This window comes from Nerophis ophidion, linkage group LG10 (assembly GCF_033978795.1).
Source record: "Nerophis ophidion isolate RoL-2023_Sa linkage group LG10, RoL_Noph_v1.0, whole genome shotgun sequence".
In the NCBI taxonomy this organism is placed as follows: domain Eukaryota; kingdom Metazoa; phylum Chordata; class Actinopteri; order Syngnathiformes; family Syngnathidae; genus Nerophis; species Nerophis ophidion.
This window is the reverse complement of record NC_084620.1, coordinates 29,538,566-29,599,513: the sequence shown is the minus strand read 5'-3', so window position 1 is coordinate 29,599,513 and position 60,948 is coordinate 29,538,566. Positions and strand designations below refer to the sequence as shown.

The 60,948-nt window shown below is 40.0% G+C and overlaps 3 protein-coding genes across 7 annotated transcripts; 2 read left to right on the top strand and 1 right to left on the bottom strand.

Moving 5' to 3' along the window:
- Positions 1 to 7,813: 7,813 nt before the first annotated feature.
- LOC133560626 (F-box/WD repeat-containing protein 7-like) lies at positions 7,814 to 17,473 on the top strand. Of its 2 annotated transcripts, none has more exons than XM_061913347.1 (12): positions 7,814 to 8,108; positions 11,616 to 11,698; positions 11,771 to 11,906; positions 12,177 to 12,311; positions 12,396 to 12,519; positions 12,602 to 12,726; positions 13,055 to 13,171; positions 13,402 to 13,583; positions 15,692 to 15,984; positions 16,054 to 16,197; positions 16,275 to 16,424; positions 16,496 to 17,473. In XM_061913347.1, the coding sequence occupies exons 1-12, from the start codon at positions 8,070 to 8,072 to the stop codon at positions 16,675 to 16,677; spliced, it is 1,710 nt and encodes a 569-aa protein (XP_061769331.1). In that variant the 5' UTR covers positions 7,814 to 8,069; the 3' UTR covers positions 16,678 to 17,473. The 2 variants fall into 2 exon arrangements, with proteins under 2 accessions (XP_061769331.1, XP_061769332.1); XM_061913348.1 differs by having other exon boundaries at positions 7,815 to 8,108; positions 13,058 to 13,171.
- Positions 17,474 to 19,024: 1,551 nt separating this feature from the next.
- On the bottom strand, positions 19,025 to 25,083 carry anapc10 (anaphase promoting complex subunit 10). 4 transcript variants are annotated; one of them, XM_061913349.1, is made up of 6 exons: positions 24,924 to 25,083; positions 19,930 to 20,144; positions 19,771 to 19,861; positions 19,578 to 19,698; positions 19,451 to 19,504; positions 19,025 to 19,383 (listed from the first exon to the last, which is right to left on the bottom strand). In XM_061913349.1, exons 2-6 carry the CDS (start codon positions 20,042 to 20,044, stop codon positions 19,204 to 19,206), a joined length of 561 nt encoding a protein of 186 aa, XP_061769333.1. In that variant the 5' UTR covers positions 20,045 to 20,144; positions 24,924 to 25,083; the 3' UTR covers positions 19,025 to 19,203. The 4 variants fall into 4 exon arrangements, with proteins under 4 accessions (XP_061769333.1, XP_061769334.1, XP_061769335.1 ...); XM_061913350.1 differs by having other exon boundaries at positions 19,025 to 19,380; XM_061913351.1 differs by having other exon boundaries at positions 19,451 to 19,501.
- Positions 25,050 to 38,644, top strand: abce1 (ATP-binding cassette, sub-family E (OABP), member 1). The gene is made up of 19 exons (XM_061913345.1): positions 25,050 to 25,210; positions 28,474 to 28,615; positions 28,684 to 28,769; positions 28,848 to 28,945; positions 29,022 to 29,139; positions 29,210 to 29,347; positions 29,427 to 29,496; positions 29,575 to 29,671; positions 29,761 to 29,850; positions 31,822 to 31,943; positions 36,576 to 36,700; positions 36,770 to 36,866; positions 36,939 to 36,998; positions 37,078 to 37,136; positions 37,237 to 37,347; positions 37,457 to 37,599; positions 37,675 to 37,797; positions 37,870 to 37,981; positions 38,161 to 38,644. Exons 2-19 carry the CDS (start codon positions 28,513 to 28,515, stop codon positions 38,206 to 38,208), a joined length of 1,800 nt encoding a protein of 599 aa, XP_061769329.1. The 5' UTR covers positions 25,050 to 25,210; positions 28,474 to 28,512; the 3' UTR covers positions 38,209 to 38,644.
- The last annotated feature ends 22,304 nt before the right edge of the window (positions 38,645 to 60,948 follow it).

The following is a 60,948-nucleotide window of genomic DNA, read 5'->3' as shown; positions in this document are numbered from 1 at the left end:
TGCATGTGATTAAGCTGTGATTTTGTAACATAGGTGACTTGACCCCTTTATTTCCAAAATGTAACATTACTTTATTAGAAGTGAACATCAGACATGTCATTGTACAGCTTTAACACTACCCAGAACTAAGTCTTAAGGGGATAAACTGGCTTAATATTAGTTTCCTGTCTCTTATGTTTGTTTTGGTTTTTTATTGTGTTGCAGGTCTCAAGAAGAAATGCTGTGGAAGTGTAAGTACTGCCCTCTCATGTGTGAAAAGAGAGCACAGCTATTTAAACATTATAGGCTCAAACATGGGAGTTATGCAAGAATAGAACCATTTCCTTGTCTACATCAGGAATGTCTGTGTACATTTAAATCACTCAATGCCCTAAAAATACACTTATCCCGCATTCACACCAAAACTCCAGAACAGCAACCAGTTGTAGATATACCAGCAAAATTTTGCTGTCTATCATGTGGGTTCACTGAGTCGTGTTCTGAGGCTGACTACTTTAGTCACCTGCATTATGCACACTTAAAAGTCAACCATAAAGTCAGTCGCCCTTACAAAGACTGTAACTTTGAAAGCAGTGTCTATTCCACTTTCAAAGCACACAAGAGTAAAGCACACAAAGAACATGACTGGTCAAACTCCAGGAGTTTCCTGACCTTCCATCAGCATGGGTGTGAGTAGATAATAACTTTGTTTTCATTTTTAGTTTTACTGTTCCTTAAGCCCCAAGATTAGACACCCATGTGGACCATAAATATACAAAAATGTAATATGCAGCTGGAAAATGTGTATATATGACTATTTTGAAATGGTTAATGCTGTGTGACACAAATCATGTTGTGTTAAGGCTCATGGATTTCTTTCATCTGACCATGAGCTTATACATGTTGGGCTATGTTTTATGTTTCAGGTTTGCTATGAGTTCACCCGAGTGGTGGGGCAAAATCTCAGAGAAAACTTCTTTGAGTCACTTGACCGTTTCTCACCAAACTTGATGGACCTCTTCAGGAAGAAGAGGGACCTCACCGGACAACTTTTAACTGATCTTTTACGTCAGACAAAGGTAGGTTGACTACATAAGTAGACTCCCTTCATTACCCCTCTCTGTTCTTTCTCATCTCTTTTCTCTTCTTTACTCTCCCATCTCATTTCCTCCTCTCTTTTCCCACCCTTTATACTTTGGTCTTTTCTTGTTTTATCTCTCTTCTTCTATTCTTCTATCATCTCTTGTGTACTTTCTAGTCCAGGAAATTTGTAAAGAAGAAATTAAATTGTGGGGACTTTCTGTAATGTATTTGATAACTATATACAGTATGAGTGTACTTAGTTATATCTACTATCTTCCAGACCACTGAGCCAACAGACATCAGGTACCTTTCTCTTCGGGGACTGCCAGTCATCATGGGGGATGATCCCTCTGCGTTCTTCAAAACCTGCTCTGTAAGTAACTGAGTTTGTTTTGAATATCTGCATTATTGATTCACAATTCGGTTACAATCAACTGTAACCTAGCGTAGTTAACCGGTAAAAGTTTGTTGTTAGATTCTGTTAGATGAAAATTCTTACTTTTTGAGATTAAAGGACAATACTGGTCTAAAATGTTTACCAACTGCAACAATTGCTTCCATACTGGCAATGGTTTTTACACAACTTTTCAGCCTGACTGTGATTGAAAGTGTGTAAGCGCTCCATTGTTGCTGAGCTACAAAATCCTTGTAGCACACAGGTTTTCAAACAGCTCTTGTTATGTATGGATCAGATTGTGGCAATTTAAAATTGGTATTGTCCTTTTTTAATTTTTGGTGGTAAACACAGCAATATTGAACTGACATAATGTCTTCTCCATTAGGATGTGACTGACAAGGACTTGTACAGTCAGACTCCAGTGGGAATCCTCTGCATTGAAGAACATCCTCAGCTCAACCCATCCAGAGTGGCCATCGTCTTGGAGGGGACTGTGGTGATGGAGGAACTGGCCAACCTACCACAGGCCTTCTGTGTCCTTTTTGGACTGATTTATGCCTTGCACTTGGATTACCCCAAGTGCATGAAAAACAGTTTCCAGTTTAATCAACAGGTGATGCTCAACCTGGGCAGAGGTGAGCTGAAACCCAAAATTCAATCTTTGAAGAATCAACTCTCAGGGTGTTGAATACACTGCTCTGGATATTGGTGCTTAGTTATTTGTAATGTTGCACTTTTATAACACCATGTTTACCGTTGGAACTGTTTGATATGCAAGTTTTTATATATTGCCATGGATTTTGCAATTTGATTCCATCCTAATTGTTATGCGAGTTATGTATGGACAGAGATATGTGCCACTAGAAACTGAATTACAATTATTGACATTTGAATTTGAATACTTTAATTAAAACAAATGAATTTGGATCACATAATTTGAATTTGTATTGTTTAACTTGAATAATTGAATTGAAAAAAATAATATGAATAGCATAATTTAAAACTGAATTTATTTGCTTTGAAACTATTCAGTTTCCACAATTCAAGTAATCAAATTGAGCAATTCAAATTATGTCAATAATTCAAATTCAGTTTCTAGTGGCACATATCTCTGTCCAGTCAGGTTATTAGCACTGATCTAACAGTTTGGTTCCATTCCTATTGCTAACTACAGTATGTTTTATAGCACTGATTTTGCAATTTGATTCCATCCTTATTGGTATGTGATTCATGTTATTAGCAATGATCTAGCATCTAGCATTCCATTCCACTTGCTATGTTTTAAGGCATCGGTACTGATTTTGTTTAATTCCATCCAGACTCACAAGAGTCCTACTTGATGCAGTCTTTGATTTGATGTGATATTTTGAATACAAACCTATTCTTTTTGTATAAAATGATAAAGACACAGATGCAACTCCATTATAGTTCAGCAGACCAAAGAGAGATTGTAAATTGCGGTGAGAGTGACTGCATTAATGTTCTCACACTGTACTGACATTGTTGTTAAAATGTGACGAGGTAAGGTTTTTGTGACCTAACTTTAATAAAATATGGAAAGAATGTACTTCTGGTTTGCTTTTTATTTTCTTGATTTAAAATGTGTTATTTTAAAAAAGTAGATGAAAGTGATTTTATTTTGACTCTTCACATACGAAGTGGTGTAATTGAGCAAAGCAATTTTAAAGTTAAATCAACTCTGAGGTTAGTGTATTAAGCTTTGAGTTTTAAGTGGAATAAATAGGCAAGGTAATTGATAATACTAATGTTTTTAAGTTAAATCAACTTGGAGGTTAGTGTATTCAGCTTTGAGTTTTAAGTGAAATAAATAGGCAAGGTAATTGATAATACTAATGTTTTTAAGTTAAATCAAATTGGAGGTTAGTGTATTCTGCTTTAAGTGTTAAGTGGAATAAATAAGCAAAGTTAAACAAACTTGGTATTAAGTGTATTGAACGCAAAATAACAATGTCATCCACTCAATTGTTTAAGTTAAATTAACTCAAGTTTTCATCACACATTACTTAAATAATTTAGGGCAACCGGTTTCCTAAAATTTTTCAAGTAAACTCAACTTTACAGTGTAGGATGACAGGGGATGCAAAAAAATAACAGTGCAATACTTTTCAAAACATGGTTACTACTGCCTAGTTTCTCTTGTTATATTCTTATTTTAATGTTATGTTTTTATTATCATTATTGCTTTTAATTGTTATTATTATTGTAATATTTTCATATTTTGTTTCCAGTTATACCACCATTATTTAATGTTGACTTTTTGAATTCAATCTCAACTCTGTACACTGCTGCTGGAATTTTCATTTTCCAGAGGGAACTCTCCTGAATGAATCAATAAAGTACTATCTATCCATCCATCTGTGTTTATAATGTGTATTTTCTGCTGGATCGACTCTCTATTTTATGCTGCCCTTTTTTTTTCTTTTTTTTTGCTGCAACTGTTACAACATACACTGTAATATTGTACATGGTAATTGGGATTTTTAAATATTGTATATATTATATAAAAAATATATATCAGTATATATTATATACTGTATATATAATATGTAATAATTACATGTATGTAATATTTTATATTGCTACTATGGTACATTTTTAGTCTACTTAATACCTGCATTACCCTTTCCATCCTTTGAAACTGAGCTACTGTGTGGAATAATTTCCCTTGTGGGTCAATAAAGTTTGTCTCAGTCTAATGCAGTGGTTCTTAACCTGGGTTCGATCGAACCCTGGGGGTTCGGCGAGTTGGGCTCAGGGGTTCGGCGGAGGTCAAAACACAACCGACTCATCCTGTAAATAAAAACTTCTCCCTATCGGCGTATTACGGATACAGCAACAGCAGAAGTCAGACTGATTTGCAGGTGTGTCATTTGTTGTGAGTCCATGCACTGTGTCAGTTTTTTTGTTTGAACAAGGGGATATTCATGCACGGTTCAATTTGTGCACAAGTAAAAATATTTCGTATGGGGAACATATTCACCATTAATTAGTGTCTTATTAACATGCAAATTAGTAACATATCTTAACTAGTCATTATTAAGTACTTATTAATGCCTTATTCAGCATGGGCTTATTATAACCCAGACCCTAACCCAATCAAATAACTCTAAATTAAGTCTTTCTTTCTTAGAACAGTGATTCTCAAATGGGGGTACGCGTACCCCTGGAGGTACTTGAAGGTATGCCAAGGGGTACGTGAGATTTTTAAAAATACTCTAAAAATAGCAACAATTGAAAAATCCTTTATAAATATATTTGTTGAATAATACCTCAACAAAATATGAATTTAAGTTCACAAACTGTGAAAAGAAATGCAACAATGCAATATTCAATGTTGACAGCTAGATTTTTTGTGGACATGTTCCACAAATATTGATGTTAAAGATTTCTTTTTTTTTTTTTTTGAAGAAATTTTTAGAATGAAGTTGATGAATCCAGATGGATCTCTATTACAATCCCCAAAGAGGGCACTTTAAGTTGATGATTACTTCTATGTGTAGAAATCTTTATTTATAATTGAATCACTTGTTTGTTTTTCAACAAGTTTTTAGTTATTTATATATATATATTTTTTTCTAAATAGTTCAAGAAAGACCACTACAAATGAGCAATATTTAGCACTTGTATACAATTTAATCAATCAGAAACTGATGACGTTGTTAGCGCCAAATACAATTTCTGTCTGTCAAATTGATGACATCACTAAAGGGGTTGGCTCCAAGGCCAAGTGCCTGTCTATTGAGGGAGGAGTCGGAATGTTGCTCAGGTGTTGCTGAGTAGAGGCGCAACAGTTTTTGACTGTGCCAGGCTGGTATTCGTTTGCTCCCGTGTATTTTCTGTTTTTGTACAAAGTGTGTTATATAAATGTGACCTTATGAAATTAAATATTTTTGTTAAACATGGACACAATTTTGGATATAAAATATTAGCCGGCTGCACACGTCTGAACTAGCTTCATTTATATTCGCCAACCAGTAGCAGTAATAGTATAGGACTTTACCGCTACAGACGTAGTGCTGTATTTTACTTATCTCTTTTTTTCAACCAAAAATGTTTTGCTCTGATTAGGGGGTACTTGAATTAAAATAAAAATGTTCACATCACTGAAAAAAGGTTGAGAACCACTGCCTTAGAATATGTTTCCCAAGTGTCCAAAAAACTCTAAATTAAGTCTTTGTTACTGAGAATATGTTCCCCTTACTAAGGTGTTACCAAAAACATAAAACTTTGTCTTGAATTTGAAAATAAAGGAGTGTTCGGTGCAGTGGCGTCGCCAGACAGATTTCACTGGGGCGTGCCCCAGTGTTGATCTGCAGTGCCACAGTAAAAATTTCACCAATAAAAAAAACAAAAACGCTTCAGAGTTTTAAGTCTGCATAACATAGACAATAGCGCACATACTACTTAGTATGGTAATTGATTGCTACTGTATTCACTCCACGTAACAATGAGCACATGGCTAATTAATATGGTAACTTATTCACGTGTGGATCGAGACTTCAGTTGAGAGACAGAGAGAGAGGGGATGTGAATCACTGCTGAGGTAGGTAACGTTAGCCAACAACAATTTGTTAATTATATTATTTTGATTTTCATTTGACTCAAACTTTAACTCCTAGATGGATATCAGAAAGTTATTCGCCCGCAGCAGGGAAGAAGCAGCGAGGAATGAGAGATGTAAGTGAAGTCCTAGCTAGCTAGGCAACATCATTGTCTTAAGTTGATGCTAAGTTAGCTAACGTTATTCCTTGTATGAAGACAAACATATTCATTTGTTGTACGAGCTGTCGGGGGAATTTCCAATGAACATGAAACATAATGTTGGTTATTGTCTGCTGGTTCTGCATCAATGATGATTTGGAGTAAGCATGTGTGAGTTGAGTGCTTCTCAAATGGTTTATCTTCAGGAAGAAAAACATTTTTCCATATCAAGTCGTGAGCCAAATTTTTAAATCAAGTTTATTTCACAGAAAAATAGCACAGTAGACTTGTCTTGTTAATCGGTGTGACTTTGACTAAAATAATCTTGTTTTGTCACCAGCAAAATGGCTACAGCTAAAGCATCTGGTTTTGTTTCCAGAAAAAATAGTAACCTTTCTGTATTTGTTTTCAGAAAGATGGCTGAAAATATCGGGTTTTGTTGCCCCATTTAGATTTAAAAAATATACATATTTTCATGTCTGTCCTGAGTCCTCCTCCAACTTGTTAGTCGGTTTGCCTTTTGCTAAAATACTCACTAATAGTCACTAGAAAAATGGCTAAAAATATCTAGTTTTGTTGCCACAATTGGATTTTTTTCTCCCTAAACTTTTTTTTTTCATGCACACATCTGACTGCGACTCACTGAAAATGACACACAATCCACTTTTATGTCACGACCCACCAGTTGGGAACCACTGGTCAACTGTATAACACTTACTGTAATTTCCATGTCTGTCCAGAGTGATTGACCACTTTGCAAAAATGAAAACGAGACGTTACAGTTTACTTCTCAGAAAATGATTTCCTGAACAGACACACAACAGTTGTTCATTTATTCTACTACTGTGGCATTATTGTTTTGTGTATATTTTATAGTTTTGTGTATCTGAAATAGGATTAGCCACATTGTCATAAATGGAAATTAAATAATATAAAAGAACCCAGAGATGTTAGGGGTGCTTTATTTTTTGTTTTACTTTTGTAGATGTTAAATTTGCAGATGATTACTGCAATATATATTTCAAAAAGCTTCATTACTCTTCTTTTTTGCTTTTACCAGTAGCAGTATAGAAGTCTGGAGTAAAAAAGTGCACAAGTAGGTCAAATGCATTAGTTAATTTCAGGTGGTTAATCAAAGATCCATACAACATAATCTGATATGATTTCATAGTTTAAAGCACTATTTGTGTGTTTTTTATGATAAATGAGTGCTAAAAATGTTTTGCTTGCGCGCTTTGCACGCTCACATGAATTATTTTTGCCCCAGGTGTGCCCCACTACAGTATTAGGTCTAGTGACGCCCCTGGTTCGGCGAATGCGCATATGTAACTGGTGGGGTTCGGCACCTCCAACAAAGTTGAGAACCACTACTGGTCTAATGTCTAAGTCTAATAATATGCATACATTATTTGGAAAATTAAATAGTTTCAACATGTTTTGAGTAAAACGTGTCGGTATCATTATCATTGTTGGCAATATTGGTCATTTACTTGGTCTTGAATCGACACCAAATTTGACAGCATTCCCACTTACTTGCCTATGACGTTATTTGCTGTGACGTCAATAAAGTTCCATTCAAACTGGCTTCTGCACTCCCGCGTTGCTTCGCCACTCGTCCGCCGACCCCGCCTCCTCTCACTCGCCGCATTCCCTCCCTCCCACGGCGGGCTCTCAGCAAAGCATGTCGCTGCATGTCTCCGCCGGAAGCTCCGCACACCGTCGCTGTCCTTCCCTGCGTGGATTTTGAATGCGTTCGCAGTTTACATTGATCGACTTTTAGGGGGACACGCGGGTGGACTCTCGACGTCACAGAAGACTCTTCTGCCTCCGCTGCGTCGTCGTCGTATTTGGAGGATTGCGTTGGCAGCCACCGGGGAGGGGGGTGACCATGGGATTTTACGGCACCTTGAAGCTCATCTTCTTCAAGGTATGCAGGCGTTTACATAGATTATTAACATCATTATTAATGGTATTGAAGGGTGACACGCGCGTGGAGCGGGATGACACGGCGTTTTTTCCTGCGCGTGCGCGTGACACACTGCGGCTTGGATGTTGATTTGATTATTGATTGATTGCATCACTTCATCTTCGGATCAATGCTCACCTTTGCGGCTGCGAGGTGCATCGGAGGGTTGCTTCTTTTCCCGTCCATCCATATTCTGCGCATAAATTCTATAGCTCGTTAGGGAGAGCTGGAGTCTACACCGGCTGACTTTAGGGACGAGAGACGGGGTCCATCATAGATGGACTGTCAATCACAACATACAAACAAACATTCACACCTATGGACAATTTTACAGTCTTAACCTAACATGCATAATTTGGGATGCTTGATTTTTATTAGAGCAAAACCCGAGAAATTGCATTGCTTACCTCTACTGAATGTAAAGTTAATTCAAGTGTGTTTAATTTTGATCATTTTACGGTCATTTAGGATTCTCCTAAGATTGCTATTCTCTTGGACGTTTTTTTTTTCACTCAAACACACTATATTACATTTTCTGTGCTCATATTCAAATAAATAACATTGTTGTTTATGATTACCGTATTATTTCTTTGAATAGCCGCCAGGGCGCTGATTAATTTAAAACCTCTTCTCACTCCTGCACCTGTTCAAGGCATGCGGTAATAGTAAGCAGGCGCTAAAAACTTTAAGACCTCTTCTCACCACTAAAAACTTTAAAACCTCTTCTCACCCCTGCACTTACCGATGGCATGCAGTAAAAAATTGAGTGTAATGTGAGGATACCATCACGAAGAGCACATTTGATTAAAAAAAATATTATGGTTATTATTTTCAGCACTGAAGGCTTGGAAAATCCTTCAATTGACGCATGCATTTGACGAGATTGGAAGGCATACTGGGTGATACAAGTTACACTGAAGGTTGTGATATAAACAAGTTTAACACTCTTACTAATATGTGCCACACTGTGAACCCACACCAAACAAGAATGACAAACACATTTCAGGAGAACATCGGCTCTGTAACACATTATGAACGCAACATAAGAATTACCCAGAATGCAGTGCATCCATGACTCCTACTGCTTATATTATACACCCCTAGGACCAAACCCCACCCACCTAAACCGACGCACGGAGGGGGGTTGGTCCTATATCACAACCTTCAGTGTAACCGGTGTGGCTGATGAACAAGACCCCTGATTTACACAATAGTACAAGAAAAAAACTCTTTATGCTGTGTAATTTCATTATACATTACAAAAGAGTATTGCGGCTCCCATTGTTGTTGTGAAATGGGTCAAATTGGCTCTTTGAGCGATAAAGGTTGCCGACCTTGCTGCCTCCGCCATTTTGAAAACGATGACAGGGGAAGTGTCACTAATAACGTCACAAATTTCACACGGCGGTATTAGTAAGCATGCCCTAATAATTTTGGGAAGCAAGTTTGACCCAGCAGTAGTTCAAGGCAGGCGCATACTTCATGCCCGGCGGCTATTCAAGGAAATACGGTAGTCTCATTAAGATAAGAGTCCATGTCTTGTTCTGCTTTAACCCTCATGCTAAAAACTTCTATATGTTTTTCTGCCATCCTTTTATGGGAAGGACAGTTAAGTCAGACTGAAAAAAATATTTCATGTCAAAAAATTGGTATGAATGTTCGTAGTAAGGACAAAGTCAACCGAAAAGCCAGTTAATTCATAGAATCGCTTCTCCGGGAGGCTAATTATTGACAGCCAGCAAGCCTCGGTGGCCAGGGGAGTGAAGCAAACTGGCTATCTGGGGACGAAATGATAGAGCAGCGTGAATTCTTCAGTAAAATACCAGTTCATTTTTGATGCAGCTTGTAAGGTAACATTTTTTTAACTTGACTCAAGATGTATTTTTTGTGTGTGTGTGTGTACGCGCAGTCCTTGTATACGATAACATTTCTATATCTACACGCCTTTACAAGTTCTCCTCAGCTCTATGCATTAGTGTTGCATTCATTTAATGACACATTTTCATTTTGACTTTGTTGATTATTTGTGTTATATTGTGGCCTTTTTCTATTGTGGAAGGTGGTGGTTGTCAAAGGTCTCCAGGGCCCAACTCTAATGGATTTTTTTTTGGATGCCATATTAGAGGACCTAAAATTCTGAAGGTTGATACATTTTTCAGTTAAAAATTGACAATTGTTTGCTTTTTTCTAGGCTTAAATATACAGGTAGTTCCAAAAACGTATTACAAAAAATGAAGGGAGAACATTTTACCATGCTGCTCTTATAGGTGTACTGAAGTGTTCAGTTAGTATAATTTAATGATTTATTATTTGTCGGTGGGTAAACAGCGTCACGTAAGTCTGAAAAACATTATTTGAAATGTGCCTCTCTGATGTCCTCTAAACATGTGTTCCCTTTTTTTCTTCCTTATAACTTCGGGAAAAAAACACTTTTCTCCTTGATGCGATTAGTCAAAAAAACAGTCTGTGCGCTGCTGAAAATAAATGCAGCCCATACAGTTTTTGCATGGTGGCGAGATGTTATCTTGATTTGTTCTGTTCTTATCTAGCCTGGTAGCGTGCAGCTGGCTAAGTAAGCGTAATATTACTATGAGGTACTGTAACATTACTGTAATGTGCCATGTAACCACTGACAAGCAATTGCAATACAATCGGTCACTCTGTGCATGTGTCAGTGTTTGTCTGCCATGCATGATAACCTCACACCATCACCTCATAGCCATAGGATGGTGGAAAACACTGCCATGTAATTTGCCGCCTTGAGGTAGATCAGATTATTTCTGATATGTGACGCTCGTTCAACTAGTGTATTTCATTACAGTGGTTAACCTTGAGCAAATAAAAATAAGATTTTAACACAAAATGTGTTTGGAGGAGCCAGATGTGTGTGTGTGCGTTTGTCTGTGTGTGTGTGTGTGTGTGTGTGTGTGGTGGTGGTGGTGGGGGGGGGGGGGGGGGGGGTTTATTGTGGTGTAAGTATAGCACTGCAGTGTGGGTCACATCTAAACGATGTTCACGCCCACATGCTGACCACTGCTGCATCTCCTGGCGAGCTGCTCTATTTTGGAGCAGCGCTGCACTGGCAACATTCCTGTCATGTTCTGCATTCCTGGCTGGGCCCTAACAGATAGGATTGCCTTCCTTTGTCACATGCTTAGAATTTATCCCCTGTGTCTTGATTGTGTTAATTGAATAACACATCTTTATTTAGAGTTTATGGATTATTTAGTGAAGTCATTCTACTGTTTAATATGGTGAAAGTAGGTGGATTCCAAATGTAACCGATGTGGTGCGGTTACATTACAGTCAGTTATGCTGTGCACCTGCGTGTGTCGGTGTTGTTTGCAACCAAGACTGTGTGCCCAGCTAACAAAACGTTTTCCCTTAAGATGTTTCCCCTGCAAACAGAACATTTTACAGTTATTACTACTGAAGAGCATAAATAAAGAACACCTTGTCTTTATTCAGATGAAGAGGAAGTTGGATCACGGCCCCGACGGCCGAACCTTCTCCTCTGGGAAGAAGCATTGCAAAGGCAAAGGCCACTTCAGGTATGATCAGACATTACAGCACTCAGAAAAAAAATCAGCTGTCCGCTAACACTTTCCCTCTCTCCTCTCCAGTCCTTCCAGTCTGGTTCCAGCCACGCCCACCACATTCGGAGACCTCCGTCTGGCCAATGGACATTCGGCCCAGCGGCGGCGCGTCACCTCTGGCCCGCCGCCCTCTGGTCTACAGGACTGGCTTCACACGTTTCAGGCAAGTGTGCAGATTTGTCCATGTTAGCCTGCATTTAGCATTAGCACTGATGTTAGAGGCTCAGTCTGCATTAAAATGTCCACATAAAGACACGCAAAGTGTCTCGGCTGTCTTATTGCTGCCTCCAAGCTGCTCTTACGTAAAGCATTTGTTCAACGAGCATTTGTCGCTCGGGTAAAGATGCTAAATGGATGGAGAACATTGTCAGAAATGCACTCAAAACAGATGCAAGCACATAGAAATAAAACAAATGTATTATTTTCTTTGCAGGATTGGAGCGGTCCCGAGAGGCTGCTGGCTCTGGATGAGTTGATTGACAGGTGTGAAACAGGCCAAGTGAAGCACATGATGCAGGTTATTGAGCCTCAGTTCCAAAGAGACTTCATATCGCTGCTGCCCAAAGAGGTGCGAACACCCGCCTTTAACACGCAGCCGCGAGTCTGTTTGGTGTGTGTATAAACACGAAGGCGTGCATGTGTTCAATTGTAGCTGGCCTTGTACGTGCTGACCTTCCTGGCTCCCAGAGACCTGCTGCAGGCCGCCCAGACCTGCAGGTACTGGAGGACCTTGGCTGAGGACAATTTGCTGTGGAGGGAGAAGTGCCATGAAGAAGGTACGCCAACACTCACCACCTATGCTATTGATGCCACCTAGTATTCGCATTACGCCACTAACACAATATCTCCCCCATGCAGGTATATCAGAGCGCTCCCCCCCTCGACGCAAAAAGTGCGAGGTGGTTAGCGTGTGGAAATGGACCTACATCCGACAACACCGCATCGAGAACAACTGGAAGAAGGGGGACACGCGGAAGGCGAAGGTATTTTGGTATGAAGTAGATCCCCGCTAACCGTGGGAGTTGCATTCCACAAAAATGGCAAAAAAAACTGCCAATAATGAACGCATCTATAAAACGTCCTGAAAATCTAATTTTTCTCACAGTTATTAAACCCGTTTTACATTCAGTTTGACACAGTTTGACGCTTTTTGTTTACGCTGTCAAAAGAAAATACATTTTAAAGCAGAGAAATTAAATGTGCTAATTTTGTGGGGGCAAAAACCAAACCGTGAATAAACAGGGATCTACTGTACACACATAGGCTGCGCCTCTATTTGACATGCAAACTGAGCGTGTGCGCTTCTGCCAGCAGGAGTTGAAAGGTCACGACGACCACGTAATAACCTGTCTGCAGTTCAGCGGAGACCTCATTGTCAGCGGCTCTGATGACAACACGCTCAAAGTGTGGTCGGCTGTCACCGGCAAGGTAAGACATGCGTGTCTTGTCAACTGACTGAAAACACAAGCGGCTGAGTTTCGGTTGGAAATTCTTGGAAGTGGACACGCCTGCAGCCTCAAGGCAGACACACTTACATACATAAGCACGCACTTTCTCTGCATAAGAAGGCAAGATGTAGTTTTTCTGTGGTCACCACGGCAACTGCCATGACAACACTTCAAGGTCCCAAATTCATCTTTTTTCCTTCATTTACACAGTGTTTGCGGACCTTGACGGGTCACACAGGCGGGGTGTGGTGCAGTCAGATGGCAGGTGCTACGGTGATCAGCGGCTCCACAGACCGGACGCTGCGGGTGTGGAACGCTGAGAGCGGGGACTGCGTCCACACGCTCTATGGACACACGTCCACCGTGCGCTGCATGCATCTGCACGGAAACCGGTGAGACACATTTCCAGCACATCTCCATGGCAACAAGCATTTGTGGTGCCCCCCAATGGGTTGTAGTCAAAATGCTTTGGAAGACATGCTAGCATGCAATACTGACATCAAAGTTACATGATTATTACAGAAATGATAGCAGCCATATTTTTAACCAACCTTGCTCTGATTTTCAAGGAACTTTGTCATACCAGCAGACATGCAACAGCACAAATTTTAGTACCCCAAGCCCCAAAATTAGCCCAATCAGTACCATCCATCCATCCATCTCCTACCGCTTATTCCCTTTTTGGGGTCTCGGGGGGCGCTGGCGCCTATCTCGGCTACAATCAGGCGGAAGGCGGGGTACACCCTGGACAGGTCGCCACCTCATCGCAGGGCCAACACAGATAGACAGACAACATTCACACAGTACCACAAAACAATAATATATACCAGGGTTGTAACGACTGATCAATATATCGATAGATTGATATGTATTCCTAAATTTTAAGTTTATCGATCTGTACTTGGCAAGTTTGCCTTCCAAAAGATAGGTATCGGCCCAAGATGGTTTTAAAAGGAAATTGATTGATTTTATAAATACTTGAAAAACGAAAATAGTGGATTTAAGAACAGCAGATTTTATATAAAGTTTAGCATTTGTAATTTGATTTGATTGTAAAAGATTTTAAATAGTTAAGTTTTTTTTCCCCGTCTGTGGCATCCGCAAAACAAAAAAGGCAGATAACTACGGTGGTCGAGAAAAGTCAAACACAAACGGCGCAAAACAGTAAGTGTAGTGTGTGTGTGTGTTTGAATGTTGAAAATGTGAGCAAAAAAGGTTTCTGCTTGCACTTGATTCAAATTAGATGTAAAAACATTGGCCTTTAATAGTTTACTTGATTGTTTGTATCCATAAGTCATTAATACAGAATTCCCTGTATAACAGGTATACAGGAAACCTCACCTGAAGCGCCCAGGAAGCACTATTGACTATTCACACTGGTTGACTTTTTTTTTTTAATTTTTAAAGTTTCTGAATAGATTTCACCTCATTGAATTGTTTCTGATTTTCTATCCATTTTCTACCACTTGTGGTTCTCTGGGTTTGGGGCGAGGTGCTGGAGCCTATCTCAGCTGCATTTGGGCAGAAGGCAAAGGACGAGTCGCCATCTCATCGCAGGACCAACACAGACAACATTCACACACTAGGGCCAATTTAGTTTTGCCAATCAACCTATCCCCCAGGTTGATTGGTTGGAGGTGGGAGGAAGCCGGAGGGAACACACGCAGTCATGGGGAGAACATGCAATCTCCACACAGAAAGACCCCAAGCGGGGCGGATACCCAGAACCTTCGTATTGTGAGTTACACGCACTAACCTCTGTACCACCGTGCTGCACAATTCGGATCTTATCGTTATAAAAGAATAAAAAACAAGATCGCCCCTGAATCGTATCAGCAAAGAAAAAGATCGAATCGTTAAAACTAATTGTTACACCCGTATATATGTACATACAAATTTAAATACAGTAGGTAATAAATACCATAGGTTAATAGAAGTAAATGATATATATAATAAAAAAATGCAATAGACAGTGATCCTGTTGCCTAAATAGTATATAAAAACAATGACAGCAAACCAAACCAAAAACAATTTTACAAGCATCTGCTCGTCAGTCCCCTAAAGTTGTGTGCCAAATTTGTGGGAAATTGTCACATCGAAACACATTGAGCATTGTGAGAAATTTCCAGTCAATCACACTTTGGTGTTTAACCCATTAGGGTCCAAGGTAGGATTTAGCAGTTTCCCTGTCATGTTGCCCTGCACCAAAAGTACATCAATAAAGTAATAATTGTGACGACGGATTGACAACATCATTGGTGTTGAAACAGAATGTCTTTTTTGGTGTCATCATGCTGTGCCTGCATCGACCACGGAGGCTCCACAGAATTGCCACGATGTGGTGTAGCTATCAGAAAAGTAACTGCACAGAAAACATTCTGGTGCGTGTTTTCCTTTTGTGTGCAGCTGTTTAGAAATAGAAGAGTTACATCATTGGGTGTAATTTTTTACTGTAAAGTGGTTGAACGGATTAAAAAGTGCCAAGTGTGACCTCTTTCAGGGTGGTGTCAGGCTCCCGGGACACAACACTGCGCGTGTGGGATGTCTCGACGGGCCGTTGCGAGCATGTGCTGACTGGTCACGTGGCGGCGGTTCGCTGCGTCCAGTACGATGGTCGCCGCGTGGTGTCGGGAGGATATGACTACATGGTGAAAGTGTGGGACCCTGAGTCGGAGGCATGCCTGCACACACTGCAGGGGCACACCAACAGAGTTTATTCACTGCAGTTTGATGGCGCTTTTGTGGTGAGCGGCTCGTTGGACACATCCATCCGAGTGTGGGATGTAGAGACAGGTGGGACATTTACAATTGTGCAGAAGAGCACAGTGAAAGTAATGTTCAAGTTGGTGTGTCTTCCTCCAGGTGGGTGTGTCCACACACTGACAGGCCACCAGTCACTGACCAGTGGGATGGAGCTGCGTGACCACATCCTGGTGTCTGGGAATGCTGACTCCACTGTGCGAGTGTGGGATATCCGGACTGGACAATGTCTGCACACGCTGCAAGGTAAGTTGTCATCACAAGTTCAGAAAAACTTGTCTTGTCAAAAGTTTAAGGTCCCAGTGCGACGGTGTTCCCATCAGGTCCCAACAAGCACCAGTCGGCGGTGACGTGCTTGCAGTTCTGCAGAGATCTGGTTCTGTCCAGCTCGGATGATGGAACGGTGAAATTGTGGGATCTCCGGACCGGTGCTTGGCTGCGGGATGTGGTGGCACTGCAGAGTCGGCAATCGGGTGAGTGTCCACTGTTCCACTTTTTGTCCTTTTTCAATGAAGCTATTATGACGTGGAAATTTTCCCAACAGGTGGCGTGGTGTGGCGCATCAAAGCCTCGGACACTCGATTGGTATGTGCTGCTGGCAGCAGGAACGGGACAGAAGGGACCAAACTGCTGGTGCTGGATTTTGACTTGGATGACAGACAGACAGACCCAAAGAAACAGACCGAGTCGGACAAGGATGACGGAAAAGAGGATATTATTTACTAAGAACTGACCAGCCTACATCTTTAACCAAAGTCTGGGGCGGCAGCGAACTTGAACGTGGCCGTTTGATAAAGCTAAACATTTCCATGACAACAACTGAATGTCGGGGGGATGAATGTCGCGAGAGAGGCAGTCCTTATTGCTGCTAGCCAATGAGGCCCTTAACACTGATCTTATCACGGTTGCTATAGCAACAGACCTCATTTTGCATCAGTGTTGTTCAGCGTATTTTGCAGTGTGTGGAAGTTAAACAAGTTGGTGGACGAGATCGTTGGGGATAATTCCTGTCATTGGGTCTCTCATCAATCACCTATTTGCACATACAATACGTGGCCAAACACAACAAAATATGTTTTTCATCCAGTGCTAACTAATTTATTTTCTATCCCAAAAATTACTGATGACTGGTTTTAGATGACCACTGAAAATTATGATTTGGGACTTAATTATCTGAACAATGAACACCAAATAAATCCACAAATACAATACTGAAGTTTTTAAGGAGAGAATAGGATAGATAATTAAAAAACAATTTCTCTCTACCAGGTATGAAGCTGATGGGATGTGTTGCCAAGCAACACCTCCAACCATTTGGTGGATGTTTGGAGTTTGCCCTAGCAACAGGTGCTATCTGTGCACGTTTTCATCTCTGGATGTTGGGTGGTGCATGTGTGTGATCGTGTAAGATAATGTAAATTGCAAAACAAAGGGTGTACATATTCTGATTTTCTATTTGGGAAAAAAAACTAAAGGAGGAATGAGGAGCAGAAAAGTGTCAATAAAGAAAACTTTTGTAAAATGCTGACTCACTGATAAGGGTGGTGAAGAGTCACATTAGATTCTTCACTTCTGTGCTTTAGAATGAAGCTAACATTGCATTTGTTCTCTTGCACTGTCCATTAACAAGACTGACAATATGTACGTTTAAATCATAGCAACTTGTGAAAATAGCTTGACAGGTGAGCCAACATCTTCCTGTTAAGGCAGCCGGTAAGGTTTTTTCCCACTATTAATTGTATGGTTTGGTTACTAAAACCCGCTCGACTATGGTCATGTGCACTTGAACCAGAAGGATATCCTGTTAAAAATGCTGCAACCTACTGTATAACGCGGTGGCAGTTAGATTCAGTCTGATTTAAAATGCCTGATAAAGCTTTTTTCAAAAGCACTCAAGGTAATTGGGAGAGACACAACTGATCAATGTAAATTAACTAAGTGACTCTAGTTGGCCAAGGCTCAGTCTGCGACCATGGCAACTGACGGCCACTTTCTACGTCAGTGTAACTTTACTCACACACTAACTTTATTAGTATTAAAAAATGTGGGGTCACTAGCTATATCTAGTGGTAACGGGGAACTGCCACAAGTGATACTGATTGGGTTGTAGTAAATATATAAATATATATATAAATAAAGGTTGAACACATTGATTATATATATGTATATATATATATATATATATATATATATATATATATATATATATATATATAAATATATATATATATAAAGGTTGAACACATTTGGTTGATATATACAGTATATATCAATAAAATGTGTTATACCTTTATTTTAGCAAATAACTTACTACCAGTCTTTCTTATAAACGTGAACCTGGTATTTACTATTATAATGGTATTCGGGACAACCAGTAGAAAATGGATGGATGGTATTAGTCTCCCTCTCAAGGTGCTACAGTGAACTGCAACGAACGAACAAGCTGGTGATTATTACATTTTTATGGCATATGGCTGTGGTCCCCAACCTTTTTGTAGCTGCGGACCGGTCAACGCTTGATAATTAGTCCCGCGGCCTGGCGGGGTGCGGGGAGGAATCTTTTTATTTATTTTTATTTTTTTCTTTGTCATGAAAAAGGGAGGTTTTTGTCATGAAAACTGGAGGTTTTTGGGGTTGGTGCACTAATAAGTGTATCGTGTGTTTTTTATGTTGATTTAAAAAGAAAAAATTTGAAATAATAAAAAAAAAATTATAAAAAAATTATTCTGCGGCCCGGTACCACTGGCGAATGGCATTTGTTTCCTCTCGTACTGCATTCGTAAACTACAATCCTCAATTGGTACTGACAGGATTTTTGCGTTTTACTACAGGTCATTTGTGATAATTATAAATTAAAAACATTTATTTAACCTTTATTCCTATGAAGTAAATTAAGAAATTTTCATTTGCAACAGTCCAGTAATGATATTATTTTTACAGTTAGGGAGGCTCAGGTTGGGTCCGACGAAAGAGGTGGTCGTGCGCTTTGGTTTTGTCTCCAGCTTTTTGTGAGTACTGTAGTGTGTATTGAATGTATAGGAAATTAACAAATGTTAAAGTAATTTGGACAGTCTTGTAATATGTTGGTTTTTATGTACATGTTTAGTCATATGTATTCTTTAAATGATGCTTGGTATGTAAAACATTTAATTCAAAAGGAGGCACTGCAGTGGTTCAGATGGCGTGGCATAAGCCAACACCTGACAGTCCGTTGTGAAAACAAATCCAAAGTTGCCGCAATGGCGGGGCAGGTCACCTGATGGTGCGGTACATCATAAAGTCCACAGTGGTGCATCGTGGAAACATGCCGATGGAGCTCTCCTCCACCGGCGTGTAGACTTTGATCTGGCGCATGTGCGTGTCTCTGCCATTTTGGTGGTTGGCCAGCACTGCAATCTGGATCATAAAGGTACTGATGGGCTCATTTGTCTGCTATAAAGAGAAGTTGGTACATGACTTGTTGATTGACCTGCCTCGTTTCTACATGTTGCATGCAAACCTGGTTGAGGAGCGAGATGTGAATCCATCCGCTGGGCTCCACCATCTCCAGCTGCTGCATGGAAGAAGAGGACGGCAAAGACGTCAGGCATACTCACACTTTTTCTAAAGAATCGCCCAGCGCTCACCCTGACTTCTTGAAGGTTGTGAAAGTTGTTGCCAACTCTGACGGAGATCTTACTGGGAGTGTAGCTCTCATCCGATTTGTAGTCGGCGTAAATACACAGCATCTTCACCCTTGTCCTCCTCCTTGGCGCAGCAGCAAGCGAATGTCAAGTACAGAAAGACAAAGAAAGATAGCACGCAAAGTTCCAGCAATACCTAAACTGGATGTTCACCAGGTGAGGCTGGGACCCGTCTGACTGCCAGTATGTCTCTAGGTTGTCGTCTCTCAGCTGGTCCACGCCAAAGCCTGCAAGAGCGAGGAGCAGCTTCTCAGCAGAAAAACTTTAGATGTTACGCTGCTGTTGTGAGACTCACTAGGCTTGCAGGAGGACAGTGACCACACTGCCTGGGACCCAATCTCCCGTACAGTACCGGTCCGCTCCAGCTGCTTGGGATCGGGTCCAGGAGGCGTTTTGCTCGGCGTAGCCATCCTCTTAAACAAGGGTTTTCTCAACTGTGGCAGAGGGAGTCTCCCCTCAGATAATTCAGTACTCACGGAACACGAATTGTGTGGCTTTTACCCCTTCTCACTGTAGGAACACATATGTTTTTCATTATTTTTCTCAAGCTACTGCTAGACTTTTGACAAGAACAAGAAAGTTTGATCATATTACGCTTATACTAGCTCACCTGCACTGTGCACTTAGGATGTGACTTTAAGGTTTTACTACTTACGTATAAAATACTACACGGTCTAGCTCCATCCTATCTTGCTGATTGTATTGTACCATATGTCCCGGTGAGAAATCTGCGTCCAAAGAACTTTGGCTTAATAGTGATTCCCAGAGCTCTAAAAAAGTCTGTGGGCTATAGAGCGTTTTCTATTCGGGCTCAAGTACTCTGGACTGCCCTCCCGGTAACAGTTAGAGATGCTACCTGAGTAGAAGCATTGAAGTCCATCTGAAAATTCATTTGTATACTGTAGCTTTTAAATAGACCCCCTTTTAGACCAGTTGATCTTTTTCTTTTCTTTTCTGCCCTTTGAGAAACTTGTGATTTAGGGCTATATAAATGAACATTGATTGATTGATTGATACTACTTCATTGCTACATAGGCTCAGAGAATTTTATTGCAGAGGAGCCACAAAAAGTTTACTTACTTCATTGTGACTGTAAGTGTACACTATTTATATTCGGGAAAAAAAAAAATATATATATATATATATATATATATATATGTATATATATATATATATATATGTAGGTGTGGGAAAAAAAATCACAAGACTACTTCATCTCTACAGATCTGTTTCATGAGGGGTTCCCTCAATCATCAGGAGATTTTAATGGAAGCATTCACATACAATGGTTTATATAGAGCACAGAGTGGGTGGGTACAGGCAGGCGTAGGGTGTGGTGATTGGCTCATGTGTTACCTAGGAGGTGTTTCCGTCTGTGGCGGCATGTTGAAATGATTTCACTGCGCTTGTTGAGGGATGATAGATCTGGATGATATATAATAAACAGTTTCTCTTTTAAGCATAGGTTCCATCTTTTATTACCACTGTTGTAAGGTGTGCTGGATGCAAGAATTTGCCATGTTATTGAATATTCAACATTATTGTCTTTGAGGTTCCAAATGTGTTTGCTGAATTCTGTAGAATTCTGCAAAGTCTGGTTTCTAAAGGAGGCGTTGTGATTATTCCATCTTGTTTTGAACGCTCCTTCGGTTAATCCTACGTACGTGTCGGATGTGTTAATGTCCTTGCGTGTTACCTTTGCTTGGTAAACGACTGATGTCTGTAAGCACCATCCGTTGAGAGGGCAATCAGGTTTCTTGCGACAGTTACATTCATTATTGGTTTCAGAGTCGTTTAGTCTGGGGGTAGGCAGTCCTTTTGCAATTGCTTTGTTGTGGTTTGAAATGATTTGTTGCATGTTATTCATACAGCTGTAGCTCAATTTAATGTTGTTCTTGTTGAATATTTTTCTTAGGGTGTTGCCTTTGGGGAAGTGTTTGTCGATCAGAGTGAGGAACTTGCGGCCGATGTTGGTTGAGACGTCTTTGCTGAATGGCGGATTGTACCAGATGATGTTTCGTTTTCTGCTCTTTTTTGGTTGGTTTCCTGGAGTGGGTTCATAGGTGAGGGTGAACATTTGACGTTACTATGCGGAGTTTTGACGGAGCAGAAACGTGCGAACTCGTTGGGAGTTTCCTCCTCTCCCAGCTTGCTAGCCTCAACCTGAACCTTGGTATTTACCGTGATGACGGACTGGCAGTGTGCCGCGCCTCACCAAGGAGCAGCGAGAACACCAAGAAGCGCATATGCCAAATCTTCAAAGAAAACGGCCTACGGATCACGATTGAAGCCAACAAGCAAACCGTCAACTTCCTCGACGTCACTTTCAACCTGAGAAATAACAGCTACCAACCATTCACGAAACCCAACACAACACTCCAATACGTGCACCATGACAGCAACCACCCACCCACCACCACGAAAAGAATACCTACCGGAATTGATAAAAGGCTATCGATGCTGTCATCCAGCAAAGCTGAATTTGACCAAGCAACCCCCCCGTACCAGAAAGCACTTGATGAAAGCGGATACAACTTCACCCTCACCTATGAACCCACTCCAGGAAACCAACCAAAAAAGAGCAGAAAACGAAACAACATCATCTGGTACAATCCGCCATTCAGCAAAGACGTCTCAACCAACATCAGCCGCAAGTTCCTCACTCTGATCGACAAACACTTCCCCAAAGGCAACACCCTAAGAAAAATATTCAACAAGAACAACATTAAATTGAGCTACAGCTGTATGAATAACATGCAACAAATCATTTCAAACCACAACAAAGCAATTGCAAAAGGACTGCCTACCCCCAGACTAAACGACTCTGAAACCAATAATGAATGTAACTGTCGCAAGAAACCTGATTGCCCTCTCAACGGAAGGTGCTTACAGACATCAGTCGTTTACCAAGCAAAGGTAACACGCAAGGACATTAACACATCCGACACGTACGTAGGATTAACCGAAGGAGCGTTCAAAACAAGATGGAATAATCACAACGCCTCCTTTAGAAACCAGACTTTGCAGAATTCTACAGAACTCAGCAAACACATTTGGAACCTCAAAGACAATAATGTTGAATATTCAATAACATGGCAAATTCTTGCATCCAGCACACCTTACAACAGTGGTAATAAAAGATGCAACCTATGCTTAAAAGAGAAACTGTTTATTATATATCATCCAGATCTATCATCCCTCAACAAGCGCAGTGAAATCATTTCAACATGCCGCCACAGACGGAAACACCTCCTAGGTAACACATGAGCCAATCACCACACCCTACGCCTGCCTGTACCCACCCACTCTGTGCTCTATACAAACCATTGTATGTGAATGCTTCCATTAAAATCTCCTAATGATTGAGGGAACCCCTCATGAAACAGATCTGTAGAGATGAAGTAGTCTTGTGATTTTTTCCCACACCTACATATTGCGCTCTACCACGGTATCGAGCACTATTCTCTGGATAATCCAATCAAGACACACACACATATATATATATATATATATATATATATATATATATATATATATATATATATATATATATATATATATATATATATATATATATATATATATATATATATATATACACACTGATCAAAAAAATTTAAGGAACAGTTTTTTATCAGGGTATGTCATGAATTCAATTGCACTTTTCTGATAAGGTTTGTGGCAGAGGGGGTTGTTGATCAGTTTCAGCTGCATTGGTGTTGATGGAATTAACAACGGGTGCACTAGAGGGGCAACACCGAGATGGCCCCCAAAACAGGACTGGTTTTGCAGGTGGAGGCCATTTCAAGTTCCTCCCTCTTGATCTTTTTTTAACTGTTTTTCCACAAGTGTTGGCTTTAGCTAGAGTCATTATCACGACTGGGAGCATGAAGCGATTTCTTAACCCTCCTGAAATTGCGCTGAGTGTCCAACTCCTCCAGGATGGCACATCCATGCGTGCTGTTGCAAGAAGATTTTATGTGTCTCCCAGTACAATCCCCAGAGCATGAAGGAGATTCCAGGAGACAGGCAGTTACTCTAGGAGAGCTGTACAGGGCCATAGACGGTCCTCATCCCATCAGCAAGACAGATATCTGCTGCTTTGTGCAAGGAGGAACAGGTTGAGCACTGCCCGAGCCCTACAGAATGACCTCCAGCAGGCTACTGGTGTAAATGTATCTGCCCAAACAGTCAGAAACAGACTTCACGAGGGTAGCCTCAGGGCACGACGTCCTGTAGTGTGCCCTGTGCTCACTGCTCAGAACCGTGGAGCTCGATTGGCATTTACCATTGAACACCAGAATTGGCAAGTCCGCCACTGGCGCACTGTGCTTTTCTAGGATGAGAGAGCAGGTTTACCCTGAGCACCTGTGATAGACGTGAAAGCGTCTGGAGAAACCAAGGAGAGCGCTATGCTCCCTGCAACATCATTCAGCATGACCCGTTCGGTGGTGGGTCAGTGATGGTCTAGGGAGGCATTTCCATGGAGGGATGAACAGACCTCTACAGGCTAGAGAACGGCAGTCTGACTGCCATTAGATATCGGGATGAAATCATTGCACCCATGGTCAGACCCTACGCTGGTGCAGTAGGTCGTGGGTTCCTCCTGGTCCACGACAATGCCCGGCCTCATGTGGCAAGAGTATGCAGACAGTATCTGGAGGATGAAGGAATTGACACAATTGAATGGCCCTCACGTTCACCTGATCTAAACCCGATAGAGCACCTCTGGGACATAATGTTTCAGTCCATCAGACGCCGCCAGGTTGCTCCTCAGACTTTACAGGAGCTCACTGATGCCCTTACACAGATCTGGGGGGACATCCCACAGACACCATCCGTCGTCTCATTGGGAGCATGCCGCGACGTTGTCAAGCATGCATACAGGCACGTAGGGGCCACACAAAAGATTGAAAATAATTTTGAGTTGCAGAAATTGAATTCAGGCAAAATGGATGAGGCTGCCACATCATTTTTTCACTTTTATTTTTGGGGTGTCTATATACTGAGCCCTCTGTAGGCTGAAAACTTTTATTTCCATCAAAATATGTGGCATCCTTTTGTTCCTGTGACATTAAACTGTCCATATCAGTATAGATATCCGACTTTTTTTCACCATTCAAATCTGATGTGTTTTCAAAGTGTTCCTTTAATTTTTTTGAGCAGTGTATTAACACAGGAGATAAACATACAATTTAAGCGAAGTTTACGATAGGCAGCAGCCAATGTGTCTCCACTGCCGATTCCAGAAATAAACAGGAATTGATGTCTAAAATATGTTAAACTTACCGCGTGTGACTGAGACAGCGCGAATACATCAAATGACTTGTTGCAACCAATTCGCCAAATTTTGTTGAAGAAGCAGCTTGGAAAGACTTGTCTGGACTACTTGTCGCGTTTTGTTGACGTCACCAGCTGTGTGGTCGCGCCCTTTCTTCGCAGTGTCCGCCATCTTTCCGGCCGGCATCCTGCAGTGGAACACGTTGCTTGTGAGAAGTTTGGCGGTGGATTTTTATTTTTGTCATCAACCATATTCTTCTGTCCATCCTATTTCTGACAAGCGGGCCCGAGGTGGGGTAAGTAGACATGACTGACGTGTACGCTTTTCTGTGAGAAGTACCTCGGAAGCGACTTAATTAGATGGCGAACAGCTGTGTAGGCCGCCTGTCGCTAATAAGCAGCATGCTAAAGCTAAGTTAGCTGTTAGCAATGGTGCTAATAACGCGTCTGACGTGGTTGCTGTCGTGATCATTTAAACCACATGGTTCAAATATAGCAACATTTTCTGCACGTTTTGCCGTTTTGTGATTATTGTTATATTGTTAAATAATGGCAAATGTGTTTAGCGCGTTGGGAGGAGAACCGCTCCAAACTTAACATATTTTACCCTAAATTTAACATTTTCGTCGCTCGTTGATATTAAAGTTCAATATGTTTAACAACATGACGGGTAAACGTTGAGATAGTTTATCTATATAAAGTTGCTGGGGACGGATAACAAATTACTGCTGCCATTTCCATTCCACACAGATCTGTGCATAGAGTTACAGTAAATTCATTGTCAACCTGTTCTGTTGATTTTCTTTATTTTGTCCTTGTCAACGGCATGATAGTTTATGAAATGAAAAAAATGGAAATCAAACAAAAATGAACGTATCAGCTAGAATTTGTAGGCCTCGATTGCTTGAGAGCGTATGCGAAGCAACCACAAAAGGCCAATACACTGAATGGAGTCTGGCGTGACTAGCAAGACTGGTGTTTAGACAGCAGAAACATTCAAATCACTCATTAGTTACAGTTGAGATCAAAATTATTCTACCCCCACACAATGTTGGTGTTTAGCAAGTTGGACATTTATTCCGTATTTGGTTTATAGTCATATAAAATAAAGATGTGTCAATTAGACAAATGCAACTTAAATTGTAACACTGTATTTTACAAAATACCAAAATAGGACATTTTTCTTAATATCTCATTGACAAAATTATTCAACACCCTAGTTACATGCATCTTTAGTACTTAGTAGAGCACCCCTTGGCAGTAATTACATCCTTCTAACGTGATACATAACCGGACACAAGCTTCTTGCAACGATATACAGGTATTTTAGCCCATTCCTCTTGGGTAAACGCCTCCAAATCATTCATATTCTTGGGCTTGTGTGCTGCAACTGCCTTCTTAAAGTCCCACCACAGGTTTTCTATAGGATTTAGGTTTGGCGACTGTGAAGGCCACTCCAGAGTCTTCCAGCCCTTCTTCTGCAACCACTCTGATGTTGATTTGGAGGCATGCTTGGGATCGTTGTCCTGTTGGAAGGTCCAACATCTCCCAAGCCTCAGCTTCGTCACTGACTTCATGACATTTGAAGCTAATATATCCTGGTAGGAAATAGAATTCATTATGCCTTGAACGCGCTGGAGATTCCCGGTACCTGAGGCAGAGAAACAGCCCAGGAGCATGCTTGATCCCCCACCATGCTTAACAGTAGGGAAGGTGTTCTTCTCTTTGTAAGCTTCATTTTTTCTCCTCCAGACATAACGTTGATTCATAGGCCCAAAGAGTTCCAGTTTTCTCTCATCACTCCATAGAACAGTTTCCCAAAACCTTTGGGGTTTGTCCAGATGATTTTTGGCATACTGGAGTCTATTTTTCTTGTGCCTTGTAGTCAGAAGTGGGGTGTGCCTGGGAGTTCTGGCATGGAGGCCTTCATCTCATAGTGCGCGCCTTATTGTCTGGGACGAAACCTGCGTTCCCCCCTCTGCAATGTCCTGTTGTAGTTCCTCAGCTGTTCCCTGGGGGTCTTTCACCACTGTACGCCTCAAATACCGGACAGCAGTTGCACACTGCATCCTCTTTTTACCACGCCCAGGTAGTGTTTCCACTGTGCCTTTAGCTTTAAACTTGGGAATTATGCTCCCAACTGTGTCTCTTGGAATGTGTAATGTCTTTGCTATTTTCTTATATCCATATCCTTTCTTATGAAGAGAAATTACCTCCTCTCTTGACTTCTTTGACCACCCATGGACTTCACCCATTGGACTTCACCATGACTTCACCATTGACCATCTACAAGAAGCTGAGCGTCACAGTATTTTTCAATCAGTTAAATTGATGCTCGTTATGGTTCTAATCACATCTACAGGTGTTTTCAACACCTGATTGAAAGACCTTATTCAAATTCTGTTTTTAAGAGTTATGATCTTCAAGGGGTTGAATATTTTTTTCAATGAGATATTAAGAGAAATTACACTGTTTGGTTTGTTACAAAATATAATGTTGTAATTCAAGTTGCATTTGTCTATTTAATGCATCTTTATTTGATGTGACAATAAACAAAATACGGAATAAATGTCCAACTTGCTAAAACACCAAAATTGTGTGGGGGTTGAATAATTTTGATCACAACTGTAAGTAATTGTGTTGTAATTGTGTAGTGTGTAGCATGATTCCATGAGAGCAGGGATGTCAAACTCATTGTCATTATCGCAGTTATGGCTCGAGCAAGCCTATATTTAAGTATTCATTTTTATTTTTATTTTTATAAGGAAAATGTCTGGACGGTGGTACAGGGGTTAGTGCCTGTGCCTCACAATACGATGGTCCTAGGTTCAATCCCGAGCTCTGGATCTTTCTGTGTGTAGTTTGCATGTTCTCTGTGTGGGTTCCCTCCGGGTTCTCCGGCTTCTTCCCACCTCCAAAGACATGCACCTGGGGATACGTTGATTGGCAACACTAAATTTTTTTAGTTTTCCTGAAGGAATCAATAAAGTACTATCTATCTATCTCTCTAAATTCGCCGTAGTGTGTGAATATGTGTGTTAATGTTGTCTGTCTATCTGTGTTGGTCCTGCGATGAGGTGGCGACTCGTCCAGGGTGTACCCTCCCTACCACCCAAATGTAGCTTAGATAGGCCCCTGCACCCCCCTTGACCCTGAACGGGATAAGCGGTAGAAATGGATGGATGTCTGGAATGTATGATGTAATATTTGTTGAATTAATAGATCATATAAAAGTATGAGATAAGCAATTGCATGCAGTACATGTATTTTTTCCCTGTCAAAATGGAAAGAACAAATACATTTTGTAAGAAAAATATACTACACTCATTCTCGACACTTATAAATTCCAGGCTTTCGCGGGCCGCATAAAATGTTGTGGCGGCCAGAGTTTGATACAAGTGTATCACGTAGTAGTATGGTCCAATGGCCCCCAAATGTAATAGTGTGGTGTCACACAATAATGGCACTCGCTCTAAACGAACAACATAGTACAATTTAAGTGGGCAAACTAATTATTCATTTTGTACCCTCGAGCTAAACCTATCCAATTGGCTTTCAGCTCCGCGGGTCTCGGTGTCCATTGTAGCAGCGGCCCATCATGGCAGACAAAAACACCAGGATTGCCATAGTCAACCATGACAAATGCAAACCCAAAAAGTGTCGACAGGAGTGCAAGAAGAGCTGCCCGGTGGTCCGCATGGGTGAGTCTGTGGTGAGAGTGTGGGGTCCCGCTGCAGCTGAAGAGGCTAACAAATGCTGATGTCGACAGGGAAGCTGTGCATCGAAGTAACCCCCCAGAGTAAGATTGCTTGGATCTCGGAGTCGCTTTGTATCGGTTGCGGAATTTGCATTAAGGTACTACCCTCTTTAGCCGAGACGTTACGGCGGTAAAGACAGCATCCAGCTTCATGCGACGTCATTTTGTCCTTTCAGAAATGTCCTTTTGCAGCACTGTCCATAGTCAACCTGCCTAGTAACCTGGAGAAAGAGACCACACACAGATACTGCGCCAATTCCTTCAAATTGCACCGGTACTATAATCATTCATCTAAAACTTTTAAGTCATGCAATGTACTACGTCAGGCTTTGACGATCGTTTGCTTGCAGATTGCCCATTCCGAGACCGGGGGAGGTTCTGGGGCTGGTTGGGACCAATGGTATCGGCAAGTCCACAGCGCTGAAAATCCTGGCTGGAAAACAGAAACCTAACCTCGGAAAGTTCGATGTGAGTTGTTGCGCGCACACTTACAAACAAAAGAGGCAGAAAGTAATTTTGCTGTGCCTTCACGTACCAGAATCCTCCAGACTGGCAGGAAATATTGACTTACTTTCGAGGTTCGGAACTGCAGAACTATTTCACCAAAATACTGGAGGATGATCTGCGGGCCATTGTTAAGCCACAGTATGTGGACCAGATCCCAAAAACTGTCAAGGTAAGCGTTATAGATGCTCTGGTCCCTTTGGGTGTTTGTTCTGTTTTTTGTCGCTCTAATAGTTCATTTGTGGCTATAGGGGTCAGTTGGCGCCATCCTGAGTAGAAAAGATGACACAGACACGCAAAATGTGGTTTGCCAACAGCTCGGTAAGACCTGAAAACAAAAGCACACTGTTATTAATAGCTGGAAAGAGTGTTGTGATCAGTTGTCCTGTTGCCGTAAAGATCTGACTCACCTGCGTGAGAGGAATGTGGAGGACTTGTCTGGAGGGGAGCTGCAGAGGTTCGCCTGCGCCGTCGTCTGCATTCAGAGAGCTGACATGTAAGGAAAGTCCACCTCTGCCGTCGCTACAGTTTCTTCAAGTTGATTGGCGCCTCATAAACTGACACCTTTTTATTTCTCTGCTGCAGTTTTATGTTTGACGAGCCGTCCAGCTACTTAGATGTAAAACAGAGGCTGAAGGCCGCCATTACCATCCGCTCACTCATCACGCCGGACAGGTTAGTTTGTATAAGCCGTAAACGGGAACTGCACCTATTTAAAAAAATGTTGCTTCTCATTCAGTCCTTATGTAAAGCAAGCACACTTTTTTCTTTTTTTATGCACTCTAGCAAATAAATATTAGCAAAAGTCTGCTTACAGTGGAGCCTATGGGAGTTACTCTATTCTGTCTATAAAGCACTGAAAAAACATCCAAACATCTCCATCAAGGTTTCATATACGCATCGTGAGTATATATGTAATGTAGTAACAGGCACATTCATAATAACATGTAATATGGGGACGCCGGGGCTCGATTGGTAGAGTGGCTGTGCCAGCAACCTAAGGGTTCCTGGTTCAGTCCCTGGCTTCCGTTTCCTTGAGCAAGACACGTCACCCTTGCTCCTGATGGGTCATAGTTAGGGCCTTGCATGGCAGCTCCTGCCATCTATGTGTGAATGTATGGGTGACTGTGGAATTAGTATCAGAGCACTGCGAGTACCTTGAAGGTAGAAAAGCGTGACACAAGTATCCATCCCATCTGTTTTCTACCGCTTGTCCCTTTCGGGGTCGCTGGGGTGCTGGAGCCTATCTCAGCTGGATTCGGGCGGAAGGCGGAGTACGCCCTGGACAAGTCGACATCTCATCGCAGGGCCAACACAGATAGACAGACATCATTCACATTCACACACTCAGGCCAATTTAGTGTTACCAATCAACCTATCCCAAGGTGCATGTCTTTGGAGGTAGGAGGAAGCCGGAGTACCCGGAGGGTACTTACGCAGTCATGGGGAGAACATGCAAACTTCACACAGAAAGATCCCGAGCCCGGTATTGAACTCGGGACCTTCGTATTGTAAGGCACTTGTAACCTATTTTATTATTTTAAGCATACGGGCGCATTCATTTCACAAATGCATCACAATGTTCGCTTTTCTTTTCAACATTTAACTACTACTAATCATGGCACACTTCATGATAACCAACAAGCATAATAAAATATCCCTTAGTGTACATCAGTCAGTATGCTGACTAATAGGATGTTGATAAATTCCTGTTTTGATGAATGATTCGCAAAGAAAAAAAGTTGGTGGAACAAAGCATCTTTTTCGTCAACTCCGGGTCTATGTTGGCTAGTAAAGTTTACCAACTTCTCAGTTTGTTAGCTTCATTTTACTATCAAGGTGAGAGGCATGATTTATAATCTAGAATGAACTTTCATGAGAAAGCAGCTCACCTGCTCGTGATATCAATACAGCAGTATAGTAGGTCTTTAACATTAGTGCTTATATTAACAATATCGCTAATACATGGTTGATATTCAGGTCACAAATTGTAAAGGTAGTATTGTTGGCGCTTATTGGATGTTTAATTTAATGGGTTTTATTGTCGGAATAGACATGATGATGTATGACTTCATGGCTCCCATAGGCTTCATTGTAAGCTGAGTTTTATTTCCAATTATTTCCGAGTTAGAATGCATAAAAAAAGACTAATTCTTGTCTCTCTTAAGTATTATTTATAAGGAAAATTCCAAAAGTGTTAGTGGGCTTTTAAAGTTGGCAATGAGCAGTAATCACTGATGTAGTGGAAAGAAAAAAGCGAACGTTGTGATGCGTTTCTGAAATTAATGCACTGCGTATGTTTACAATGATCAAAATATGTAAATATTAAATGTTGTTATAAATGTGCCTGCTACATTACATATATACTTACACAATTTATATAAAACCTTAATGGAGGTGTTTAGATGTGTTTTAAGGGCTTTTATGGGCAGAATAGGGCAACTCCCATAGGCTTAATTGTAAGCAGATGTTTGATCGCATGTATTTAATATTTCGAATGCATAAAAAAAAAAAACATATGTGTTCTTGACTTGCATAAGGATTGTGAATGATAGGCAAAATTACCCAAAAAAGTGGAGTTCCCCTTTAAAGTAGGATCACATTAGTGTTACTTTATCCACTTTTTCTGTGTGTGTGTGTTTTAAGATATGTTATTGTGGTGGAACACGACTTGAGCGTATTGGATTACTTGTCTGACTTCATCTGCTGCCTGTATGGTGTCCCGAGCGCCTATGGAGTTGTCACCATGCCCTTCAGCGTGCGAGAAGGTAACATGCAGACGCCTACACGTGCATGCGTACACACACTGAGTTGATACCGAACTTTGATAAGTAGTCTGTCTATTGGTTAATTTTTTTAAATGTTATGGTGTAAATTGTTATAGTCTGTCTTGTACAATTATTTGTGCACTGTAAAAGGGTCCATATTATAGTGCTTTTTACAGGGTTTCCCCCAATTTGCCAAGATACCTGTAGGGGCGTGGTCACCATGGCATCATAATCTGCTATGTGATTTTCTTTAAAAAAGCTTAAATGTGTACAAAAATTTAAAACAATTATGATAATATTCATTTATATGAACATATATTTTTCTATCATTTGCAATATTTTCAATTGTTGCTGCTTATTGTACAATGTAATTTGAGAATTTTTCAAGTGTCTGGAGTCTTTTAATGACTATTAAAAACGACATGCAAGAAATCTAGCATCTTTTTCTGGTGTTTTAAAATGTACTTGTGTTTAGAACTCTACTTCTGTCTTTCGATGTCCTCGACAAAAAAAAAGCTGCAGCGAGGATGAGGTCACACTTACTTCGCCGCTGCTGCACCAGTTCGACTTTCTCTTCTTAGAAGCCGCCACTGTCCATGTAATATTTGCACATTTTGTAAATCGCTTTCCGCGGTTATATCTGGGATATAATAAAGTTACGTCCCTATTGCAGGCATGCTGATAATAGCATGTGTCTTGCTTACATCCTTTTTTGGCAGCAATGTTTTTGTTGATCAAAGTTTTTTTTCGGTGGCCAGGTTTTGGTGCATGACTTAGCGGCAATGACAATGCTGTGGAAGTGCGCCATTTTCAGTCACATTAAGGAGAAATTCTCATATTAGAGTATTTTTCACCAATTGTGTCACAATAGTGTGTTAGAGATGTGTTCTCTGTAGGGATGTATATTGTTACGATTTTATCGATACCAAGAATGATATTCCTCGTCGACAGCGGTATTTATTGGTACTACGTAAATGATTTAAAGATGTGGAGGAAAAAAAACATTTTTATTGGCTTTATTATTATTATTGCTCCCTTATTTTTGATAATTCCAAAACTGATTATTAGATCTTAGAGCTGTGTGATATGGGGAAAAAATCTTGATTGATATCAAACAATTTTTACATTGTTTTTAACCTGCCAGTTTTAAATCATATGTACTAAAAAAAAAAAAAAACTAGGGATTAGTTCAACATTTTATTAACATTTTAAGTAAATAAAAAAGTAAACTAAACAAGAAAAAGCACACTAACATAATAATATACCAATACATTTGAGTTTACATGTTTTCAAGTAAAAGCGCACACAAAGATGCATCAGTTATTATTTCAACACTGTTTGTTCAACTATAGTATTAAAGCTGTCAAGTTGTTATTAACTTACAAATGAAGGTCAGTGATCTTGTAAACAATCTACTAGCAATGGCAGTTGGTGTTTTTAACACAGCTTTTGTTCGACAACCAGTAGTAAACAAAGTTGCGAAAGAAACATAACCTGACACAAAGAAGTTATTTAGAAACTGTTCAGCTCTGTATTTTGGAGTAAGTTTGGTAGTTGAAGGTGGCCACTTGTCAACGATGCAGGCCCAGAGATGGCCTGAGGAGGAGGCCTGTGAACACCAGTCAATGGAGGCAAGTGTTTATCAAGTAACTACCGTATTTTCCGGATTATTAGTCGCTCCGGAGTATACGTCGCACCGGCTGAAAATGCATAATGAAGAAGGAAAAAAGTCGCATTTTTGGAGGAAATTTATTTGATAAAATCCAACACCAAGAATAGACATTTGAAAGGCAATTTAAAATAAACAAAGAATAGTGAACAACAGGCTGAATAAGTGTACGTTATATGATGCATAAATAACCAACTGAGAACGTGCCTGGTATTTTAACGTAACATTATGGTAAGAATCATTCAAATAACTATAACATATAGAACATGCTATACGTTTACCAAACAATCGGTCACTCTTAATCGATAAATCCCATGAAATCTTCTTCCTCTATGTCGCTTCTAAACAACTCTGCAAACTCCAAAGGTATGCGCCGCTTCCTCTTGTCGTTTTCTGCTGCATATTTCATTACGTCCGGCTTGTAATCTGCAGTACATGATTTCCCTTTCAATGCCATTTTTGTTCAGCCCTTCTCAGTTTTTATAAGTTACCGCCAACGATGAAATAATACATTTTAATAGCTACGGCAGTAGCATATAGCAGTGGTTCTCAACCTTTTTTCAGTGATGTACCCCCTCTGAACATTTTTTTAATTCAAGTACCCCCTAATCAGAGCAAAGCATTTTTGGTTGAAAAAAAGAGATAAAGAAGTAAAATACAGCACTATGTCATCAGTTTCTGATTTATTAAATTGTATAACAGTGCAAAACATTGCTCATTTGTAGTGGGCTTTCTTGAACTATTTGGAAAAAAGATATAAAAACTAAAACTTGTTGAAAAATAAACAAGTGATTCAATTATAAATAAAGATTTCTACACATAGAAGTAATCATCAACTTAAAGTGCCCTCTTTGGGGATTGTAATAGGGATCCATCTGGGTTCATGAACTTAATTCTAAACATTTTTCACAAAAAAATAAATCTTTAACATCAATATTTATGGAACATGTCCATAAAAATCTAGCTGTCAACACTAAATATTGCATTGTTGCATTTCTTTTCACAGTTTATGAACTTACATTCATATTTTGTTGAAGTATTATTCAATAAATATATTTATGGAGGATTTTTGAATTGTTACTATTTTTAGAATATTTAAAAAAAATCTCACTTACCCCTTGGCATACTTTCAAGTACCCCCATTTGAGAACCACTGGCATATAGCAGTTAGCATTCCATGACCCACAATGCACTTCTGCCATGACCCTCCCCTGCCGAATTCTTATTGGCTGATGTGTGTGTGACGATTGCTGACATTTTCCTCGTCTCTTCCGCAAATGAGATAAATAATATTATCTGATATTTTAAGGTAATGTGTTAATAATTTCACACGTAAGTCGTTCCGGAGTATATGTGTCGCACCCTCGGCCAAACTATGAAAAACAGCGACTTATAGTCCGAAAAATACGGTATTTCCCCTTCTGTTCTCTATCACAGCATCTTAACAAATTTCTGTGAAATACCGGTACTCTGTATACATCCCTAGTTGTCTGAAATTTAGCCATGATGCTGTAATTTAGACCATTTAAAAGTGTTGTTTGTTTGCCCTACTGGGAATGCAACTATTTGTCTGTAGCTTTAATGATAAGGAGCTGTTTGTCCACGCCCGTCATCTGACAGTGTCTCTCACCAAGAAGTGCTTTTGTGTACTTTAATTTGCTTTTTATACATCCATCCATCCATTTCTACCGCTTGTCCCGTTCGGGGTTGCGGAGGGTGCTGGGGCCTATCTCAGCTGCATTCGGGCAGAAGGCGTGTACACCCTGGACAAGTCGCGACTTCATCACAGGGCCAACACAGATAGACAACATTCACACACTAGGGACCAATTTAGTTTTGCCAATCAACCTATCCCCAGGTGTTTGTACATATACATACATATACAGTGTTGCCTAAATTATTACACGGTAGGGTTATGACAATATACTTATCTCATAATGAGACAGGATTTTAACATGCAGGGCCACCATGTAAGGGCTCCTCACTGGTTAATTGGGGGACAATGGAGGTGCCATTGGTCCCAGAATTCATGACAGCGCCCCTGCCTTTAAGAAAACTATAGTGACAAGCAAGGTATATATTACTGGACAAAGAAGCTTTTTTTTTTTTTTTTTCCATTCAGAGAACATTGCAGGTGCACTTTGAAGTCTTTTCTAACTTTGCATGCATAAGCTTTTAACGGTTGAACTTGTTTCTACAAAAATAATAAAATGAAAATATATTGATGTTAAAATAATATAATTAAATATATTTTAGGAGCTGAGGTGGCGACTTGTCCAGGGCGTACACCGCTTTCCGCCCGAATGCAGCTGAGATAAGCTCCAGCGCCCCCCGTGACCCTGAATGGGACAAACGGTTGAAAATGGATGGATGGATAGATATTTTAGGAGCTTAGTAGGGTTTAATGTATCTGTTATATCGCAGCTGTCATGTGTACAACAGATTTGATCTCTGGGCTGTTGCAGTAGCGTCTTGCTGCTCGGGGGAGAAACAATCCAGTTTTTACGGGTTGCTTTTCTGTTGCATCTTAGTGCTCATGTTGGACACTTAGCCTGCTTCTACTTGGACATGCACGCGTGTTCGTTGTGAAACTCAAATGAAGGAAGGCATGAAACACACGGGGCTGGCAGTGTTTACTGGTTCTACCCTTGCGCACAGCCAAACAGATATGGTTCTGATTATTTAAAAAAGTTCTGCCTATAAAACAGCTTTTCTTTAAATTATTTGTTTTTATTTTAATCTTGTGATATCCAGATGTCACAACGTCAAAAACAAGCATTTGAATACCTCTTCTCTCAAAATTGGAGCAAACAAGTGAGGGAATTGATAGTAGTTGCACATGTGGTGCTCATAAAGAGTCTTGAGGAATACATACTGCTGTTAGAATATCATTAAAGGGTCACTTTAGCGCAATGGGTGATCTTTAATTGAAAAGAGAGCTGTGTGGTGTTTGTCCCTTTTAGGCATCAACATCTTCCTGGACGGTTACGTTCCCACAGAAAACCTGCGTTTCCGCGAGACATCACTGGTTTTCAAAGTGGCCGAGACGGCCAACGAAGAAGAAGTGAAGCGACTGCGGCACTACCAGGTGAGTGCGGCCTGTCCTCTAAATCCTTCCTTGTCTTCATAATGCTAACAATATGTGTGACGTGGTCAGTATCCAAACATGGCGAAGACCCTGGGAGATTTCACGCTGGAGATCAAAGCAGGAGAGTTCACGGACTCTGAGATCATGGTCATGTTGGGAGAGAACGGTATAAAACAGCAATAACACGAATTAATGTGCAGTGTGTTTGTGTTCTTAAAGTGTGTTTGTGCGTGTGCAGGCACAGGGAAGACAACCTTCATCAGAATGTTGGCTGGGGGACTTAAACCAGATGAAGGAGGTGAGACAATTGTGTTTGTTCAAGTATAGACCAAAATATGAAGAAAGTGTCAATGCAAAGTCTAACATGTTTTTGAAAGGTGACGTGCCAATCCTCAACGTCAGCTACAAGCCTCAGACCATCAGTCCAAAGTTTAAGGTCGGTCCACAAACGTATTCTTCATGAATCTAGCAGGTGATGTCACAAAAGCTGATTAGCAATTTTTCTACTGAATAAATGTTGTTGTGGTTGTCTTCAGGGCAGCGTGCGAGCTCTTCTGCATGATAAGATAAGAGACGCCTACACACACCCACAGTTCATCACAGACGTCATGAAGCCCATGCAGATAGAGAGCATTATCGACCAGGACGTAAGACACTGAGAAGAATAGTTGATGATGCACAATCAGGTTACACAACATAGGAAACAAATATCATCTATCGGCCTTAATGAATAGTTGGTGTCGCGTGTGCGCGCAGGTTCAGAACCTCTCTGGTGGTGAGCTGCAAAGAGTGGCGCTCACATTGTGTTTGGGCAAACCGGCCGACGTCTACCTGATCGACGAGCCATCCGCTTACCTGGACTCTGAGCAGAGGTTAATGGCTGCCCGGGTCATTAAGAGGTCAGTGTTTATGCTCTGTTGTCCTGTTTTTTTTTTTTTATCTTCATGTATGATCATTTTGGATGTTTGTTGCAGATACATCCTCCACGCCAAGAAAACGGCCTTTGTGGTGGAGCACGACTTCATCATGGCCACCTACCTGGCGGACCGTGTCATTGTCTTTGATGGGATTCCCTCCAAGGAGACAGCGGCCAACACGTAAGCGGTGTCGCTGCATGAGCACGCCACGGTGGTGACGATGGCTTTGTGACCTTAGCATCTCTGTCTCAGTCCGCAGGGCCTTCTCGCCGGTATGAACCGCTTCCTGTCACTGCTGGAGATCACGTTCAGACGAGATCCCAACAACTTCCGGCCGCGCATCAATAAGCTTAATTCCATCAAGGTATGTTTTTAAAGCAAAGGTAAAAAGTAGAACACATTGATCACATGTCCTGTCAACAATCAAAAAATTAATTATGTAACGATATTTACTTAATGTTGCATAATTGTTGTGGCAGCCACGGTTGCTCAGTATTGTATTTGTAAATATAGCATAACAAAGTGCTGCTTTATATGCTGCAGGATACGGAACAAAAGAAAAGTGGGAATTATTTCTTCCTGGATGACTAAGGAGGAGATTGTGTGGTCAATTGTGACTTCCAGAAGAAGATTGGCTCGCAAGTTAACAAAAACTAATCCAAGTACCATCATGTGACTCGCGTCCTGGCAACATTCACCATCCAGCGCTGTTGCAAAATGTGCACAGTTGACACACATAGTCGCTGTGTCATATCCAAGTTATGGTGCTCAAACACCAACAACATTAAATAAACTGTTGCCAAACAAGGAGTAGTGTGAGTATTACATATAGAAGGCTAACATTGCCAGGTAAATGTAAGTAAGCAAGCACATATACTGGATTCTGACAACATAGGAACATATTACAGAAATGAAACATTTGCTACTTCTGAAATGTAAACACCAAATGGCAGGACATTGGAAAGTTGTGACCTAAAGGAATATGTCAAGTTGGATGGAGAAAAAAAACATTACATAACAACCTCAATGTATTGTTTGGATTCACTCTACAAAATCAGCTGCATAGATTTTAATCATGTGGCAGATAAACATTCATGTTTAGCCAGCAATACTATACAAAACTGCTTGGAGACAACTAACCCAAGAGAGAAGAAGAAACGGGGAACAAGGTTAGGCAACAAAAATTAAACAAACTTATGATAGAACTGTCCATCCATCCATTTTCTACCGCTTATTCCCTTTGGGGTCGCGGGGGGCGCTGGTGCCTATCTCAGCTACAATCGGGCGGAAAACGGGGTACACCCTGGACAAGTCGCCACCTCGATGAAGGGTAAAATACATCAAATCAGGGCAGTTGCTAGGAATTTTAGGGCCCTGAAAAAATATCGGTGTGGGCCCCACTGCCCCATTCATTGTGTGTGTGGCAATGTGCGCCCTTAGAATTGCCGTCACCTTTCTCCCTATACGAGAGCACTGGATCAGATGGTGCCATGAAGCACACATAATGTGACGTTGAGTTGGATACACAAACACAAAATGGCAGCTGAAGGGAACACACACGACTATCATCTGACAAAATGAAATTAAATGAAAATTATGTATTAGCAACAACTGCTTTTACTACACAGAGGAAGAAAACATTAAAACTCATTAAATAATCAATTATCCATTCAACAGCCAAAACATGTAGGCATATGCTAACTTCAACAACATCAAGCAATATTTACAACTATTCAATACATCTTTCTAAGTAATTACAAGTTCAGAAACATGGATTAATGGTGACAGAAGAATGGCTTTTAACCTGAAAGAATGGGTCAAGTAATATAATTCAAACATGTATTTTGCCAAATACTGTGCTGCTATTTAGTGAATAAACGACGTTAACAAAGTCATGTAAGACCTTGTCAGTATTATTTGAGGATGACAACTGCTAATAAAAACAATCGCAGTCTAAATTTAAAACATATTTGCTTAAAAACAGACTTTGACCATAAGCAAAACTAAAATAATGTGCTTTGACAGGGTGAATAAAAACATTATTTATGAATCATGAGCTCACATTAAATACACAAAGTGGTAAGAAACACTTCAATACAATTTAAAGCAAAACCTTCTTGACTAAAAATCTCTATACTCTTTACTATTCTCTAGGGCTACAAACTACATAATCTGAAATATTGTTGGAGATATTGGGAAATCATTTACTATCTGCAAAAAAGTTAGGATAATCCAAATTAATTGTCACTCAATATTTCCATCCATCCAACTATGAGATGGTTTCCTGTGGACGGGACTCTCACTGCTGTCTTGGAGCCACTATGGATTGAACTTTCACAGTATCATGTTAGACCCGCTCGACATCCATTGCTTTCGGTCCCCTAGAGGGGGGGGGTTGCCCACATCTGAGGTCCTCTCCAAGGTTTCTCATAGTCAGCATTGTCACTGGCGTCCCACTGGATGTGAATTCTCCCTGCCCACTGGGTGTGAGTTTTCCTTGCCCTTTTGTGGGTTCTTCCGAGGATGTTGTAGTCGTAATGATTTGTGCAGTCCTTTGAGACATTTGTGATTTGGGGCTATATAAATAAACATTGATTGATTGATTTTCTACCGCTTATTCCTTTTTGGGGCCGCGGGGGGCGCTGGTGCCTATCTCAGCTACAATCGGGCAGAAGGCGGTGTACACCTTGGACAAGTCGCCACCTCATCGCAGGGCCAACACAGACAGACAACATTCACACACTAGGGACCATTTAGTGTTGCCAATCAACCTATCCCCAGGTGCATGTCTTTGGAAGTGGGAGGAAGCCGGAGTACCCTGAGGGAACCCATGCATTCACGGGGAGAACATGCAAACTCCACACAGAAAGATCCCGAGCCTGGGATTGAACTCAGGACTACTCAGGGCCTTCGTATTGTGAGGCAGACGCACAAACCCCTCTTCCACCGTGCTGCCCCACTTAATATTTAACACAATTATAACTGAAAACGTTTTCCCAGCTATTGGTTGCAGGATCGAAACTAGCACTCAAGTAATTATTAATTTGTTTGTTTGATTAATCTAGCAATCGTGGAAAACAAATCTGCTGGCCGTGACACTACCCAGATAGCAGTTCATACTGCGCCAAATCTGTATAAAAGTCACACCCCCAAAGAATGTGGACCAGTTGTGGCTGGAACTCTCAGATTGACAATCCAAATGATTGTTTTGGGCCTGTTTCATCCTCCCCAGATTTGTGCCATGTCTTCCAGTGGGGGACATCACATTAAGTAGATTACCTGGAACATCCTGTCACACATTTGTTGACGATGTGGCCAAGAAAATATTATGAGGGAGAGCAAATGGAAAAATGTCCCTCCAACAAATGTAATTGAGAGCAGCACTTGCACGTGAGTACACAAAAATGACACTAGAAATAGTTATGTTATGGTGGTATGTCTCCAAAAACCTTGGTAAAAATGCCCTAGTGTGTACAATTAGTTGGCAGGAATGTTGAACACACTTACTGCAATTGAACACAAACAATGTTCTAATCATATTTATTACTATACTAACATTTATTTTTAGGGGTACAAAGAATTTTCTGGTATTATCCACTGGTTCGAGCAATTGTATAAATAATTTAGGATTGGGTGTGTTTAAAGTGACAATGTAAATATTGTGTGTAACAAGTGTAAAACAATAATGTTCACTTAGTTCCCTTCAGGTACTCCGGCTTCCTCCCACCACCAAAGACATGCACCTGGGGATAGGTTGATTGGCAACACTAAATGGGCCCTAGTGTGTGAATGTGAGTGTGAATGTTGTCTCTCTATCTGTGTTGGCCCTGCGATGAGGTGGCGACTTGTCCAGGGTGTACACCACCTTCCGCCCGATTGTAGCTGAGATAGGTGCCAGCGACCCCAAAAGGGAATAAGCGGTAGAAAATGGATGGATGACCCCGAAAGGGAATAAGCGGTAGAAAATGGATGGATCGATGGATAGTGTCTTTCAACTTTTACTTTCTGACAAGCAGTGAGTGACCTCTGTGGACATTTTTTAAATGTTTCCATCCATTTTCTACCGCTTGTAGAAAATGGATGGATACAATGATCAGCATTTTCTATGCTGATCATCAGAAAAGTTAAACTGACAACTTTACTTTTAATCATGCAAATACCTAACTAATTGATAAACTTTGCTCGCTTCAAATATATTTTCCAGGTGATGATTTATCAAGTAACTTTTTTTTATTTTTTATTATTACTCGTATTTCCCACGATGTGCAATGTCCACGCTCCCAGTGGGTCTTTTGCCCTCCGCGTGTCATGGCTCTGTGTTGGCTTGGAAACGCTCGAAATAAAGGTGGCAAACTTTGCACTGCAGACTTTGGACTGAGAAGTAAACTACATCTCCCATGATCCTCTGCACAGTGGGGAGAGCAGAAAACTTTTTGTGAACTTTAAAATCAGCAGTATGGACACATTTTGGGTTTACAGTGAACACAAATATGATGGAGAAAAAACTTGTTGGAGTCTCTTGTTGGTCCGATGAATGGGTAGACCAACAGTTATCGGTATTTCCTTTTGTCGTAACTTCTAATGCGGGAGCGCAGACATGTAAAGAAAATAAAATCCTACACATGGGAACGTCGACAAGGGGTCAGGGAATTATGAGTAGTGAGGAGCCACCACATGAACCGTCACCTAGGAAACTCTTCATGTGAAACCAAGAACCAGTGAGAGCAAACATCAATTTGTGAGGTATTTGTCAGTTCACCTCCTAAAAATCAACATTCTTTAGACTAATAAAAAATGTCCACTGCAGTGGACAATGCTTCTCAGGAAGTTGAAAGACACTGAACTGTACATATTTGTTTACACTTGGAGGTTTACTTTTTCACTTTAATGACACTCAACTGAAAGTTTTTGTTATTGATATTTGGGTTTTACAAGGAACACTGGATGTTGCTGCACTATTCTTTGCACTTAAAAATACTTTTTGTAGTAATAACTATGATTAGTTTATTGATTAAAAGTAAGTGTTTATTGTCAACATTCCTGCCACTTCATCTTATACATGATGTCATTTTTACCAAGGCATCTATTTTTTTTGACAATACTACAATGATAGAGTGAGAAGCTCTGCCATTCGGGAGGAGCTCAAAGTAAAGCCGCTGCGCCTCCAAATCGAGAGGAGCCAGATGAGGGGGTTCGGGCATCTGGTCAGGATGCCACCCGAACACCTCCCTAGGGAGGTGTTTAGGGCACGTCCGACCGGTAGGAGGCCACGGGGCAGACCCAGGACACGTTGGGAAGACTATGTCTCCCGGCTGGCCTGGGAACGCCTCGGATTCCCCGGGAGGAGCTGGACGAAGTGGCTGGGGAGAGGAGGGTCTGGGCTTCCCTGCTTAGGCTGCTGCCCCCGCAACCCAACCTTGGATAAGCGCAAGAAGATGGATGAATGGACTACAATGATATTATACTGTGGCCTTAATGTTCTGACGATTAGGGATAGAATAAAAAAACGTTTTTTGTTCATAACTGGTTCCAAGTGTATAAATTCCTTGGAATTGTTTGCCATAGGCTGCACGGTGGAAGAGGGGTTAGTGCGTCTGCCTCACAATACGAAGGTCCTGCAGTCCTGGGTTCAAATCCAGGCTCGGGATCTTTCTGTGTGGAGTTTGCATGTTCTCCCCGTGAATGCGTGGGTCCCCTCCGGGTACTCCGGCTTCCTCCCACCACCAAAGACATGCACCTGGGGATAGGTTGATTGGCAACACTATATTGGCCCTAGTGTGTGAATGTGAGTGTGAATGTTGTCTGTCTATCTGTGTTGGCCCTGCGATGAGGTGGCGACTTGTCCAGGGTGTACCCCGCCTTCCGCCCGATTGTAGCTGAGATAGGCGCCAGCGCCCCCCGCCACCCCGAAAGGGAATAAGCGGTAGGAAATGGATGGATGGATGGAATAACTGAAGAGAGAAAACAATTGTAATTGGATAATGAAAAAAGAAAAAAAAAGATGGGAAGAATAAAAAGAGGGATGGACAATAAAAAGACAATTAAGAAAAGAAAGAAGACCGTGCAGTTAATTGCATATCATTTATTAAAATTATGATGAAATACATATTTTAGTTGTGTTTTATCTTTTTTTCATCATCCAATTATTAATCATTTATATTTTTTATTATCCAATTGCAATTAGTCAGAACGAGGAGGATTCGTCCACCGTCTTTTTTCTTTTCTTATTTATTGTCTCATGATTATCCATTGATTTCCCGTTTTTATTTATTCCATTTTTTTTTGTTTTTGTTTTTCATTATCCAAGTAGAATTTTTTCTTTCTTCAACTATTCCAATTTGTTGTGTTTATTGGTATTTTTTTTATTATTATCAATTGACTAATTAACTGAGGAGAGCTAATTGGTCAACACTCCATTTTCCTATTCCCACCCATCCCAGCCAGGAATTACCGATGGTACACTTACCAACATTAGCCTCAGTACACAGGAGGAGCTAACCCCCGAGGTTACCCTTAGACTTTTGGACTATAGACTATTTGTTATTATTATTACCCATACTTACCTTTTTAACTATACATTAATTAACCAGCTACAACTTCACTTTACTCTGTGTGGGGGAGGTGATACACCCCCACATTGTCCGGCACCCCAACTCTTGCATACTTTAGCTTGGCAAGCCGATCGACCTGACTGGGACTGAACCCAGAACTCTTTGATTGGGAGCTAGCTGTTTAACCATTCAGGTATCCATGGTCTTCTTTAAACAAGTTTTCGGGCCCCAATGACATATTTAATTGCGAACCTGTCTCAGTAAACTATGATATAAAACATTTACTCTTGCTGCTGGAGCTTTCATAATTACCGAAGGACCTGGGTGGGATTTGAACCCAGACCCCTTTGATTAAACCACTCAGCTATCCTTGGACTTCTTACGGACAAATCTCTTGCCCCAATGACATACCGGTATTTAATTGCGAACCTGTCTCGGTAATCTATGGTACAACATACTAACTCATCCGGCTGGAGCTTTCCTAGTTATGGATGGTCTTGACTGGGATTTTAACTCTATACCCTTTGATTGGGAGGCAGCTGCTTCAACTACTCAGTTATCCTTGGTCTACCTAAGATGAGATTTCAGGCCCCAATGACATATTTAATTGCGAACCATTCACGGTAAACTATGATATAAAACTGTGACTGGAGATTTCCTAGTTACCGATGGACCTGACCGATGAACTCCCTACCCTTTGATTAGAAGATAGGTGCTTTAACCACTCAGCTTGAGAATCGGTTGCACAAAACCACAATGATATTGAAACAAAACACTGACTCCTTACTGAGAATTGAACTCAGTTCCCTTGCTTGTTGACCAACGGTGTCAACCACTTAGCTCTTTCAACTGGAGCTTTTCAAGTTTGCGCTTGACCTGACCGGGACTGGAAACCAGTACCCCTTGGTTAACAGTTTTTGGTGTAAAACACTCAGTTTTCTTGGGTCTTCTTAAGAATATATTTTGGACCTCGATAACATATTTAATAGTGAACCTGTCGCAGTAAACTATGATGGAGTTGCGACAAAACACCAACTCTTCCAAGTGGAGTTTTGTATGTTACATCATATTAACATCACCATTATGGAACATGTCCACAAAAAAATCTAGCTGTCAACACTGAATATTGCATTGTTGCATTTCGTTTCACAGTTTATGAACTTACATTTATATTTTGTTGAAGTATTATTTAATGAATATATTTACAAAGGATTTTTGAATTGTTGATATTTTTTAGAATATTTAAAAAAAAATCTCACGTACCCCTTGCCAACACATGTAGACAAATGTGTATATATGTATGTAAACTTACTGTTTTGTATATATATATATATATATATATATATATATATGTATATATATATATATATATATATATATATATATATGTATATATATATATATATATATATGTATGTATATATGTATGTATATATATATGTATGTATATATGTATACATATGTGTGTATGTATATATGTATACATATGTGTGTATGTATATATATATATATATGTGTGTATGTATATAAATATATATATGTATGTATATTATATATGTACATATAAGGATGTAAACTTACTGTTTTGTGTCTATATATGTTGCTGCTCCTCGATCTTAGCGCTGCTTTCGATACCGTCGATCATAACATTTTATTAGAACGTATCAAAACACGAATTGGTATGTCAGACTTAGCCCTGTCTTGGTTTAACTCTTATCTTACTGATAGGATGCAGTGTGTCTCCCATAACAATGTGACCTCGGACTACGTTAAGGTAACGTGTGGAGTTCCCCAGGGTTCGGTCCTTGGCCCTGCACTCTTCAGCATCTACATGCTGCCGCTAGGTGACATCATACGCAAATACGGTATTAGCTTTCACTGTTATGCTGATGACACCCAACTCTACATGCCCCTAAAGCTGACCAACACGCCGGATTGTAGTCAGCTGGAGGCATGTCTTAATGAAATTAAACAATGGATGTCCGCTAACTTTTTGCAACTCAACGCCAAAAAAACGGAAATGCTGATTATCGGTCCTGCTAGACACCGAACTCTATTTAATAATACAACTCTAACATTTGACAACCAAACAATTAAACAAGGCGACACGGTAAAGAATCTGGGTGTTATCTTCGACCCAACTCTCTCCTTTGAGGCACACATTAAAAGCGTTACTAAAACGGCCTTCTTTCATCTCCGTAATATCGCTAAAATTCGCTCCATTCTGTCCACTAAAGACGCGGAGATCATTATCCATGCGTTTGTTACGTCTCGCCTCGACTACTGTAACGTATTATTTTCGGGTCTCCCCATGTCTAGCATTAAAAGATTACAGTTGGTACAAAATGCGGCTGCTAGACTTTTGACAAGAACAAGAAAGTTTGATCACATTACGCCTGTACTGGCTCACCTGCACTGGCTTCCTGTGCACTTAAGATGTGACTTTAAGGTTTTACTACTTACGTATAAAATACTACACGGTCTAGCTCCATCCTATCTTGCCGATTGTATTGTACCATATGTCCCGGCAAGAAATCTGCGTTCAAAGGACTCCGGCTTATTAGTGATTCCCAAAGCCCAAAAAAAGTCTGCGGGCTATAGAGCATTTTCCGTTCGGGCTCCAGTACTCTGGAATGCCCTCCCGGTAACAGTTCGCGATGCCACCTCAGTAGAAGCATTTAAGTCTCACCTTAAAACTCATTTGTATACTCTAGCCTTTAAATAGACTCCCTTTTTAGACCAGTTGATCTGCCGTTTCTTTTCTTTTTCTTCTATGTCCCACTCTCCCGTGTGGAGGGGGTCCGGTCCGACCCGGTGGCCATGTACTGCTTGCCTGTGTATCGGCTGGGGACATCTCTGCGCTGCTGATCCGCCTACGCTTGGGATGGTTTCCTGCTGGCTCCGCTGTGAACGGGACTCTCGCTGCTGTGTCTTGGATCCTCTTTGGACTGGACTCTCGCGACTGTGTTGTATCCATTGTGGATTGAACTTTCAGTATCATGTTAGATCCGCTCGACATCCATTGCTTTCCTCCTCTCTAAGGTTCTCATAGTCATCATTGTCACCGACGTCCCACTGAGTCATTATTGTCACCAATGTCCCACTGGGTGTGAGTTTTCCTACCGAGGATGTCGTGGTGGTTTGTGCAGCCCTTTGAGACACTAGTGATTTAGGGCTATATAAGTAAACATTGATTGATTGATTGATTGATTGATATAAATTTATCCCTCCATTTCTAGCGCTTATTCCCTTTGGGTTCATGGGGGGCGCTGGTGCCTATCTCAGCTACAATCAGGCGGAAAGCGGTGTACACCCTGGACAAGTGGCTGCCTCATCGTAGGGCCTATATATCTATATTTATATATATATACACATGTATAAAATATATATATATATATTATACATGTGTATATATGTATGTAAACTTACTGTTTTGTGTGTATATAAATATATAGTATGTATATATGTAAATATAAATGTGTATATATGTATGTAAACTAACTGTTTTGTGTGTGTGAACATATATATATATATATATACAGTATATAATGTAAATATAAATGTGTATATATGTATGTAAACTTTCTGTTTTGTGTGTATATACAGTAGAGCTCATAGGACTAGGTAATACAATCCCTCAGATTAATCAGCATTTAGTGTTGAGTGGGGGGTTAGAGGCAAAAGCTTCACTGGGGTCTTCAGGTGGGCACCCTCCTTCATTGGTGTTTCGTTGATAGGCCCACGACACCTCCGGAGGGCTCAACGGCGACATCTGGCGTCCCAGGTGTGCCCCCCTCTGCCTTTACCCCTCGATGTCATTTAGCAGCCCAGTTTGGGTCCTTTCTCTTGAACCATATCCACCTGCTACTTCGTTCAGCAGCATCAGACAGCGATTTGACAGCCCGCCGGAAGGCCTGACCTCTCAATCCCATTCCTTTCAGGAGCTTGGTTGTGGATGTAGCAACAAAACCTCTGCACCCGACTTCAACTGGTAGTACTCGGGCACGCCAGCCGCGCTGCTCTGCCTCGGCTGCTATGTCCGCATACCTCAGATGCTTGCGCTCATATGCCTCACCAACTGCTGCCTCCCATGGTACAGTTAGTTCAACAATGAACACAATCTTCTGGGAGGTTGACCACAAGACCAGGTCCGGCCTGAAGCTAGTTGTAATGATTTCAGGCGGGAAGATGAGTTTCTGGTCCAAGTCAACCTGCATTTTCCAGTCCCGGGCAGAGTCCAGAAGGGTTGCCTCCACTCTTGCAGATGGTTTTGGTGGTAGTTGTCCTGCTCTTACAAACAGAGTGGTGATTGAGTGACTAGGGATTGGGGGAGAGAGGGCTTTGTTTTTATTTCTCCTTTCCTCCAGGGTGATTGCCAGTTGTCTTAAGACCTGGTTGTGCCTCCAGGTGTAGCGACCTTGAGACAAACTGAATTTGCAGCCAGTGAGGATGTGACTGAGTGTTGCAGGGGTTTGACAGAGTGCACAAGAAGGATCTTCTCCAAACCATTGGTTCAAGTTTTTGGGTGTGGGAAGAACATCATAGGTGGCTCTGATGATGAAGCTGATTTGGCTCCCTTCCATTTCCCAAAGATCCTTCCATGTGAGGTTACGATGCTCCAGGTTTTCCCAGCTAGTCCACAGTATATATATGTATATATAAGTATGTATAAATATATATATATAGTATGTATACATGTACATCTAAGGATGTAAGCTTACTCTTTTGTGTCTATATACATATATGAAAAGTAAATATAAATGTGTATATATGTATATAAACTTACTGTTTTGTGTGTGTGTGTCTATATATATATATATATATTATGTACATATAAATGTATATGTATGGATACAAACTTACTGTTTTGTGTGTGTCTATAAATAAATATATATATATATATACACACAGTGGGGCAAAAAGTATTTAGTCAGCCACCGATTGTGCAAGTTCTCCCACTTAAAATGATGACAGAGGTCTGTAATTTTCATCATAGGTACACTTCAACTGAGAGAGAATGTGAAAAAAAAATCCAGGTATTCACATTGTAGGAATTTTAAATAATTTATTTGTAAATTATGGTGGAAAATATTATGAATGAATGGTAAATAAACCATTCATTCATAATATATATATATATATATATATATATATACACATACAGTATATAGACACAAAATAGTACATTTGCATCCTTATATGTACATTATATATATATATATACATATACATATAGACACAAAACAGTAAATTTACATCCTTATATGTACATATATACATACTATATATATATATATACCCACACAAAACAGTAAGTTAACATGCATATAAACACATTTATATTTATATATATATATGCATACTATTAATTTATATACACACAAAACTGTGAGTTTACATATATACACATTTATATTTACATTATATATATATATATTTATATATATAGACACAAAACAGTAAGTTTACATCCTTATATGATAAATAAATGATAAACGGGTTGTACTTGTATAGCGCTTTTCTACCTTCAAGGTACTCAAAGCGCATGGACACTACTTCCACATTTACCCATTCACACACACATTCACCATGCAAGGCGCTACCCAGAACACATCAGGAGCAAGGGTGAGGTTGGTACTAGATGGGGTTTGAACCAGGGACCCTCGGGTTGCGCACGGCCACTCTTCCACTGTTCCACGCCGTCCCGTAGTACGTACATATATACATACTGCATATTTATATACACACAGAACAGTGAGTTTAAATACATATATACACATTTATATTTACATTTTATATATATATATATATATGTATGTATATACAGTGGGGCAAAAAGTATTTAGTCAGCCACCGATTGTGCAAATTCCCCCACTTAAAATGATGACAGAGGTCTGTAATTTTCATCATAGGTACACTTCAACTGCGAGAGACAGAATGAAAAAAAAAATTCAGGAATTCACATTGTAGGAATTTTAAATAATTTATTTGTAAATTATGTATATGTACGTCTAAGGATGTAAACTTACTTTTGTGTCTATATATGTATATATATATATATGGTAAATACTTGTATAGCGCACATTCGCACACTGACAGCAGGAGGTGTCATGCAAGGCGCTCACCAGGGCCCATCAGGAGCAAGGGTGAAGTGTCTTGCCCAAGGACAAAACGGACGTGACTAGGATGGTAGATGTGGGGATTGAACCAGTAAACCTCAGATTGCTGCCACCCAGCTCACATATATGTATGCGCGTATGTGTGTGTGTGTGTATATATATATATATATACTGCATATATATATATATATATATATATATATATATATATATATATACATATATATACACATACAGTAAAGAAAATAAGTATTTGAACACCCTGCTATTTTGCAAGTTCTCCCACTTAAAAATCATGGAGGGGTCTGAAATTTTCACAGTATGAGAGGTAACCTAAAAAGAAAAATCCAGAAATCACGATCAATGATTTTTTAACAATTTATTCGTAAGATACAGCCTAAAATAATTATTTGAACACCAACATTAATATTTGGTAGAGTAGCCTTTGTTTGCAATTACAGAGGTCAAACGTTTCCTGTTGTTCTTCACCAGGTTTACACAGACTGCAGGAGCGATTTTCGCCCATTCCTCCACACAGATCTTGTCTAGATCAGTCAGGTTTCTGGGCTGTCGCTGATTAACACAGACTTTCAGCTCCCTCCAAAGATTTTTAATTGGATTTAGGTCTGGAGACTGGCTAATTTACTCCGGAACCTTGATATGGTTCTTACAAAGCCACTTCTTGGTTTTCCTGGCTGTGTGCTTTGGGTCATTGTCATGTTGGAAGATCCAGCCATGACTCATCTTCAATGATCTGACTGAGGGAAGGAGATTTTTGGCCAAAATCTCACAAAACATGGCTGCAGTCATCCTGTCCTTAATACAGTACAGTCGTCCTGTCCCATGAGCAGAAAAACACCCCCAAAGCATGATGCTACCACCCCTTCGTGCTTCACAGTAGGGATGGTGTTCTTGGGATGGTACACATCATTCTTCTTCCTCCAAACACGCATAGTGGGATTATGACCAAAAAGGTCAATTTTGGTCTCATCTGTCCACAAAACTTTCTCCCATGACTCCTCTGGATCATTCAAATGGTCAATGGCAAACTAAAGAGAGGCCTTAACATGTGCTGGTTTGAGCAGGGGAACATCCTGTGCCTTGCATGATTTCAAACCTTGACAAGCCGATTGACCTGACTGGGATTGAACCCAGGATCCTTTGATTGGGAGCTAGCTGTTTAACCATTCAGCTATTCTTGGTCTTCTTAAATCAAGTTTTCGTGTCCCAATTACATATTTAATTACTAACCTGTCTCAGTAAACTATGATATAAAACATTTTCTCTTGCCGCTGGAGCTTTCATAGTTACCGAAGGACATGATTTGAACCCCGTACTTTCTGACTGGGAAGTAGCTGCTTTAACCACTCAGCTATCCTTGGTCGTTTTACAGCAAGATTTCGGGCCCCAATGACATATTTAATTGCAGATCTTTCTCAGTAAACTGTGATATAAAACACTAATTCCTGTAGCTGGGAATTTCCTCATTACCGATGGACATGACCGATGAACCCCCTACCCTTTGATTGGAAGATGGCTGCTTTAAACACTATGCATGAGAACCAGTCCCACTTAACCACATTTTCTCCGACTTAACTTTGGCCCGTCCAACTAAACACACCTGGCTTCACGGTGACAGAGGAGTTAGTGCGTCTGCCACCCAATACGAAAGTCCTGAGTAGTCGTGGGTTCAATCAAGGGCTCGGGATCTTTCTGTGTGGAGTTTGCATGTTCTCCCCGTGAATGCGTGGGTTCCCTCCAGGTACTCTGGCTTCCTCGCACTTCCAAAGACATGCACCTGGGGATAAGTTGATTGGCAACACTAAATTGGCCCTAGTGTGTGAATGTGGTCTGTCTATCTGTGTTGGCCCTGCGATGAGGTAGCGACTTGTCCAGGGTATACCCCGCCTTCCGCCCGATTGTAACTGAGATAGGCACCAGTGCCCCCCGCGAACCCAAAGGGAATAAGCGGCAGGAAATGGATGGATGGAACTAAACACACCAATAAGCTTGTTTATAGATGTATATTACACCTACTTTGTTGTATAGTACATGAGACAATGTACATTAATAGACATGTTAATGTGACTGACTGAAAAAACAAAATATTTTATTTGAAATGTTATTTTCTCAATTTTAAAACTTGAATAGAAAAAGTATTTATTCAGGCTACAACTATTATAAGACAATGGCTAAAAATAAGTACTGAATATAGCTCTTAAAACTAGGAATCATTCAAGAAATAAAATGTTCAATCTTGCCCAGTAGCAAATAATTTATAGTCTACATTTTTATGACAATTGTATTCCCAGATTCGACATATTTTCTACAGCACAGTAAAAAAAATGTCGACCATGTCAGATGTTTAGGCGCTGTTTTTAATTAGGAGGGCTAGTTGAGAACATACTTTGCACGTCTGTCACAGCAGCCAAGCAAGAAGAGTGCGTTGAGTGGCGACGCCTTCAGGCTTGAAGCGCATTAATGAGTCATCACGTGTCAAATGTTGAGAAGAGGAGGGCCGATATAGTGAGGCCTTGTCTAAATATTATGCTGCCTGTTTCCCTTCATTGGGCCGCACAAGGAGGCCTGTGTTTCCTCCATCCAGTGACTACTTCAAATAAACACCACATACGTTTGTCTCGCTAACACCCGCCTTGTCTGCCCAAACAAAAGCACCGTCACATGACCTGACGCCGTCCAACGACCTGGCACCTTGTTACAGTTTACCAGTGGTTCTCAACCTTTTTGTCAGTGATGTACCCCCCGTGAACAGTTGTTTTAATTCAAGTACCCCCTAATCAGAGCAAAGCATTTTGGTTGAAAAAAAGAGAAAGTAAAATACAGCACTATGTCATCACTTTCTGATTTATTAAATTGTATAACAGTGCAAAATATTGCTCATTTGTAGTGGTCTTTTTTTAACTATTTGGAAAAATTATATAAAAATAACTAAAAACGTGTTGAAAAATATACAAGTAATTCAATTATAAATAAAGATTTCCACACATAGATTGAATCATCAACTTAAAGTACACTCTTTGGGGATCATAATAGAGATCCATCTGGATTCATGATTCGTTCTCTAAACATTTTTCATAAAAAAAGAAATCTTTAATATCTATATTTATGGAACATTTCAACACTGAATATTGTATTGTTGCATTTATTTTCACAGTTTATGAACTTACATTCAGATTTTGTTGAAATATTATTCAATAAATATATTTATAAAGGATTTTTGAATTGTTGCTATTTTTAGAATGTTTTTTTTTTTTTTTAATCTCTCGTACCATTTGGCATACCTTCAAGTACCCCCAGGGGTAGGCGTACCCCCATTTGAGAACCACCGCAGTATACAACATGCGAAATGCCCACGACATGTCTGCAAAGTGAGGTCGTTTTTGGACCGATTAGTCCTGATGCCAAAGATAATATTTAGCCACCACGATGAAGCCTGGCCACGGATTATTATCATGTTTCCCATAAAAAACACTTTTTGTGTTTAATGGCAAAGTGTGAAAAGTCAAGTCCTGGAAGGCAGGGGCTCTCAAATCTTTTGGGACCATGGACATCTTCCAGGAGAGAACAATTCCATAAAGTATAATTTGTATAAATCTCAGGAAGATCATTTTTAGCCATTTATACTAGAAAATAAATTCAAGAAAAAAAAATCTAAAAGATTGCACTAAACAAATAGTAACAATATTTTTTCAAATAATTCTTAAAAGATTAGCAGGTTCTACTTAACATAACTTTATGACTAACTGCATTTTATTAAAACTAATGGCCATATTTTTTGGACTATAAAATATTACTTTTTCCCTCCAAGCTTTGAACCCTGCAGCTAATCTTTGGCTGTTTTTTAGCAGTTAAATTATGGAACGGAATAAGCAAAGAAATCAAACAATGTCCTAAAATTATCCACTTTAAGAAACCGTTCAGACTCAATTTACTCAAAGTGTTTACAAAGTACAAGGAAGAACAATCCAGATAAACATCTTGAACCTTATGAAAAAAGGAGAAAATCTTATGATAAATAACATCAATTACTTTTGTTTTGTTTGAACAGCCGTTTTACTGCCGTGTTACAGGCACCGTTTGGGAACAATTAAAAGTATTTAAAAAAAAATGTTTACAAAATCTTTGTGTAAATATCTTATTTCACAACGTACCGGTATATATCTGCGGCTTATAGTCCAGTGTGGCTAATACATGACAAAATATTTGTTTCTAATAAAATGTAGTGGGTGTGGCTTATAGTCGGTAAAATACAGTAGGTCTTAGTTTCACAGATTCATTAGATAGATTCCTTCAGGAGAGTTCCCTCAGGAAAATTAAATTAGCAGTTATCTGAAGACACATGACTTATTCTGAAGTTCCTTCAATGTTCTTAATACAACCAAACTTCATATAACTGTATTCAGATTTAATTAAAGTCAATCCAATAAAGTGGATGGACATAAATGTTTTTCTAGTGATTTATTTAGATCAGCAGCAGGAGTTGTGCACTTTGAACCCACTGTGCTGTTTTTACTTGACTGTTGTTTTTTTTTAACACGCTTGAAGTTATTACGCACATTTCTCTTATCCCTATTCTCCCATCCTTTACATGAATTTCAAAAGCCCATCACGTTAGCTTTTTATTGTGTAAGCAGGACCGCTTTAACTTAAGGGGTGGGGGGCACCCTCTCCAAACCTCAACACCACCTCCCACAAGAACACAGTTTGAAAAACAAATTAACTATTTTACTCAACAGAGCAACCACAATGCAAAAACAACTTCCATTTAAAAAACTTTAAGAAGGATTCTAGTGAGCTGAGAGATTGCCTGTGCTTTTAGCAGTCAGTTGTCAGCACACTGGCCTCTCAAGCCGCCATCACTTACTGTACAATTTCTGCTGTCATTAGGATGTTGATATATTTGCATTTAGATGAAGATGGCTCATAATTCTCGCCAAGAAGAAAGTGGAAGCAACTGTCTTTTTGTGTTGTTCTAAATTGGCTGTCAAAGCGTACCAACTCGTCGCAATACATCTTTGTTCTTGTACTATCCAGGTGAGAGGCAATATTGATGATCTGGAATAAAGTTTGACGAGCAAGTAAACAAGGAATCTGCTAATCAGTCGACTATGTCAACATTGGCACACTATACTATATACTACGCCAGGGGTAGGGAACCTATGGCTCTAGAGCCAGATGCGGCTCTTTTGATGACTGCATCTGGCTCTCAGATAAATCTTAGCTGACATTGGTTAACACGATAAGTAATGACTAACTCCGCTGGTAATCAGTGTTAAAAATAATGATCGAAATGTAAAACATTCTCATGCGTTTAGTCCATCCATCCGGTTTCTACCTCACCTGTTCAAGAAGTTGCATTAATGGCAAGAAGTATTTTATGTATTGTTGTTTAGCTTCAGAATAACAATGTTATTAAAAAGAATGAGACTTTTTGTCCTCTAAAAATGATGGTCTTGCTTAAAAATGCACGCATTTAGTTGTATTCAGTGTTAATATATATATATATATACATATGTATCTCACGAAATACTTTTAAAAATATTTGGCTTGTATGGCTCTCTCAGCCAAAAAGGTTCCCGACCCCTGTACTATGCTATAAATAGTCTGCGTTAGCGCTTATAACAACAATATCTTGGTTACTTGGTTAATATACAAGTCACAAAATGTAAATGGAGTATTGTTGGCGCTTTTGTATGCTTTTTATTAGTTTTTTTAGACTTTTTTTTACGATTATTTACGAGTTAGAATGCATTAAAAAATATAACATCCGTCCTCATGTCTTCCATGTTTGTGAACAATAGGCAAAATTAGAAAAAAAAAGTGCAGTTCCCTTTTAAGTTAGGCAAAAGTGCTTAAATCTAGACTAAAGCCAAGCTCATTAGTAATGAGGCAGACATTGCCGTGATGACTTTTTTTGTGGGGCTGTTTGAAATTTGTGGAACATGGAGTTTGACAAAAACTTGTGAATGTCATTAAAATCTATGAAAAAGAGAACATTTTAGCACAGAGCGTAACAGTTTGATATTAACTTTCAATTAATCAATCAAATCTATTGCTAGATGCTATATTATACATTTGTTTTCCATTAAATAGTCAAATTTTAATGAACCCGATTTGAGATGAAATCATATGTATAAAACGTCTCGTACCATGATGATCGAACACTGCCGATAAACGGTCGCCTCACTTACTCTCCCTCCACTTACTTAGACACAGCAGGTAAACTGTGTATTTGGAGTTTTTAATGGTTAATACTAGCATTATGTTCCTTTTATCCTCATTTCAATGGATGTTTCAAAGTGTCTCAATTGAAGCGACCAAAAATATTTGGTAGTTTTCTGTTAGTTTGATAAGTTTACTACATGTGTTGTACACTGCAGCCAAACTTCAAGTGCAATATAATGTTTCAGTTGAGGGGGACAATGTTGTGAAGCCAGAACATTTGCCCACCTTTTTTACCTCAGCACATGGGAGAATAGGGCCCTTACTGTGTCCTTAGCAAAGTAAGCGATTTACCTGCTGCATCACAGTATTTAAAGGAACCCTATTATGCAAAAACAATACTTCTTACCAGCCCTGCGATGGGGTGGCGACTTGTCCAGGGTGTACCCCGCCTTCTGACAGATTGTAGCTGAGATAGGCACCAGCGCCCCCCGCGACCCCAAAGGGAATAAGCGGTAGAAAACTGATGGATGGAATACTTCTTACCAGCTGGTACCTGCAGTTGCGTATTTGGGATCCCCATCACTCCTGAAACCATGGTGACGTGGCGGTGATACTTATAAAACAAATACTTCCTTTTTCCAAATTTGTTCCTAACGATCTGTTTGGAATTTAGGACTTCAGTGATGTATTTTTGCCTTACTAATGTCAGCGGATATTTCCATATATGGTAGCGACTTACCCAAAGAGCTTTACAAGAGTCCGCAATCTTTATCCAGTTGTAGTCAATAAGTTTCCTTTTTTTCCCCTCTATCCTTTTGTTGTGGGGCAGACTGGATCGTACATGCACAGGCATCCTCCGCAGTTGCCATTTCTAATACAAAGTAGCGTATAGTTCGAACTTATACCTGTCAGTAGACTCGATATGGAAACGCTAAAAACTGCAACATGGCTGACGGGGAGAAGAGACAGTCGAAATGGAGGCACATTAAAAATAGACATCCCACAAAACGGTGCATTCTGAAGAGATGGTTAGAAAGCGGCTCGAAGATGGTCTTTAAAACAAAATCTATGCAACATTTTGACCAAAGAACCACCACTACATGTTATCTAAAACATAAGGAAGTGATTTAAAAGACAAAAAAATCCTCATATGACCCCTTTAAACTTGTTAGTGGTTCCTATTCATTGTTATCCACTTTTTAACAATGTGCCATAACGTCTTTAACTTATTGTAAAACAGTTTACAAATGTTTGGACTCTAAACCCTGTGGCTCAAAGACTTTAAGGCCCTGTTTACAAGGCACACTATATCTTTTTTTTTTTTGTGCCCTTAAAAAGTACTAATTTGGGCAGTTTATTATTTAGAGAATCCCTGTTTTAAAAGTGGTCATAATATTTGTACCTTCGGTTACATGCTTTGTGCTTGTCTCACTTCTTCTCTGTCTTCCTGCGCCTGTGTTCTCACTTGTCTTTTCTTTCTCCTCGGTAGCCATCACTTGGACTGGAGGCGGAGCCAAAGGACGCACCTGAGGCTCTATTGCTTGCCACCCTTTATCAGCTGCAGGTGTACTGCTGTTATAACTTAAAGAAAACAGAAGGCAACAAGAACATTACTGTTATGCAGTGTTTGTCTAATGAGGTGACGGTACATAAAATGCAGTGTGAGTGGGGGCCAGCAGGGGACAGGAGTCAGCCCCTTGTCAAAACATGAGGTCATTCATCTTTGCTGGCAGGATGAGGACATGTTTTTAACAGAAAAATAATACATCTGCTGCTTACCCAATGCAACGTAAATTTGCCTTATTTGTTCTTTTACTTTCTAAATTAGGCGTGTCCAGACTTTTTCCACCACAAACAACCAAAAGTGGAAAAATACAGGGTACCATTTTAATTTCAACTTTTTCTTCATTAAATACACAAAAGTCAGTCCAAAGCAGTTACAGGCATTTAAAAAGGTTAAAAAGCATTAAAAAAAATATGGCACGTTAACAGAAAAAATACTGAATTCTTTATGACATAACAGTCATCCCATGCTACATAAATATCACGTCTTCATCACATTGGGGATCTTTTTAAATAGTAGTTTAGGGCGGGGGAGTGATAGGATCAAGCATTTTCTACCTGCTTCTGGCCTAAATTAAGTGTTGAATTAAGTTGTATTTATGTATTAAATTGCAGTATTTGTCTTGTTCAAATTTTCTTATTACTGTATTATATTATGGTGATCGGTAAAGATATTCACCAAGCGGAACGTCTGTTTCCGGGTTAAGTATGAAGACTGCAAGAAGACTTGTGTTAAACTGGAAGGCAACAGCGCCTCCTTGCACACCCGCTATTAGAAAGATGTTATACATTTTTTCAAACTGGAGAAAATTAGGCTGACATTGAACAGCTTTTCTGTGAAGTTACACAAAGTATGGGGAAAGACTGATCTCAAAGATAGATAATTGATGAGCCCTTTGTCCGCTTTTGTGTATTACTGCACCATGTCGGGGACATTCAGGATTGCAATTGCCTGTGGCCTAATTTCAATATTGTCTGTATTTATTTGACTGATGGATGTTTGTTTCCCCCTAACTTATTTTTATTTTTTGTGAGTCCTTAATCTCGTTATATGCAAATATAATGACAATAAAGTCCACTCTATTCTATTCTAAAAAGAAAAAGATTAACACTGCTAACAACAACCGGCTAATCTTGGCACCAGTGTATTTTCACCGTGACAATGTGGAATTGACCAAATATTAGCAGAAAAACGTTTTGATGGATTTCATCTTCAACTCCTACCTCATCGATAACACTTCTCCACATTGGTAAGCAATGACAACTGATGATGGCAGGATGTAACAATGGACATTGGGCACAGCACTACAGGCTAATAGACTGCTATCAGCTGTCAACAAATCCGAACCAGGTATAGATGAACTCTTTTGATTCAAAAATGTATTTCATCTTCAACATAAATACACATCTTTGAGGAATTGGAATGACAATGCAGGTTTTTATTTTCTCATTGTGTTGTACTTTGTAGCTTTATGTAGAAATAGCACCTATGAAGTGGCAGCTGGTTGCGTCAGCTCTGTTCTCCTTGAATGTCTTTTTATGCCCTATGTTGTCTTTATAGTTTCCCTGTGGTTTCTTATCCCTAGATGGTGCCGCAGATGGCTGGCTAAGTTGCATTTTTCTTTATTTCTGGCATTGAACAAAGAGCATAGTCTACCAAGTCAAATTCCTTGTGTGTTAAACATACTTTGCCAATAAATCTGGTTCTGATATGGTTGTTATTTCATATTTAGAGGGCTCTAATTACACTAAAACACATTTTTGAAAGGTCATAAAAAAATACTATAGAAATATGCGATAGTCATATTTTGCTGAATTTCTGTGTCATGTCCCGACCCAATTAACCGCGATAAACTAAGGGCAACTAATTCAGCGTTTTCTTAAATTTTTGCTCTATAGTAGTTTTCTTGCTTTGGGGCATTCACATGTTGTTGCACATATGTTGTTGTAAACAGTTTATAATTTAGTTATATTTTTTCACCAACTTTTTCATTATTTTTTCCCATCATCCTATAACTTCCACATTTAGCACCTGAATCATCCCATTCCAACTTAAAAATGTTCAGCCCATTCACAACACACAGGTTTCCCTTTAATTTTTCAAAATTTACCAGAATTCAAGGTTTTCCGGGACTTTTTTCAAACATAATTCCAACATCTCTTAACAGACTCAGACCATTCCACCATCCACACATTCCATTCAGCATAAGACATTCAAACCAACAATTTCTGCTTTGAAAAATTCCTAGCTTTCACAAAAACAATTTTCCTTGTTGAACATTAACATTAACATGCTAATGTTTTGTGCTAACATTTTTGCTAATCATGTATGTTTAAACCTGGGAATTATGGACTGTGTTTATTTTTGCCATCTTAGAAGTATGCTAACTGTTCCCCTGCTAGCATGCTAACACTTCATGCTAGCATTTTGGGCAAGAGATGGTTCAGTTACGGTATACAACATTTCAGTACAGCTTCCGATCTTCAATATTCAAACCATTTCACATTCAAATCATTTCTACAATCATACTACATTCCACTGGCATTTCAATCCAGCGACAGCTCTTCAACATTCAAACAATTTCCACATCCATTTTACATTCCATCAGCTTTTCGGTCAGGCTTCAAAATTGGAGTTAACACACACACAAGTTTTGCAAAAATTGCTTCATCTAGTTGTACTATTGTATTCAAATATGCGGCAGACAAATAAAATGGTCCCCACCCCTCACTTAGGACATATCCGCTCTAAACCTTTTTTGTTTGTCGATTGTATTTGAAGATATAAAACAAGCTACGGGCTGAAATTGGCTCTGGGGCCACATTTTTTACAACCCTGTCCTTTGAAAGGAATCTTTCCTTTCCTCTTTTGTTTGTAAACAAGTCCTATTTCCAATGCGTGTGTGTTAGAG

What these genes read in the sequence shown, in the direction of transcription:
- LOC133560626 (XM_061913347.1), top strand. Translation starts at nt 8,070, where the DNA reads ATGGGATTTTACGGCACCTTGAAGCTCATCTTCTTCAAG. An exon ending in GGTCGGCTGTCACCGGCAAG is followed by an intron (nt 13,172 to 13,401) that starts GTAAGACATGCG and finishes TCATTTACACAG; the next exon opens with TGTTTGCGGACCTTGACGGG. An exon ending in ATGCATCTGCACGGAAACCG is followed by an intron (nt 13,584 to 15,691) that starts GTGAGACACATT and finishes GACCTCTTTCAG; the next exon opens with GGTGGTGTCAGGCTCCCGGG.
- anapc10 (XM_061913349.1), bottom strand. Translation starts at nt 20,044, where the DNA reads ATGGCTACGCCGAGCAAAACGCCTCCTGGACCCGATCCCAAGCAGCTG. An exon ending in ACTGTCCTCCTGCAAGCCTA is followed by an intron (nt 19,862 to 19,929) that starts GTGAGTCTCACA and finishes TCGCTCTTGCAG; the next exon opens with GCTTTGGCGTGGACCAGCTG. An exon ending in ACAACCTTCAAGAAGTCAGG is followed by an intron (nt 19,505 to 19,577) that starts GTGAGCGCTGGG and finishes TCTTCCATGCAG; the next exon opens with CAGCTGGAGATGGTGGAGCC.
- abce1 (XM_061913345.1), top strand. Translation starts at nt 28,513, where the DNA reads ATGGCAGACAAAAACACCAGGATTGCCATAGTCAACCATGACAAATGC. An exon ending in ACTTAAACCAGATGAAGGAG is followed by an intron (nt 36,999 to 37,077) that starts GTGAGACAATTG and finishes TGTTTTTGAAAG; the next exon opens with GTGACGTGCCAATCCTCAAC. An exon ending in AGAGCATTATCGACCAGGAC is followed by an intron (nt 37,348 to 37,456) that starts GTAAGACACTGA and finishes GTGTGCGCGCAG; the next exon opens with GTTCAGAACCTCTCTGGTGG.